We start from the raw sequence: 72,089 nt of genomic DNA, 5'->3' as shown, positions 1-72,089 counted from the left end.
CTGTCTCCTCTGCTTTCTCACAAATGTAAATTGTTTGCTTTGCTATCCCCCACCATGCCAATCTCTTCTCATTTCCATCTCCAAAGCAGTCTGAAATGCCAAACTTGAAACAGGATGGGTTGCTTCCTGGCAACCCTGTTTTAGCAAAGCTCCACATTGAAATCTGAAAATCTTTCTTCTCACTTTCATACAAATCTCTTCTTAAAACTACCTTTTGTTTACTTGAGGCATTATGCAGCTTACAGTCAGAGGTAGCAAGGTATCACCAGCATATATCTTGGCAGCATTGACCAGCACTGGTCATATCACGATGACCAGTTCTGGAATTAAAGTGAGAAAAGGACTCATTTTCTTTAGACTAACTCATAGAGATAAAAATTTAAACCTTAGTCTTTCTTCATAAACATAAGCAAAGAAATGCAAAGATATGGACAAATTGTGAATAAATGCATTTWAAAAAAATTGATATGTGAGAGAATGCAGAAAGTGGAAAAGGGTGTTAGGGAAGGAGAAGTCATTTAGTAGTTCTCTTCAGTGGGAAAACAGAGATGGATAAGATATCACGTATGGTGCAAGAGGGAATAGCTAGGGTCATGGAATTAAAATACCRCATCTAGCAACTATTTGCTTCTGAGTTCATGCTTTTAGTAAAGTTCTGCTTGTTTTTCCGTATCAGTCATTTTCAGAACTTCATGAGACGTCAGAAAGGGAGGAATCATCTTGYGAGACATTTTCTCCCACTGAGAAATCAGTTCACATTCTTTATTGATTGTCTCCTTTATTGACTGTGAGAGTTTATTCTGGTATAAAGCAAAGATTTAACTTAGATTTCATTTCACCCCCACTGTTTTTATGATGACATTTTGTACCTGGATGAAGTAAATTTCACTCTGGGATGTTCATGTGTAGCAGTGGTCCTGTTTGAAGATATTTATGGTGTCATTTGTGAAGAGATTTTTATTTCTTTTCRATTATCATGGGATGCTCTATACACTTCGTCCAAAATTCTTCTCATATGTATGAAATGATTCCACASAATCAACTATGGTGACAAATGACAATACTGGAGAAAAGCTGAGACTTTATGAGGACGAGTCGGAAGGAGCTTCAATTGCTCCCATGCAAACGGGAAAATAACACTGCAATAATGATTTTTAGATGCAATTAGTGATGTTTCATGGAGAAACTGGATAGTGAGTTCCTGAGAAGAAAGTGGCTCTTGCCTTGATTCTGAGTAGCACAGGGACGTGGTTCAAAAAGTCGCAATCAAAAGCTGCTCTGTAACAACAACTCTGATGTATGAAAGCACAAAGAGGAATGAAAGACAAAAATCTGCTGTAGCTGGCTCAACTTCAGGAAGAGATACCAGAGAGACAGCTTCTTAAAAGGAACCTAACCGAGGCAGCGAGGAGTTAAATGCTGGCAAGCAGACTGGAGCCTACCTAAAGACAGGACCTTACAGGCGCCACAACAAACACAGCACCTTTCCCTTTGGTGCAGAGCAGCAGGAAGAAACACGTTCCTTGATTTCCTCGTAGAAATCCATCCTGGGCCGCGGTGCTCCCCGAAGGCACCGCCGTGCTCCAGCGGCCTACGCAGGGAGTGCGGCCCCGGCCGCGCACTGCGGCTCCTGAGCTGGCTCCTGCACGGAGAAACGCCTGGCCCTAGTGCTCTCCAGGAAAGCTGAGCCCCGACTGCGTTTCCTAATGCCTCTTCAGAAGCTCTCCCTGTGAGATGGGTTMTTGAAAATCCCTCCATCATCTGGGGAATAAAAGTATAGTTTTCCTAAATGCCTGTCACGCACTTTTTCTTAAACTCTGCTAGCTGGTTTTAGTAACAATGGAAGAATGTTTGGCTTTTCAGCTACTTAGTCAATTTTTTGTTGAAAGATCTGCCTTTTGTGGGGAACTAATTCAAACCTCTGTTAGAATTAGTAGTGTAACATGAGGCTGTCAAAATGTTTGCCTCTTCAGCTCTCCTAACAGCTGCGTCCTGAGGGTGTATTAAGCCACAAAAAGGATGGCAAGGGGACAAACATTATATGTTTTTCCCTATCTGAATGCAACTATTTGCTTGTCTGGACCAGTAAGCTTTAAATAGGTCCAATAATACTGCAAAGAATGCACATTAGGGTCAATAAAGCTGCATAATTTGATGAATAACCTTCTAATTAGCTAGACAATGTCAGAAAAGCTTAGAGTTGCTCTGGAACACAGACAGAGGGTTATATATTTACTGCATAGTGCATGAGAGTGATTTTTTTTGTAAAATGAAAAGAAGAATAAGAATACATAAGTTCCGTATCCTGGAGCAATTCATGAAAATGTTAGGCTCTCTATTTTCAAAAAAAAAAAAGCATTTTCCAGATGTATTTTTGTAAGACGTAGAACTGAATAACTGAACATTATCCACAGGGCATTTTGGAAACTGTGAAAGAGAAAGGCAATTATCCTCAGTATCTTCCCATAAATTTTGTGTCAGAATTTTGAGACGGAGATCCCAGCACTGCCTTGGGGCATGTCACTGATGCTATTTCCAGGCTAATTAAAGATGGATGCTCTCCCCCAGTGGGATGAGTGATGTGGCAGGTTTAACCAGGTCTTGCCAGGAAAATGAAAATATGTACCCATTTCAGTACATCATCTCGTCTTGGCAGTGTGCATGGTACAGTGTACTTAGTCACTATCCAGATTTGCACTAAAGCAGCAATTATGAATAAGAACAGGTAAGCCTTGAACCTGCAAAATGTTCTGTCTGGTACAGTGGGGGATTCCAGCCCATCCATTTCTTCTTTAGTCCTTTTCAGAAAGGAGAGTATACCAGTGTTTCTGTCTCTTTTTACCCCCTTTCCTCTCTTTTCTGAAGCAGCTACAATGTCAAAAATTCCACAAAATCAGGAGCTGCTGATTTTGTGGAGAAATTTGACYGCAAGACATGACATGTATATTACACAGGATTCATACAGCTCTAACATGAAAAGTGAGAACTAAATCCATCCCTTGAACTACCACAAGATTTATAACTTGGGGCTGCAGAGAGGGGCGGAATCAGACAAATGTTCATTGGAAGGAGCCTCTGGAGGCCTTTGGTCTAACCCAAGTGGTGTTGGACTAGTGTCAGCACTAGATCCAGGTAGCCTCAGCTTTGTCTAGTTGAGACTTGAAAACCTCTAAGGATGGAGCTCCTGCAGCCCCTGTGGGTAAGTACTTCCAGTGCTGCACTACTCTCCCAGCAAACAAGTTTTTTCTAATGTCCAAATAGGAGTGGGAAGTAGGAAAAAGGTGGGACACCATAAAAAATATCAAACTGTACATTTACTAGTGGCAGCACCATAGACCTCAAGGGAAATAGCAAGGAGCAAGAGTACCTTCCAACAGCAGAGACTGCAAATTATCAAGRCCGAGGTGGCACGGTGAGACACTGTGTTGTAGCTGACAGCGGGATGGAGTGAAATGTCACCTCCTCCTGCCCAGCACAGCTACACCTGTAAAAACAGAGCAGAACATTCCTCTCTGTTGTACTGCCACCCAAATAAGTATTGTTGAAAAGAGCCTGCCTCACCCAGGCTGGGTTACATGTAGTAGATGACATAAATATCTGTGTCCTGGAAGTTCCTGTGTTATGCTGGACTACTCAGAGCTTTGACTAAAATGCCTCCAGCAGTTCTGGGCAGATGGAGGTTGCGGTGGCTGAAAATCTGTGCTCTGAGGTAGAATGCAAAGTSTTAACTCTAGATGGCATAGAAGAGGCACTACTTTGTCACTTAAACCTTCAGCAGAACTAGAACAAAATGGAGAAACGTTCACCTCTAAATTCAAACATTTTTTCAAACATTTATTCATTGCTTTTTTTCTTCTATTTTTGAGATTTGAAGCCAATCTGTCAACGAAGAGTCCCTGGATACTGCTCCCTGCAGTACCAGATGTGTCAGCCTGAGTCACGCTCTCTCTGGCCTTTCCTGGTGCTGGGAGCGAGACCAGCTACGCTCTGGCAGTTTCAATGGGAGGTGTCAGCCTTTTGGGGGAGCTTTCAAAAACAAATCTGCCGCTTCATGAATGATATCATTGTGTGGAACCTTTGAGATAATGGGAATATGAACACTGGGCCCTGACGCCKCTTGATTCAGACAGGCGCGCTTACGAGCATTCCCTTTCCACAGATTTTGCAAGGGAATGTTGGGAAAACGTTGCTGCCTGCAAAGGAGTTTTATTAGTTCCATTTGCAAGAGCCTTGGTGCTCTTGATGCTACCAAGAGCTGACAAGATGGAACTGGTTAGCCACAGACTGCACATCTCAACCCAGAATTGTGCTCCGCTTTCAGCTTTTGCCTAGAAGCATGAAGGAGGCAAACAGTCACCACGGGATGTGAAACCTTCTGAAGGTTACTAGGGGTATGAGACCAAAGGAGTTGTAAAGAACCACTTCACATTCACTGGAAGAATAATTTTCCTTATTGCCACATCCTATGGTTTTATGAAACCAATTGAATATGAATTTTAACCTGTACCAAAAGGATGATTCACCTATAGCTTAGCAGCTGTGCAATGGAACATGGTAGTTACTGAGATAAAATTATCTATAAAAAAATTAATCCCCGTARTCCTATAGTGGAGATTTATGTTAATCTTAAATTTTACTGAAGRTTCACTACACTTGAGTTTTTATTTAGCATAATGAAACCTAGGGCCTAGCAGACATACTTTCAAAACAATCACCCCGTGCTTCAGCTGCCACTGAATATAAAGCTATTTGTGTCACCTCTTCTAGATAGCCCTTATGCATTGTACTATGGAACAGATTTACACACATATTAAAATGCTTTTTTTCCCATAGCTACTGCTTCCATTGGTTCATCCCTTGTCCTCCAGCTCTGACCACACAGTGGTACTTGAGCATYTGTAAAAACTAAATAGGGAAAAGCAGAAAGAAAGTCCAGTATGTTCCCTCAAGGAATGATATCCAGACCTCTAGGGAAAAAAGTAAAGATGATACAATGAAAGAGTAAAACATTTTCCTACTTTAAGTCAGGATTGTTCTACATATGGCATAGATTAACATCTAACAGGGTTATATGACATATAATGTCATATAAGAGTAATAAATTACTTACCTTAATTGGTTTAAGTGTGCAYTTCAAATGAAGGGAGTTTTTTGTTAGGTGTTTGAATGTAACACAATTTATTTTTTTCATGAAAAAGGCCACATGCTCTAAGGCAAATTCCTTAAAGAAAATCATAACAGTAGAGAGACTTTTTACCATCCAGCATTTCTAGTCTGAGCAGGAAGAATTCAGCAGGTTCTTACATTAAGCAGATTAAACCCTAACTGTGAAAATGTGTGGAGAAACACAGCTGCCTCCCCCAGCACAAGGGAGAGCCACGAGTGTCACCTCCRTGAGACTGCACTGCAAAGCGAACTTCTCATAAGCAGAACAGTCCACGTGGGGCTTCAGACAAGCTTGGCTCGCCCAGGGATCTGGACTCTTTCCAGTGTAAACTCTTTTTTTTTCCTCACCCTCTTTTATTTTTTTTCTTTTAATAACAACATTACAAGACAGAAGAGTAAGACAAAGTAGAGAAGAGCCTGCCTGCTGTGAATCTGTGAAGTATTTCCTGGCTATTAGGTGCAGTCCTGCACCACACTGATCTAYTGCCCAGCTTTGTGGACTCGCAAGCTGTCAAGAGCCCTTTCTCTTCAGTTCTTCATGTGCTGTGCTCATTTACACTGACAAGACCCTGTTTCTCTGCTGGTGCCATGGCTCTGAGGAAGGGACCAGCTACCTCTGCTGCAGCAGACCTCCTGCTTGGAAAAGTGATCTCCGCCATAAGCTCCCGGGCTGGGACTCCGTACAACCCACCTTCAAGGGGTGGAAAACAGAATTTTTTTTGTCTTAAACACAGCTCTCTGTCCTGATATCATCATCTGTGCAGAGAGATTCTGAGGTAGAGATCTGACTCTGGGTATTCTCATTTACATCTGAAGGGAAGGACAGATTTCAGAGCTGATACAACTTGCTATGGGCTAGAGAGCTGTAACAGGCAGCCAGTCCCTCCGGGGAGTGGGAATTCCCTTCTCCTCAGTTATGAGCTCTTTTGTACCTGCTTCCCTTTTGCATCCCCCTCCAAATCTCTTTGCAATTAACTTGCCAGGGCTCAGCTCACAGAATGAAAGAGCATCCAGGTACTTACCACACCACTAAGCCCCAGCAGCGCAGTGGAATCGGGAAGTATGATAATTAACAGGCACAACAATTAAAGCAATTTCATGTTGTGGTATTCTCAGCAGAGAGGAAAATCAGGTAGATTTCTCCTGACAGGGTGCCAAGATTGTTAACATGACACTGAAAGATTTAACACAGAAACTTGCAACACAGAAAGTCTGTCTACTCGCTTCTGTAAAGACAAAAAAAAAAAAAAAAAAAAAGCTTAATAACATGCAGAGTTCTTGTTCTAATCTGTATTTTTTTTTTCTGTACTTCTGTACTCTGTACTTTCTGAACACTTGAAGAAGTGTTCCATCACAGGGACCCATTTAACATTGAAATTACTGTAAAATGTCATGCCAACCAGTTTTATTTTTATTCTTTGATGTCATTAKGTTTAAAACTTGCATGTATTTTAAAAAATCGTAAGCTAGAAACTGTGTCTTTCACTGCTACATTTAGCATTGAAATTTAAGAACAAAGACAAGTGAGCAGAAAAAAAAGRAGGAAAAAAAACCACCAAACCCAAATGCTTTTCGCATAAACATCCCACAAAATGTTGGTCACTTGCTACAGATCTTGGCCGCAATCCCAGCAGATTTCTGTCACTCAGGGCTGAGAGGAATCAGGACGTTGGCGCAGTGAAACTCGGAGACATCTTTCCTGGGGCTGGAATTACAGCTAATCAAAGACAAGACACAGAGACTCCCACTATCTACATCTGTGCTGTATCTTTTGTTCTTATCGGCCAAAAGAGCCAACAAACAGAACACAGATAAACTATTGAACAACTTCTTTCTCTACAGAGCTGTAGTAGCAGAGAAAGGCAGGCTGGCTTAGGAAGCATATCTTAAAACAACAGCATTATGCCCTTCATAAATAGAAACTTTTGCATTTGAAATAATTCAGATGCTGTAATAACAGATAATACAGAAATATAATGACAGATAATACAGAAACGTAATGAATTGAAAAGCGATGTTCAATATTTCGATCCACAGATGGTCACCGAAGATTACAAATGTTATAGGATTTAACTGAGATGAAAGAAATATGGGTGTCTTTCTGGGGTTTTAACGCGCACTGTCTGCATGATCGTGGGATGCTTCAGAGCCTGTCATAATCTCATGCAAATGAGAAATCTTGCTCACGTCAAAAAGCCCCTTCTTTTGGCGTGCGTTTGCACAGGCTGCATTATTCACCAGCCTCTCTATTTGCATTATCAGGCTTTCCTTCTCTGTGACTCAGTTCATTAAGTAAGATTTTTTTCCTTTTCTCCTTCTGTACCTCTATTTCCCTACCCTTCGTCTTGTGTAGACGAAAGTATCTCTGGATGRCATCTCTTAGTACATACGTTCAGAGTACATAGCACAAAAGGGAACCACGTTTGGTTGGCATGCATAGCTCTAAAAAAAAAAAAAAAAGCAAAAACAATGAATATTTGTATTCTTGGAAGGGAAAAAAAAGCCTTCTGTCTGAATAAGCCGCCTTTGCAAAGCTCTCAAAAGTAAGTCGGAGGGGCTTTTCCACTCCATATCTTGCTCAAAGCACTCACATGGCCTGTGATCATGCAAAATGGAACAGGGAGTGGGTAAACCAGATCTTTTCCATTTCCTTGATCTTCCAGCCCATAAAAGTGGAGCAGCTGGATTCTCCATGCTTTTCAAAGGAGAGGTTGGGGAGAAGGAAAGCACAGGACCCTTCCTGGCTGCCTGCCAAAAGCTAGGAGTCTTTAAGAAATATTTTCCTGCCTGGCTCAGGGAGCCTCTTTAGAGCAGAGAGCTGCAGCAGCTGCGAACTGGACCAATCGCCCAGTTTATGCGAGTAGAAATTAAAAATTTTGCATAGAGTTGAATGTAGTCGCTCAACAGCTTCTGRCATGCCTGGGTGAGACCAATCCTGCTTCCTACAGATGAACACCATCTCRGGGTAACCTGGTTTACTCTTGGCAGAGATTTCCCCCTTTGGCAACAGTCTCATTTCAGTGTGTGCGCACAGGCTRGGCACTGGGGGCTCAGGCAGGAATTAAAGGCAGGAGTGAATGCTGCCTGGTGCTCATTAATGCTCATCATGGTTGATGAGCAGAGGCCGCTGCGCCGCTTAGACTAATTACGTGTGCTGTGACTGCATGAGAGAATGGGCAAAGTGACCCTTGCAAAATATGGTGCGAAGCTGCAGGTCCAAGTGAGAACAAGCGTCTGGCCCCTCTGCGAGGCGGGAGGGCCCGCGGGGCCCGCAGGAGTCCGGAGGGAACGTGAGGACAGGCTGGCGGGAAGCAAAAACCCGGGAATCCGTGTGATAGCAGTGCCGTGCACTTGCAAGTGGTTTCCAGGTTAGGGAGCGGAGGTGATCTCAGCACATTTTTTAAAATATATTTTAAAGGCTTTTGAGAGAGCAACAATTTTCACTCTGCTGCAGCAGTTCCTACAACCATTTAGGAAAAAACATGGGTTTTAATAAGAGCTTCTTTTTCCCATTTCATCCTAACAGTTTAGTAATCCTTCTCCACAAGGTGGCAGAAGGACCACACAGTTGACCAATAATGGTTGTAACCAACCTCTTTCTCGTCCTCACGATGTCATTAAGGCCATAGGACTTTTAAATCCTTATCCTTAAACAATTCGGTGTTAATTGGAAGCGCGCAGTTTATCCAAACGCCATAATAAAGGTTTAAGGAAGTGGATCCCAGGCAGAAGGGGATTAAACTGCTTAGTCATCATGACCTACTCAAACATTATTATGCAAATGGAGCCTTTGCACAAAYGCCGTCCAGTGATACCTTAGTGAACTGAATGGAAATGGTTATGAAAGTCATTTGGGTAAGAAAGAGGATCACATTTTAATATAAATGAAACCCATCTGGAGGGCAGTAACCTCGCTTTGGATGAGTTTCCAGATAATAAAACTCCAGATGAAGCAGCTCAAGATAAAGCAGCTTTCAGGAAACACTTCCCTGTGGGCAGCCGGGTCAGGGTGGGCAGCACGAGGCCRGGGTGCCGGGGTGCCAGGGGGCAGCCCGGGCAGTGCCGCGGGAAGCGACCTCGGCCTCGGGAAAGCGCCCCCGGGGTTAAGGGTGGCACTGGGATCACCAAGGGTGCAAGGGGGCCCTGCGCTGGCCGCTGGCACTGGCCCTCTCCCTCCTTCGGCCAAGGACCGCAAGTCACGTCCCTAAATTAAACCCTCCGTTCCTCTTCCGCGGCGGGAGCAAGTCTTGCACAAGAGCTCGCTTTTGGTTAGCTCTTCCCAGAATCTCTCTCCGTTACTATCTGGCTCTGTTCCTGTAGAGCAAAGGAAAAGAAAAGCTGCTCGTACACGCGATCCCCCCCTGCTTTTTCACCGGTTCCTCCAGGTTCACCTGCACCTCTAGTCAATCAATGGCTGTTATTTCCCCACAGAGGATCAGCAGTAGGAATAACTCTCACGTCCTCTACAAAGGCCTCCAGCCCTCGCAGGCTGTGTGAGTAACTGGCCTTCTAAGAGGCTTAAAAATGACAACTTATGAACTAGCTTTTACCAAAAGCAATTGTTTAGAAGAAAATATATATAAATACATATAYATAAAAAAAATAACCAAARCTAAGGGCAAAAGCCAGTAAAAAGTGAAACATTAAAGCTGTGATACAAGTACACAAATACACTGCAGTRATGGCAGCAGTCATGTGCTAAGAAAGTTTGAGATGACCTTGTCTCAAGGACRAACATGCTCATCAACTTGTTCAAATGTCCGTATCTCTGTCAGGAAATGATTCCAAAGTGGAATCTGGTGGAGCCAGAAAATCAAATTAGGAGAGCATTAAAAATCAGCTTAAAGTGATTTAAATTTTTGTGAAGTGTAACAAAGGGATTTTTAAACCACTTCTACTCGTCAGGAAGAAAGTACATCACCTGACCCAGCGTGCTGCCCACGCAGGCACAGAGGAGCCAGGAGAAGGCAGGCCCTGCTACGTGACAGCTTCACTCCGCTGTGGTGCTGCAGCCCTGGCAGCCCCACGGAGACTGGGCAGACAAGGAGGTTTGTTGGCCTTTCCCTTGCCAGTCCATGAGACCTGTGCTGGAACTGGAGCTTCAGCTCCGTCCTGGCCTTGCAGGAGGAGGGATCTGCCCCCTCTCTGCCTTCCCTCCTCTYGGGCAGGACAGACCTAGGTTAAAAAATCAATGTGCTGGCCTACACTAACATGTTTGATATGACACAAGCCAACTCAAAACAAAAAAAAAATCCTTCATTAGATTTTGGATTTTCAGTTTAAAGCCGTCAGTGTCTCCAAGGTAATTTAGAGGAGTTTAAGAATAACTTCTGTTTGTACTGATGGGACTATGCACCTACAGAGATATTRCCCTACATCTGAGAGAAGCCAGGACATTGAGGACAGTGAACAAGATTCTCTACTCCATGAAAAAGATTAACTTCAATTATGATCTACACAGGGAAAAAAAAAAGGTGATTAGACTGGACTGAAATTGAGGGAACAGGGATTTGTCACCTTGATGGCTCAGAGGCACCCATATGGCCTCAGGTGAGCCTCACCTCTGTGCCTGTGAAACGGAGGTGGTAGCAGCATAGCCCATGTTTGTTTCCTCTGTGCTTTTCTCTTCTATTTACACTATCTTCTCTTTAACGAAGGAACAAATGCTGAGGCCTTACATTTTTGTAGGACTAATAAGGCAGCGTATAATAAAATCCCTTTCCATGCTTGCACTGAACTGTTCCGCGGCACCCTGCACCACAGGGGCGAGAGGCAATAAGAGCACAGTGGGTGCCACCCRCGCTGTCAAATGGGAGTCCCTGCTCTTGCACTTTTGCCCTGGCCCCCAAAGAAGTCTGTAGCCAGAGCTAGCAAGGAGCTTGCCAGGCCAGGCCAGGAGCTCCCTGCCTGCGTGTTCTCCCTCCGAACCCACCGGGGCTGCATGCACAAGTGTGGCCACACGTCAGCACTGACACCCCTCGCCGCTACTGCAAGTTCTCACCTTGTTAAGCATCCCCATGCTGTTCCAGATGGATGCTCGTTCCAGATGACAACTTTTATAAGCTTGCACACTGCCAGAACATGGGACACGCACAGCTAGGAAATGAAGCACTACACTCGCTTTAAGCCCTTTCWCTCAGACTCGGCGGGTTCTTCTAACGCTGCCTGGTTTTGTGCTGAACATTGGAGTTTCTCACTTAGAACAGCCTGTCCCCTCCCCCAGAAGAATGAGCTGGAGGAAGCCCTGCAAATAGTTCCCAGCTTCCAACAAGGAGGTTTTCACTCTGTAAGGGATAATCTACTTTGCAAAGCTACTTGTTGTTGCTAATGGGCAAGAGCATGGTACAGTGAAAATTACAACTTGAGTGTGCTTAGGTAAATGACGATAAAATGTAGGTAAAATGGTAGGTAAAATGAAGATAAGATACTAAATCACTACACAGARGGAACTGAGCTAAACACTTCCGATCTGCCATCCTATGATGGTAGCCGTAACTAGTTCGCCTGCTCTCTGCAAAAGTAAGAAAGMAAGCTTTATGCACGGCACAGCTCTTACCGAGCAGCTATTGCTTAGTGATTTAGTGTTATGCTCAGGCAAACACTATAGAGGTCTAATAGAAAAGAGAGCAGGGCCCCTTTGCAGGTGTTTTTCTCTTCGGCATATTCTCGGATGATTTATCCCGAATTAACCTGTTTTACTAACTGTGGCAGGGACAGCGTGACTACGTTTTCCTTATTCTCATAAATATTATCTGAAGTGCAATCAGGTTGGCACTTGCATGAAAAGTGACAAATCTAATCAATTGTCTCAAAATATGAATGCATTTATCACACTGCATATTCATTTGCTGGGAAAACTGAAAGAAGACAGAAGATGCTAATGCAAACAGGAATTTAGAAAATTTCATAAAACCACACACAGATGAAGAAAATTTGCTCCATGTCAAATCCTTAGTCAATAAAGCTCTAATTGCACTGTAGTTTAAGATAGAAATGGCTCCTTGAGCTCATCCAATTTATGTCACTGCAAGGGCTGCCACAGAAGATGTATCAGATAGCAAGCTGAGGATACATTTGTTCTTAGCAAAAAGGCCAAGAAAAAATATATCTCCTTCCTACATCCATCAGCTGAGGCGAGAGCACATAACTGGMTGAGGAGATAAGGCAATAACTAATTCAGCCGCGTGGAAAGAGCTGCCATGAAATCCCGCCCACCACCCACAACATTTTTCCACCCACATTGTTTGTGCTGCTGCACAATCCCCACCTAAACTTTAAGAAACTGAAATTCATCTCTTGGCACTCCTCAGGCTTTGTTATTTCAACCCACGATTCTTTGCTTCGTTGGCGGCATAATATGTTAACTACAAAGAAATCACTACAAGCCTAATTCAAGACCTTCAGATGTCCACAGCAGCCGTCGCTTGAAAGGGAATCCATCCTTATTAGAGGAGAGAGGATTTTCAATCAATAACTGTCAGCTGTACATTTTCTTAAGCATGCTGTCCATGGGATTTTGCTCCTTCCGTATGCCATCCAAATGCTTCACATAGACACAAATGTGAGAGCCATTTAGTCACTATCTGCATCTGTTTAGACTTTAGTTTCTCCAGCAAGAACACCAGCAAGGAGGCAAACTTTAAGTGTGATATTTCTGTGTATGTGTAGTAGAAACTGCACTGAGACCACAAACTCATTTCACATTCTGTAGGTCACTGAACAGCTGCTGGTAATGATTTTTTGGTCACTAATGACCTAGGTTATATTTGAATCAGTGCCCTAGAGGTGAAATACTCTGTGTTTCATTACTGATCCCCTGAGTCATAAAATCCCTTGACAATTTTTCCTAGGTGGCTTTTGCAGTTTTATTATTATTTATTGACTTTTAAAAATTACTTGTTCATCAAACCTCACAAAAATGCATAGGAAAAAAGCTACACATTTAATAGGCAAAAATCTTTGCATTAAACAACCCTCCAAATGTGGGATTGCAATGCAGTCTGCACTGTATAACAATCAAAGGATGGGAAATAGGAGCCATTTCAATGCCATCCATTGAAAGTAAAGACTCTGTCAGGAGACTATAATTAAATAATCAAATATATGAACAAGATACTGCTTCCGGCAGGGTCAAAAAAGGCCATAGAAAAGGAAACAAAACCTTGACTTTTAAACCCATACACTCCAATATAAATCATTCAAATATTTAAGTTAACATGATCAGTTCTATTGGGAAAATATACTCTGTTGAGATATGATATGTATTATTTGCCAAATTATAACTTCTCYTCTGTTACATATATGGACAAATACAATTCTCCCACTACCAGTGAGGGTTTAAGAGAAGTACCCGCTTCTCTTGTCTCTTGAGAGAAAAAAATCACTATAGTGTGAGCCTTGGAAATGCTGACTTGTGGGAGGAATGTAGCAAGGGGTTAAAAAGACGGAGAGATGGGTGCTTTGGTGTCGAGATGCACTGGCACTTTTCAAATATGTGCACTCTTCCTACCTGCTGTGTTTAGCTCCAAAATTCAGCACTGCCACAGGAAAAGRAAAAAAAAATCTGTTTGCTTTTTCAGCCATGTACCACATGGCTTTCACTTTCATCAAAACACAGCAAACGGGTCACGGGGGAATCACTCCCTTGGCTGCCTGAGCACCGCTGATCCCTGACCTCTGTGGGAAATGGATTCCAGGCACACTTCTGCCTGACAAGCGAACCATGGAAAATCTTGATGAGGTGTGTGTTTGGTTTTGTTTGATTAGTAAGCCCTAAAAAACCCAGAGAAAGCTTTGTGGGAAAAAAAACCCCACTTGCTTTAGTGGTGCTCTCCCTTTGCAAATTTACTGACCTAGAACGGCAAACGCTAGGTGGAAAGAAAGGCCGTTACTCGATGGAAGTGGCATTTTGGTGAGACACAAAAGGCAGGAGCTTAAGAGAGCAGAGCTCGTGGCAAGAGAGGAAGGCTCAGAGCCGTGACGTCACGAAACCTCAGTCACTCCTGCAATGCACTGCACATACACACATACACACGGCATAATGAGTCTGCTCCCTGGAGGAAAAAGCTTAGGAACAGGAGGAAAGAAAAGATTATTTTTAGCTAAGGGAACCCTTTGTCTTACAGCATTAAAAATCCTTGAGTTGGCATCTCACAATAGCAGCCTTGTGCAGGGCTCTGCTTTTAACTCATGGAGTGCTGAAAAAGGTAAAAATGACGGAGCAAAGTGCAGCCCTCTCGACTTGCCTGTTTGCTGTTGTTTTGACATGCTTTCAGCTTCGATTAAAATTTCACACATATTAAGGCTTCAGAATTTAGCTGTAAGATTCAAAGCATTTGACTGCTACCAAATTACCTATTTCCATGCATACCACAAACTGTAGCAACAGGAGCTATAAGCATTGTTTATTAGCCTGACCAAGTAAAACAGTTTCAAAATATAATATCTAAAATGAAACTGAAGGTCCGTTCCCATTTGAGCATTTCTTCTAGTGAGACACAGATCGCCCTTTTTCTCTAATGCCAAAGAAATTTGATTCTACATCCATTAATAATCCCAGATGTCAGCCATAGACAGCATTTTCATCAATCATTGCATTAAAGCACTGACCAAAAGATATACCTATAAAAGAAGAAAATACACTTCCCACTACCTTAATGTCTTATAATGCGTTTTCAAGATTTTAAGCCATTTTGCTGAAGGCTACTTTTAGTAAAGTGAAGAGACAACTGCATATACATCTCAGCTGTAAAAATTGGATTTTGTTTAGGGAAGAAAAAAGTCTTACGACATATTTTAGCGTTGATGCTCCCAAGTAACACATTACATTCTTTAGTATACCTAGATGTCAGCCAGTGTTACTTCGGGCTGATCTGGAACAATTTTGACCTGACCTCCAGTGCACACAGAGTGGCTGCAACTGCAGACTCTTGCTCCATGTGCCAGACTGGCCTGGTATAGCTCTCTTAAATGGTGCATCAAGGGCAGGTCTGCATCACACACATCAAACCTGAGGTGAGCTGCCCCCAAAAGCATTCGTTCAAGTACCAGAAACAAGACAGATATGACTGCAGTATTCCCTGCTATCACCTAAATGGATTAGTGTGATTAATAAGCGGAACTATTTAGTCTCCATAGCAGCTCGCACTAATGAATTTCCAAGAAAATGGGCCAATTCAAATTACCTTACAGTTCTGCGGATTAAGAGCCCACATACCAAGTGCTGCTATGAGCCTGTCGGCACACTGTAACTCCATCCACCAGCCTTTTCCCTCAGCCGGTCTCGGTTGAGCTGCTCGTGGAGCCATGCCAGGGGCAGGGAGCGGACCTGCCAGGCAGGATCCCTTACATGAGGGCACAGCTGGTGACCAGCGGCAGGGCCGTACTCCTAACATCTCACTGTAGCTGCCCTGGACTTCACTGACCTCTGGYTGGGGCCTGTCACGATAGGGCACACACCTGCGACATGAGGAAAGCTCTGCTGCCAAGGTGACCTCTGCCTGAAGATAGAGAGGCTTGGACTTAAAAATAAATGGCCTGGGCTTTTGGTATCCCTCTGATAGACATAAGCCCTAGGTCAACCACCAAACAGTCATCCATCATGCTTTTCCCATATAGTGTCAGGGTTTATCTGCTTCTGATCAAGCGTCTTAACCTAGCACTCCTGCCTGGCCAGCTGCCAGCTCATGCTGTTTTATGGATTTGCCTGCTCTTAGCACAGAAAGGCTGCGTACCACCTCGAAAGTTTTGAAGTGGCCTGGCAGTTGAAGCCACAGTTTCAGTGCCAAAGGGGCTCCTAAATCAACAGGAGAAACAAGACTAAGGGCTAATGACATTTCATACTTGGGCTTGTAGATACGCRTTTCAGTAGATTCAACTCAATGCCCAGGTGCATTGAATACAGGCCCAAACTTCACAATGCTCACTTGCTGAGCTGTCACCACACTAGGTAACAACATTACAGGTGYTACCGTATCGTCAATGTCGCTTACTAGTGGATCAAGACCCTCCATGGTAGGGGCAAACTGCAGGAAAGTGGGGCAGAAAGAAGGTTTATCTTTAGTCATACTGAGATTGAGGTGGTAGCTAGTCACCTTGGTCAAGTGAGAAATAGGTCAAGATTTTAATATGGATAGATGGGTCTTAAATGGTTAAATGTAGTAATGCTGAAGACAAGTCTAACAAGAAGGTAATAAAGAAGCAAAAGTGAGTTGGAAGGAATGAGGAATCAACAGCAACTAAGTAGTGGGTTCCTTGCACTGAACACTTCCCCCTGCCAGCCCACAGCGAAGAGAAAAGASAATCTGGATAGCACCAATTGGAGAAGAGGAAGAAGGAAGGGAGAAAGGAGGATACTTTCATTGCAAAACCTCATTCTTTTTCGCACTTTCACCAGAGACTTAGCTGGAAGTGCAGGCGCAGGTAGGGCTTAGGCTCTGCCAGTCGTGCTTCCTTTACACACAAATCTTTAAAATACATGTACAAGATAAAAAACTGCAAGATAAAGGCAGGTTGCCATCAAAGGAGCAGTAGTACAAAAGGTGGAGAGAAGCATTTGCCACCCTCTCCTATCAGAAATCCACCTCTGTGCCCTCACACAATACTGGGCAGCTCTCAGAAATCAGATATTGAAATGTTAATAAACAGTTGCCAAATGGGCTCTAATTTCCTAGCACTTACAGTGATAATGCATATTGTTTATTGATATTTTATACAATATATGTGTTAAATTTACTGTCATCTGAAAAGCCTTAAGAAACTAAATATATTATGCAAAAGTGGCGTGACAATTCTTACAGTCTCATCCTTCACAGGAAAAGCATCTGAAATCTGCTAATAACTTGAACTTTAGCCATGTTTTAATGAGATACAGTCCTGATCCTTTTAGTAAGCGAGGCAGCAAATTCAAATGTTTCTAAAAATACAAATATAACAATTTATTGTGATCAAACACTTTCTTGGCATTCAGTCCAAACAATACTAATGAAGCATGATAATCCCTGATGTTTAAGCATCTAATTAATACTAACAGGCAAAGACTAAGAGTTATAAAGAAAGTGCTGTAAGTTGGCCCAAGAAAGATGAATCATGRAACTCTTGCTTGAAAAAAAATCCTACCCTGATTGCTGATAAYTGGATTTTATTAGGTAGGTTTTAGGGCTTACATACAGGTTTTAGAGCAGAAGGAAATATGTTGGGGATGTAGAATTACATGTCCTTTTTTCCCTGAAACATAATTTTCTAATGGAATAAATTCATTTTTGTGATTATGTTAGTGTTTCTGAGGACAAAACTTAAATGACAAAAAATCCAGATGAACAGAAAGCTCAAGGATTACTGTATCCTAGTATATATTTACAAAGGGCAAAAGTAACACATAAAAAATATTATTCTTGAGGGGTGAGCACTACATGAAATCTGGACAAATACCCATTGGGTTCCGAGATTCGCCCAGCTGATGGGAAGAATTTTAAACTGGGAAGGAATTTCTACAAGAARAAGAAAAAAATATAAATGAGGATGAAGGAATGGGTAAAGAAACAATGATCAAGATGAGAAAATAAATAGAAACTAATTCTGAAGAGCAATGTAGTCAAATAATATGTTCAGTGAAAGGACTAAGTTTAACTGAACTAAAGAACTAAGTATGGTCAGTAAAAACCAAGTACTAATGGGAAGATCTTGAAAAGCAAAAAAAAATAAAAAGGATTATTGCAGATCATAAACAGGCTATTTTTTTTGCAAAGCAGGAACACAGTGAAGTAATAACTCTGACTAGAACACAGGTATTGAAATGCTGTCCAGGAAACAAAGAAGTAAATGTGAAGGTCTTGGATACTTTCCTTACTAATGGCATGCTAGATGCAAAAGAAAGGGAAGCTCAGTACAGGCCAAGAGGTGGACAGACACGTCAGAAATTTACTCAGAGAAATAATTGCAACCAGAAGTTGCCCCATCATTGGCAAAGATTATAAAACTAATCTACTAACATTACTGAAGACACATTTATTGATGGATGAGATAGCAGTCACACTTTGTAACTAAAGAGTCACTTTCTTTCAGCAAGAGTAGAGAAAAGATAAAGCARCTGATTGAAGGAGATGATTTTGAATTGAATAACTGAGTTAATTCAGCACACTGAATACAAGTATAATTCAAGAACTGCTAGCATTTGAAATTTTCTATTTCCACAGTGCACATGTTGGAAGTACTTAGTTAAACTGATGGACAGGAAATGTTATGGACTTAAATAAAGGTGGCATTTTGAATTTCTTTACATCAAAAGCGCATAACTTTTCTAAAACTAGTGTGTGAGTCAGGGGAAAACTCACCTATGGACAGCAACTATTGCTGGGAGGCTGGGAAGGAAAAGGATACCAAGATAAAATGAAGTCTAGGCTGCCAGTCTACAACATCAGAAAGCAAAATTGAGAGGATCCTTGCCAACAAGTAACCTGGAGGCAAATATTCATTTTCAGGCACCTTCAAACTGAAGCTTTTTCTCCAGAAAGGTCCTCGCAGTGAAAATTTTCGTAGAACAGAATTTCCTCTCCAGGCCTCCTCTGCTTCCACTTTATGTCCTGAATTCAATTTGTCATTTAGCCTCTTTGCCTTATTCTCCTTACATGTATTGTATTGATAATAAGGCTTACTCTCCTATTACACATGCTCTTTGTGAAGACCTGCCACTTAATTAAACCATGATTCTCATTCATTAAACATTACTACTAGCTAAACCAGGCACCTCTTCCTTTGGCTAGGACAACACTGTTCCTCTCTATCTCTCTCTATCTCTCTCTCCCTCCTACTTCTTTTTCTTTTTTTCTTTTTTTTTCTTTTCCCTCCCCTAAAGAAAAAGGATGAGATGTTCTCTTATCTCTAATTTTCTTTTTTCAGGCAGCTTGGGGTTATTTGACTTTGGTATGCGACAAACAGTTTGCTTTAGAGGACCTTTGAGAGGGGCATTCTGATCAAAGGGCATGTGGAAACCTCAGTTGTCTCTTAATGGGTCATCCTGTGTTTGAATTTTGGAGAAGACAGTAATGTTCTGGCAAGAATATCTCATTACACACAGAGTTGAAGAAAGCAGAGCAATAAACAGGATCCAGTTAAATCCTATTTATGGCATTGATCTCCCTGAGTATTTGGCAGTAAGAATGAAGRATGTCCACCTGGCATCCCAAACAATGGAGTTGTTCAGTGACTGGAGTTGCTTCTCAGATCACTTCCAATACATGGCCACTGCTGACCYTCCTAGATCCCCCAAATTAAGCTGTGGAGCAAAAAGACAATCTCTATTCATCCAAGAGAAAATATCTTTCTTTGCTCATGGATTTCTGAGGATTTTACAGACATGCTCCAAGGCCATTGACAAACAGATAAGGGTAGTGAATAATCTGTATGAAACTGAACATTAAACAGCTTCATTTTGAAGAACCTTTTCTCTTACAATAAACCATTTACATTCTGTCACTTCTCTATCGTAACTGACCTTTGTCTGGTGATCTCAGCCAACTTGGCTTAATGAAGCTTTGAGCAAACTACTTGGAAATTATTACAGGTTTTGAAATATAAACTGAAGTTAATTCTATATTGAAAAGATTATGTCAGTTCTGGTAATTGAAAAAAGTATAGAAAATAAAAGACAAAAAATAACAAAGAGGACAGTGGCCTTGTTGTAAAGACATTTTTAGAGCAAAAATGATGTACTTCTGAAAATCACGTGAAGCAGAATGAAGTGAAATGATAGAGAAAAGAAGTTACAGGAATACTCCTTTTTACCAGAGATACCCAGAGYAGCATTCTCTTAATGCCTGCTCTTTTCTTAAATGCTGCTGCTATACAGCAATAGCTGCACTCACAGTCACTGAACAAATAATACGAATATTTCTAAAATGTGCTGAGATCTTAGAGTATAACAAGTTGTAAAACATAGTTATGAAAATGCAGGAAATATTAATCCTCATGTTTCAGGATAACCATTTCCCGGGGTCTAGAAGGTCAAGACAACATTTCCTGCATAGTATAGGATTGCTCCATTGATTACTCCAAAGATTTTCACCTTAAAAAGCCCTTGCAAAAACAGAAAATAAATAATGAGTTGACAAAATACAGACAGAACAGCAACTTCCTTTTTTTTTCTTTTGAAAATTAGAAGCAACAGACTTCTCAGAAATTTAATTTAAGTTGCTTTTTCAGATGATATGAAAAGGAAAACATCATCACATTTCTGTTTATTGTTGTGAGTTGTTTTTGCTAAGATTCTGAAACAGCCCTGTCTCATTTAGAACAAAGGAAGCGCAAAGTAGTTTTAACATGCTTTAAAAATAAAAAGATTAAAGAAAGAGAAAATATCATGGTTGAAGTTAAATTTAAATTGACATTAAATTGACAGAAATCTCATGCGTTACATAAGTTCTTTTTTTGGGGGATAGATGTTAAGAAAGGGGGCTGTTGAGATAGTCCTGAAAGGACAAGAATTTAGAAGAGCCTGTGTATGTTCAACAAGGGAAAGGTGAAATTTAACTCCCACACTCTGCAATGGGGAAAATAACAAGAACCAGGCAAATGATGAAGTCAAAAAAAAAAAGCAAAAATCCACATTACTATGCTTATTTGAGAAGGAAGAAGAGAAAGAAGAAATGAGCATCTGCATGTTTAAGAGAGCACGGCAGCACCCAGTAGATTTGAGATCTATCRCTACTTCCTTGTGTGGCCTCAACTCGCACTCCTTGTACCTTTGTTTCTGGAACCCGTTCAGAAATAATGGTAACTCTCAAACAATGCGAAGCCGGGAGATTTCATTCATCAACGTCCCTGAYTGACTTAGGAAGCTCGGCTGCAACATCCTGTTCAGAAATGCAAAAGCCTTATCTGAATTCTGATGTAACGAACAGACACGGTTCGAACAATGTTTAGAATAAAAATTCAGAAAGGGTGAGACTGTCTTAAAGCTTATGTTTTCTGGAGGGAAGGGCAGGTGAGGACCAGCAGGCTAYGCAAAGCCGGTGAGCTTTCAAGCAGGAAGTTTCTTTCAGGGATTGATCACAACAGTTTCTTCTGGCCATGTACTCAGCTGAAGCAGATGTAATCATTAAGCTTTCTCTGCTTTGGATTTGTAGTTTTTGATATTTATCTTTTCTCAAATCTCTAAAGGGCAACTCAGTGCTATGGGGATCATGGATCAGGTTTGTAATGAGGAAAGCTGGTCATGCTGTTTAGCTACTTACTCTACCAAATTGTTTGGTATCATCACAGCGGATGCTGTAAGCCATATTCTCCCAACATTATTCTCCTTGAGTAATTTTCCTGCAAAAACACTTTTTGACTTCAGTGGATGAGTGAATTTTATTCTCACTGGCAGGAAGCCTGATTGCAATTTTTGTTGTAGGAACAAATTGTTCCCCAGCTTCTATCTACTAACATTACGCATCAGCCAAGAATATTTTTCTACTGAGCCCTTTCTACTGCTGGAAATACTAGTCAAATATTACWTTGGGTAGAGTGGCTTGGGAGCACTGGTCATGTTGCAGAATAGATCAGATACAAAGCAGTAAAAAGGTGGTGAGAAATAGAAGACTGTTCAATTCAAAAGACTGTTTCCTTTTGGAAACAAACTTCTTTGCAGTCCTGTTCCAGATGTGCAACCACTTTTGCAAATAAAGCAGCAGTAGGATGCAGAAGCAACTTTTAGTGGTCATTTTCTAAATTTTTTCAGGAGAAAGAGAAATGTTAGGACATTCAGACTACTGCTAGTTCTTTCTAAAATATCTTGGCAAGCTTTCTGACTTTTTTCTTTTTTAAACCTATTAAGTGGAGTAGCAATCACCACCTTCGTCTGGAACTCAGCTAGTTCATCTATCTATATATCGAATACTTTTTCACATGACATTTTAAGCTTTATGACTGCATTGGAATTGCAAATGGGCGGGACGAGGCAAGAAAGTAAAAGCAGTACCACCATATCGGGATGGGAAAAAAATTCACAGGACAGTAGTGAAAGAAGTGAAAGGTAAAAGACGGAGGTGGCCACRTTTCCTACTGAAGTGACTGCTCCCACATGGCTCTACACGCGAGCAGCGAGGCCGCGACCCTCTCTGCAAGGCCTGTACAGTGCAATCACTCGAGCCCCTCTCCCTTTTGCTATAACAGGCAAGCAGGAGGGAAAAAAAGAACAAATGGCAAGTGAGGTAGGAAAAATAACATGACTGTGAAGAAATTTACCACAAACAAGACTCTTTGTTTTTTGGGATTTTTTTCCCAGTCTCTTGTTTCTGAAGCCATTGAAACACATAATCACATTTATTTCACTTAATTGCAGTAGTCTGCTGCCACCCTCACTGCCTGCAAGGCAGGAAAGGGCAGTAAGACTGCCCTGCCTCCAGGCTCATCCCTGGCAAGGGAAGGTTTAAGAAGCAYGGCATGATTTCAACAGCACATTCAGGACCCTAAGTTTGGGGGTTACAAACCAGATCTCTTTGGCAGGCCTGGGGCTGCCTTCCCGGGGTTGCCAAGGAGGATCTTTTGGAGAAGCAAGGACCACGCAGCCATGTTCTTAACACACTCCCAAGGAGAGCTGAGGAACAGCCGCAGCCTCCTCAGTGTTTCCTTGAGTGGCCGGGCACCGCGGAGCTGACGGCGGCGTTGGCGGGTGGCCGGCGCCAGGACCGGGCCTGGCCGTTCGCTCCCCTGCGGCTGTGCAGGCCGAGAGGAGGGCAGGGAGAAAAGCAGCGCTCGGGAAGGAGCCTGAGAGAGGCGGCAATTAAAAGGAGGCCTGGCCAGAAGCCAGCCCTGACTATGTCTAGATACAATGGACTCTAAACCTAAATTAGGCCAACCACCAGGCGGGGACCCACGCGCAACCAGAGCCTCCCCAGAGAGGCCGAGGCAGCAGGGACAGCGCAATGAATGTGCTCAGCTCTCCAGTCAGCTGAGCCGACCCGGCCAGCGCCGCGCTGGCCAAGCAGGTCCCGCCTAGCACCCCGCTAGCGGGAAACAGAACACGGGATTCAGCTGCTGCCACTTGGGAGAAAAATAAAGAGAAAAATCTGAGATCATGAAGGAGATGGTTAACCTGGAACTTGAAAAACTTGAGAATAGATTTCACAGAAAAGTGAGCTTTAAAACCTGTTCTTAGCACAGATCCGTAACTATGCACGAGTGGCACCAATTTACTTTTCAGTAACAAGGGCAGTTTCAGAAATGTGGGTGAGAGGCCATGTGACACAAGCAAATAAACAAATAAAACTACATATTTGGGCTATTGGCTACTGTTTATGGGTGGCTTGTCCAAGACAGCCTTCCTCACTTTGACACTACCACCATGATCCAGCTTATTCCCCTCATTAGGCTCAGTTATTCACCATCTGTCTGTGCAGAACAGTAACAAATCACTAGTCTGAATATTATTTCTTCATCCTTATGTAGAAGCAATAACAAAAAGGACTACTTGAAAAGCGAGCTGGAATTAGGATGCTTCTCGGTCTCCTGCTAAGGCTACCAGTCAACCCCAGCCCACTTGTGCTGCACATCATTTTGGGAAGTTGCATTCTCCTAAAAGCTCGTTTGAAAAATTAAAATACAAAAGAAAAATTGTTCAAACAGTTCGTAGTTTTCAATTTTCACCTGGAACACCTGGCTGAACCAGGACAGCTTTGATATAGTACAGCCAGCCTTGCCCTCCTCGCCCGATAGCCATTTCGGTGCCGGTAACTTACACTCTTGTGCTTTTCCTTTGTACACAGCAAGTATGTGGAGAACCCAGAAATAAACCTGAGGGTAAATATTGACTCTCACTATCTGGCAGCTGAAAAATTAATCACTATGCAAAACTGTTTAGCTTCTCGTCACAAACATTTTTAGGGAGTCGGAGATGCCAAGGGAAAGAAGGAATTACACAAAGCTTCCTGCACATCCTTTTTCCCTTCTCACTAAAGAATGCAAACATGATATTGATTGGCTCCTTTTTCTTTCTTTCTTCTTTTTTTTTTTTTTTTTTTTTTTTAATGATTGACAGGAATGGAAAAGTCTCCCACAGGAGTATATAAATAATTTAAATAACACACACAGTGGCTGTCAGTACCCAGCCAAATTTATCCTGGCTATAATTTTGCTTGGGTCTACAGCTTTCCATCTGCAAAGCAGATAAAGCAAATGTGTAAAAGAGAATATGGAAAGAATAAAAAATATGAATAATCCTCTTTAGTAGCAGTTAAAATATGTTTCACTGTAGAATTAAAACCTGAGCTGTATTTTCACAAAGATTATAAGGAAATTATGCCTTGAACTGCTTTGGGATCTTTGGATGCAAGGTGCTACATATATTCAAAGTTGTTGGTGTGATATTACATAGCTAGTGACTGAACATAGCTAGTCCAAGGTGTGTGTAGAAGAGACATTATAGGTGTATTTTAAATCAGGCAACCAATCCAGGAAAATATTAAAGTGTATGAGCCACCTCCTTGTCCTTACTGAATTTAATGTGACAAACGCTTGAATTCCTATTAGCCYGATCACAAGAATTATGGTGGAGTTAGTGTTCACCTGAGCATACTCCATCTAAAAGCTGAGTAAAAGTGCTACTAGTTTCAAGGAAAACTATGCTTTGTTTTCCCTACTGCCTTGTTTTGTTTTCCAATTTCTTCCTTCAAAAAAGCATTTGATTTGAACTTTTCATTTCAGCTCTACAAAGAGGTTAGATCTTGGTTGCTTTAGATTTAAAAGACTACATCTTAGGAATTACTTTAAATGGAATATTGAGGGAGTTAATGGGGGTTACCTTTCTCCTGTAAATATTCATTTTCTTGGAGAACTAACTATCCACGCAGATTAATTTGGAAGCTGAAATAAATTTCATTACTTTAAGAAAATTATGGCTTGCTACAGGAAGAAACCCAAGGAAAACCTATGTTATTGATTTTTTCCTTTGAACATCATTCCAGCTACTCTGAAATAAGCTTGTGTTGGAGAAGGAGGGATGGATATAATTTTATCTATCAAAGAAGCACAAACATTCCAAAACCTTCAATCTAAGCAAAAAAAAAAAAAGTCCTGTTTAAATTCCTTTTATTTTCTATCTTTTTTCCATCAAAAAAGATTTTCCATCTTTTTAAACTCCTTTCTAATCCATACTTACCTAGGCATTTCAAACAACAGAACTTAAGGACTAAATGCTCTTATGACTTATTTTATGTAGGTAACCATTTACTTAACMAACAATTGCCTTTGGTATTAAGGAATTATTGCATGTTTTCTCAACACTCTGAGGTGTCAAGAAGTATATATTTTTCTCATGGAAAAGTATTGTGTCCTGTAATGTAATTCCCTGCTGTGGGTCTACATAAAGGTAGCCAGATTCAAATGTCACTCTTGAACTTGAATGAGCTCTACATGTACAAATCAACGCGCACTCTTTAGCCATGTTATCTAAAGAAAATTGAGTTTTAGAAAGCACAAAAGAGTACAGCAACTTCTCGAGGAGCTGCTGTTCGTGGTCTCATCCCCTCTGGGTGTTTGGGGAGCGTTGCTCTCTCCTCATAACGATACTTCTGCACCACTGTCTCCAGAGGAGAGGAAGGAATCACCTTAGATCCAAAGCGCCTTTGCTGATGGTGCAGTCGGACAAGGCTTTGCCTACTTTCACTTAACTGTTCTACAATTATTCCTGGCACATGCACTGTCTGACCATGTGTTTGTCTGATCTGTGGCTGCTCAAGCTCTTTGCATGTATTTGTATGTGTATTTGGGTGTAAACTATAAAAATTGATCAAATGACTAACAATTGCCTTCTGCAAGGGCAGTGACAGAAWTAAATACAGACATACGGTAAAAACTTACAGTTATTCACTAAACCCTGTCAAAAATTGAATCCAGCACAGCTAAAAATCACCAATGACTTCAGTGGGGAATATTAACCCTAGAAGCTCTACAGGATTTTCTCCTATTGAAAATCCAATAAGAGGAAAACTACATGAAACAAAAGTGATTTTGCAGAATTTACAGAACCAGGTTTACAAGYATAAAGAACAAGAACTGTTTATCTGCATGTGAAAGTAATTAAAATTCAAAGTATTCACATGAATAGTAAGAATAACAAAATTGTAATAGGCCCCTCTGGAGCACCGGCTAAGCTGGTTTGTTTGGTTAAACTCTGTTTCATAAATATAACTGCAGTGGAATTATGCACACAAGAACAATAAAACTGAACAATTGCCTTAAAAGGAGAGGCGAATAAAGGTGAACACAGCAAAAGGATAAATAAAGGTAAATTCAGTATACAGATATGAGTAAGACATAAAGACAACCCTGTTGGCGTGCAGCAAGGGAGGCAGCCAGACAAGCCCTGCTCTCGCTCAGCCACTGCTTCAGTCTCCTGCCGCCCGCCRGCTTTGTGTCACACAACCAACAGCAAAGCCGTGAAAATAACTCCTGAGAAATATAAGATACATTCCTAGCGTTGTACTGACATGTCAGCGCACACAAACGGCTGCTGCCGGCTGACAAGGGAACAGACAGGAGGAAGAAGTTGGGCTGCAGCCGTCGCTCCCAGCTCCGCAAACGCACCAGAGGCGGCTCTTTGCGAGGCAATTAGTTTGCATCAAAGCAAGCAGCACTCTCCAAAAGGAGCACCTTTTAACAACCATTTAGTCTTTAAATGGACGATTTTCCAAATGTGCTGCAAGTACACAAGGGAGTGCAGGCACTGCCATCCCTGCTTTGACTGAGGGGTTTGATTAGCCATGAAGAACATGTTACTTGGCTCAGATGACAAGCTTACATCTCTCTATCTCCACTGCATGGATTTTCAAACTGTTTGTGAATCAGCTCCCAAAGGGCTGTGGATTATGATACAGTTTTAAAGCATATGGAAATGAGTGCTATTTCTCCTTAAAGTGCTACATTTTAACCCAAAGCATAAGCCCCTGAATCACAAACAGCTCAGCAGGACAGGGAACTCTGAGAACAGCAGCAATAGTTGTCCCAAATTAAATGTCCCTGCTTGTTTTCAGAGACCTGAAAAGTCCTTCATTAACCAAAGTTAGATTCACAGCCAGCTCTAAAAGCACCTAATTTTAGGCCCCTCGCAGCCTAGTACAACACACAGACTTTAACTGGGATTCAGACCTCCAGTATGATGCACGGAAAGATTTGGTAATTAAAAGGCTATCTACAAAAAACGCAACATTGGCAAAAAAAAATATAGACTAAATTGAAGTGTTGCCTCTACCTAGAAATTACAGGCTTGCAATTCCCACGGCTGGAGTTTGGTGTCTCCAACTGCCTCTGCTCATAAAGCACAACCAGGAGGCCAAATTGTGTTTTTTCTTTCAGTTTCATCCAGTAATTAAATAACTGAAAGCTTATTTAGGACCTGGAGTTGTATCCAGGCCCATCGTCCTCTTGGGAGGAACTTTCTTGCCCCACCTGCAGCAGTACTCCTAGTGCAGCTGCTTTAATCTCTCCTTTTAAAATCAAACTTTGAAACCATACTGCCATAAATATTTATATATATAATAGGCACTAGAGCACAGACAGAAAAGAAAACAGTAAAAACATGGCAATTTTTTAGACATTATATATTTCAACCTGCTGCAGGTTAAAATATGCAAATAATTCCAACAAGGAGCAATGTGCGCATGTAGATACAAAGCAGCAGCAGCTAAATGTCTGCAACAACAAAAACAATAATATTAATTCTAATTATCCGTGGTGAATTGTGCTTAGGAACATTGGAAGCCTTCTAAACAGAAATAATGTGATCAGACACATCAGTTAGGCTTCTCTTTATAAACGCTTTTCTGCAATATTTACTTTCATCAGCACCAGCCTGTCTACTTACACTTTTGAATCCCAGCCTGTTCCTGCAGTGCAAGAGCCTTAAGAATAATAAAACAAATGGCTTTCCAATTCTAGAGATTAGCCGCTAGCACATGTAACCATTATTCCAGCCCTAATACAATTCACATCTGATTAAAAGAGACGTAATGGGCAGAGACAGTCTGTCCATCATGCAGGCCTGATGCATTAAGCCTTTATTTTTCTGCTCCTATATATTTGCTGTGCTGTAAGGTTCAATGGTGAACTTGAATGCCTGGCCCACAGTACTCACTCTCTCTCTCTTCTGAAGCAGAGAGGTCAAACCTACTGTATGAAATAGAAAAATAAAACCCTCCCAAAGACTTTTCCAAGAAGAAAATTATTATTTGTTGTGTATTCTGTCCAACAGAGCTAGGCAAGGCTTACAGTAGGGCCACTACTTAATGCAGCATATAGAATAGCTAGAGATACTTTGCTGAAGTATGTGCCTCCACTGCACTGCAGACAGACTAAAGTGGCAGAAGCGAGTTAATATTCATTTTCATAAAGGTAATTGCTTAAAGTGGCAGTAGCGAGTGTCCCACACTATCTGTACACTGCTAGTAGAAGAGAAAGTTACTGTATTTACAAGGTATACAATACAGAGGCCTGGAGACAACAGCAAACACGGGCATYAGTATTAATGCTGTGAGTTCTGTGTTTTATGTCCTAACCTCTATATGTGCTCTGACCATGAGCAGATAGACTTTAAAAAGACATTTTTGCTCAAGTAAAACCTTTTGTTTGTTGGAAAAGAATAATTAGTTTAAAAAACACGAAAATATTTTATAATCTCTATTTCTCTTTATTTCCTCACATTCAATATATTGCAAAATAGTCCCGTATGCTGTTTTAGAAACTGAGTAGACAGACTACTAGCACAGAGAAGTGAATGTACAAGTACCTAGCTTGTTTCAAGGATTACGCTTTGTCTGGATCTGTTAACGGCAAGAAAAAAGGATTGTTTTAGTGTTAGCAGGACTATTGCCCATCCTTCCATAAAACCAAATGAACTATCTTTAAATTGTAGATGGGATCATTAATTGGGAGTAGCGAAGTGGGTCCTCACAAGAACATCAAATCATSATTAAAAAATGAAAATATGCTTAACATCAATGAAATATGAGAATCAAAGAAGTGAATTCCATCAAAATTGTTCATTAATTCCCATAAAATAATGGCATGCTGTCCAATATTTTATTGGGTTTGTTGCTGGTAGCAGGGAGAATGAGGACAACTTCCCTTAATGAGAGGCTTTGCACACTAGCTGCACACAARCTGCCCACACTGGGAGACAGAGCTGCTCAATAGAAAATCTGAGATGATGCCGTGTTAACAGGGTTTTTTTTTCAACAAATTAACATCATAGAGGAAGAGAATGCTATGAATGTCACCACTGAAATGTTAATAAAACATTCAATACATTTATTGCAGACTCTTTAATTGAGAGTTGGTTTAGTATGCACGTCACACAAGGGATCGGTGTGGTAGCATAAACAATGGATTATGATACATGACACATCATCAAACTGAATGCTTTATCACAAGCAGGCGTCCCAGAGACTTTCATTGGTCMCATTCTGTTAAACAACTAATTGGAAAAGCACACCAAGAAGAGAGCTGCATTTTGGTCAAGATCTCAGGTCATGATAAATCTCACCAGCATCATCATAATTGAGAAAAGGAACTYAGAAATGTTACAGTATTTGTGAAGAGAGATTTCTAGCCAGGAAAAATACCACAAGTAACCCACCTGTGAGAAAGTAATCCACAACAGAAAGTATGAGCGAAATATTCAGTGAAGTGTTGCAACCACAGGGGGAAAGCGAAGGGAGGGATGGAGGCAGGTGAATCCTGCCCCAGCGTGCTGCTCATCAGGGCTGGCAACATACCAGCACCCATGTGCTCTCCTGGAGATCTGAGCAGGGATATTGAACCTTCCAGAGAAGGCATCCTAGCCGTGCCTTCTTACACAACACATGCACGTGGGGCTGTGTGACCTCCTGGCCCTTAGCTGTCTCTAGTCTTCTCTAGCAACTTMTAGCAACTTCTCTGCTGTCTTCTTGAATATTTCTCTCCAGGAACATGGACCCAGGTGTATCCTGTCCCCTAGCAAATATTTTACAGCTGACAGACAGCAGTAAACATGAATCTTCACCAAAAGAGTGATGCTTGAGTGCTATCAACAAGAGAAGATCTGTGTATGGTGTTGCATACCTTTTGCAGATGCGATGTTTGCAAGAGCTCTGCTTCAGCATTGCTGAGCAGAGGAACCAATTTCAAGAGATATTCGGTCCTTGTGCCTCCCTCTGCACCCCAAAAATGTAGCAAGATGGGAAAAGAACAAGCAGACAGGTATCAAGTCTGAAGAGATAAGATGAGGATCACCCCAACATACAATTCAGTATCAGAAGAGAAGCTGTGGTAGGGATACTATGCACAAGATTTGGATGAGTGCACGGAATTTGCAAACGTGACAGTTTCAGAAAGGGTCACAGGGACTTCAAAGCTCAGTAGGCTTCCTTGGTGCATGTACTCTTCCATGGGAGGAGCGAACAGCATTTTTAACAGCATGTAACAGGGTAGCTTACCAGAGACCGGGTAGTGAGGCAGAGTACCTAGCACATGCTTCAATATCCTAAAAGGAGTTTGGCGATTTGTACATAATATGAAAAAAAAACAACATGATTTAGAGTCTAGAACACCTTTTGCAAAGTCTTGATGCAAAGTTGCAAAGTATGAAGAGGCCTGATTAAGAGAAGGAATAGCAAAACTGGCTGAAGTATTTTAAACAAGCACAAAGCTAAGTAACAAAGAACCAGTAAACCAGTGACCAGGAAAGCAAGGAAAGTCTGGAAAGAATGGTTCAGACAGACAGGATTTTTTAAATTAACAGATCAACTTTAAAAGGAGCAATCTCATAGATCAAAAATCAAGTATTTTACGGAAATTAACATATCCCTTTGAAAGCATTATAATGAAAAACTGCATAGTAAATATTTGCAAAATCTTACTGTTTCTTTGAGAAGTGATGGTATTTCCTAAAGAAGAAAGGGCTAAAACGAAAGAGCCATCATCTCTCATCTTCCAACAGGGACACTGCGGGGTTTGCTTTGTGCTTGCCTAGTTATTTGCATTCCTGGTGGCTGATTCTTTTTTGTAGGGAAACTTCCATGGAGTGCCGGCTGGGGCTCCCTAGGTTAAGCAGCAGCTTCCTCGGTGCCGTGTGTGGAAACCCAGCAACCCACAACGCACCTCGGGCCGTSCCCAGCATGCACACAACACCCCACAGCAGCTCAGGGCATCCAAAAACACTCACATGTCCCCACTGCAGAGAAAATATTTGAGTTCTTACTCAGATCTGTACGATAGAAGGAAATGGTCAAACCCTGACAGCACTGGAGACCCTCGTGCACCAGTTCAGCCTCAGAAATACAGAGTCTTCAACAGCATGATCTCCATCCTAACAAAATCCCCCTCACTTTCCAGATATACCATAGCAGCATTTTTCTTGAATCCTTGTGACACTTTGGGTAGGAGAACACACTCAGGTGGCATCAGCACCTCAATGACATCCAACCTGCTGCCTTGGGGAAACCACTTCTCTTTCTGCCTTCCATCCAGGGCACGCGTTGCTGGCAGCAGCAGCAGCTTCACACCCAATARCCCCGTGGTTATCTCAAACTTTTGTCACCAAAGCCCTCACGTTCATGCTACACTAAACCACATTTCCAGAATGCGCTGTGTGGTGTTCAATGTCATATCATACATGTGCACCTGTATCTACAAACATATCATGCAGCACTTTAGAGGCATATGCTTCCTAATAGGACACTTTTCTTAAAGCAATCTTATCATGTTATTGCCTTTTACAGATTTACTGTAAGTTGATTGTTCTGTCATTTAAGGWACTGCTGCTTCAATCTTCTGGAATGCACTGTCAACAGCAAAGCCTGAAGGGAGGGATATTGATAGTGCAGTCGGAAATCAGCTGAACTTGATTAATGGTCTCTACTGCTCAGAACTGCAACAGCAAGTCATGCTGCAGCGCCGTGCATTTAGCTCCCTGTGAATGTAAAGAAGAGCAGGGAAGAAAACCAGAAGAGCGAAAAGCAGAGCTTTGTGTTTAAAACGCCAAATCATACTCTTGCAGACAGTGGTATTTCTCTCATGAATTATGGCTGTTTTTTGTTTTTTAAACAAAAACYGCCTTAGAATTAAGGCAGGCAGCCATAAATTTATTAGTCAACAAACCTATGAAAGCATCACATTAAGTCTTAAATTAGTATGTACAATACAAGATCTGTATTACAGGATTCTCTGCCGAACACATTTGCATTATTTAGAGAACAGCTCAAATCTCATTGCAGACAAAGCTAAAAATGCTGCAAGAAAATCTGCACTACTTTCACTTTTAGAATAAGGAATCATAAAGTGTTAGYCAGGTACTCTGAATAACAGGCAGTATTTTAATATTTTGAATACACAGAAGCAAGAGGGAGGTCAGTGAAGACATCTAAATTATGTCACCAACTGTATTGCTCCTGCAACTGTTAGGAGCATCCACTAAAGAAGTAAAACCTTAGTTCTAGGGTCCTCACTGAAAGAAGCATGATAATTGTGAAAAACAGCACATCTGCATGAAATACATACGCTTTGGAAAGAGTATTTTGGTAGCAGGGACGCTTCTCAGCTTCACTGAAGGACGGAATCCGGAGCAGCAGGTCCCCCCTGTCACCACAGGGCACCCCGAGGAGGGACCCGTAACCACCCGAGGAGCTCAAGTGCTGGGTCTCGAGCGCACAGAGACACAAACCGACCTGCCTGGATGGAAGCCCTTGGCTCTCGCGAGCTCCAGCTCTGTAAATCACTGTCAYGGTTGGAGTGGTACCGTTTAAAAAGTATGCGCTGGTAATAAAGTTTGGCATTTATAGCACAGAGGCCACAGGACTAATCAGCCTTACGCATTATTTACAAGATACAGAAGGCTTTAAGCTGTTGCACTTTGTATTAGAGCGGTCAGGACTGTGCCCAGGTTGGATCACCAACTATATTCCTGTGAAAAATATGCCACAAAAAGCAACACAGAAATCCCCAAAGGTTTATTAAAAAAAAAAAAAAAAAAAAAACACTCAAATAATGTTTTGCCTAGTTAAAGAAGAGACAACTGTGGAAAGAAGTGCAAAAGGAATGGGACACAACAATCTGTCCACAGCTAAGAGACAACAATCAGATATTCACTGTGCCACTTGCAGTGGAACTAGAAGAAATCAGTTTATCTTGCAGTAAAGATGATTTAGCTTAGTTATCAGGGAAGTCTTTCTTCCAGTGCATGTATTTAACAACCGAAATAATATATTGAGAGCTGTGAAATATATTTCATATGTTTTGAAGAATAGCGTAGAAAAATAACCAAAGATACAAAAATGGCCAAGACCAACACTCACAYGTTCCAGGATGATATTATCTTTATAATACCTCTTGCACACCAAGAGTTGGTATATCTCATTATTGGTGTAAATTTTTGAAACCTAACGAGCATTTGTTTAAAATTAAACAAGCACAAAAAATTAAGTACTTAAAAGTAATCAGCTATAGGCAAAAAAAATCCATTTGCATATTGCAGTATCTTGAGCTAAAATGCCTATGTTAACACCTGCAGACATTCCCCTATCTTTGAAGTGGTTCACATTGCAACTTTAAATGGAGCTTTGCATTATTTACAAATCAAGTTCTTTCTTCTATTAAGAATTAATTCTAATTCTTATCCATTTCCATATTTGGTTCTCCATTTTACAGCACTTTTTATTATTCTCAAAGCTATACAACATTCCATATTGTTTTGTTTTTAAGCCACAGCACATACTCATTTCAGAAGCATCAAGGAAAACTTGCAGGATCTGCAGGTCTTCCTCTATTCCTTGAAGTCTCTTGATGTGAAGGACAAATATGAACTCTGCTGAGGTTTCTTTTCTAAACTGATATGCATAAAAAAATTAATATTATATAAGACCACATTTAAAATATCACCACAGAAAAGGAGGAGTTACATCAGCAAAGTCATCTCACTGCCCTCTCGTTCTCAGGGATACGGCTCCAGTCGAGTCTCTGCCCTACCTAGAACCAAGGTAGCAGCTACGCACCAGGCACTGGCAGGAGCTCCCAGCAGGATTCCCCACAATGGAGCACAAACAGGGGCCAAATCTTCACACAGAAGCTCTCAGTAGCTTCACAGAGAAGGCTTCCTATAAGCAGCCCTTTTTTCAAAAGCTCCTTGATTTTCAGTTACAAGAAAAGGCTGGTACAAACCATCTCCAGTGTCTCCTCCTCAGTGAAAGTACTGCACAGCACATAAGACTGCTGCAAAACTGGCAATGACACKTTGGAAAATATCTTCTTATTAAGACAACACAGGAGCCAAGATAGACYGAACAAGCAGGCTGGGCCACAACTTCACTTCTGCTCAGCCACTGAAAGCACTGCAAGGGAAGGAGCCACCCAGCATAAATACTTCCTTCAATTTAGTTTAAGATGTCCAAGCTCTTGAAATTCCCATTCCGCCTTAGTTTCCTCCAGATGAGCTAAACTAGTCTCATGTCCTGTGTGTTCATATTTGGCACACTTTCCAGCAGTTTTCCACTTCAGTTGGTAATTATGCATGCAACGTTTATCTGCAAGAAAGCAATTGCTTACATGTCTTTTTTTTTTTTTTAGTGGACAATTTAGCACAGAGAGACATTTATCATCTAAATGAGCTGGGAACATACTTTGCACTACTACTCTGTGCAAGAACAGCCGCAGGCTTCCTTAACTAGTGCATCAGGAAAAGGTGGGGAGCAGAGTGAAAGGGGAGACACACAAGTCAGACTCACAGCAATTACAAGCTACGGGGTTTTTTTCTTTTGTATTTCTGAGGAATTTTTGCCATTCTAGGGCTCTGGCACCTGTCCCATAGATTAATGCACACAGAGAAATGCCTGTGGAAGTGCAGTGCAGGCCACGCCTGTTGGAGGGTACAAACCTACATTCTTGCAGTGCAAGGGATAAGAGGCGAGATCTAAAGGCAGCTCCTCTACGCCCACCCAAAAATGCCCTGCAGCAGAGTTCCTTCATTCATATGGAGGGAGCTCTACCTCAGCAGCTCCACTAGGTCCCACAAGAGTTAAAAACAGACAACCAAAGAAAAAGCCTCAGGAAATCTGGCTAATAGGTATTTACAGATCAGGAGCTTAAAACCACATATTGCAGCCAGTGTTTCAGGTGGAAGCCAGCAGGGGGGCAGACACTGGGGCTGGGCAGGAGTTACAAGGCTGGGCCTCTCAGCTCGTAGGCCGGGCCGCACATGGTGGTAAGAGCAGAAGCACCCAGGTCCTCCAGGTACTTTGAAGAGTAGAACAGGAACATAGATGTCTGCAGGCTCTTTCAGTGCATCTCCAGTGTCAAATGGCTGGTTCATTTTCCTGCTGGGCCTCAAGCTCTGACAGAGTGCGCTACGTGCACACCAGTTTGCCTCGCTTCTGGAGAAGGACGAATTAGTTATCTTCAAAGAGGAAACACTGCCATGATTAAGGGGATAATTTGTTCCACAATTCAATTACTCTGCCAGGGACAATCTTTCAAACTACTGCGGCAGGATTGATGCCTTCACATATCCTCATGCAATGATCTGGGCCCTCACTGCACAGGCCTAATATCAAGCTACAAAAACACCTCTCAGAGATGATAGTGCAGCTCTCCTTTTTCATGGTAACTACTCAACTCTGAAAAACAAGAGCAAAAATAAAGACAGGTACAAAGAAGTGGAAGGACGGCCTAGAATGAAGATTATAGCGGCAGTATCAATTAAGAACATTTTATATTTAAAAACGCACAGAGAAGGCTCACAGGGCAATGTGYAGTCTGAGGACATGTGGCCAAGCATGTCTCCAGCATTAGGCTRCACCAATTGCCGTTGAAGTGCACGTTGTAATCTGTGAGCACCTCACCGAGGGGCTGAAACCCCCATCAGACATAAGGGATTTGGGGAGCAGCCTTTGTAAGACCAGGGCTGGCCTTTGAGGTTAAAGAGAAGGATACTGAGTTCTCCCATCTCCGCCCTCCTCTATAACCTCCCAGTAAAGCTCAAAAGCCCTGGAAAAACAAGCYCCTAGCACAGGAAGGCAGCCCAGCCCAGGCAAGCATCTTCACCTCAGTGACACGCTAAGGATACCTAACATGTAACCTTCACGTTTTTACATTGGCTCCTAAGTGCTCTAATAGCCCTTTTTTTAAAGACGACCTCAGTTTTAGGCTAGGTATGAAAGGACATCATAAAGTCTGTGTTTTAGCAATTCCAATCTCCAGACAGAGTCACACTGCCCCAGGTCCTGCGTACACATAGACCAAGACGACTGCTGTCATCCAAAGAGCAGGCAACTGCTTAAACACAAGTGCAGGCTGAGTGGGACGTAAGATTGACAGACTACTTGTGATTTTGTGCAGCTCCCACAATAAAACATCATGTTTTAACAAAAAAGAAGTGACCGCACAGATTAGACTAGCCAACTCAGAGATGGATAACAAAATGCTAAGTATACTTCCAATTCAGATTTTACGTTTTGAAAAATAAATGTAAGTACTAATTATCTGTAGCAGACTGACMACCTGTTAACAATTCTTAGAAGCACTACTATCAATATCTAAAACTTTACAGAAGGTTATGTACGTATTTTGTGTGTGTGTGTATGTGTAGAAATATAGATGTGCATATGTGATATTCCAATCAGAGCTGTTTTGTTCTTTGTGATTAGTTTGCTACATTTTTACCAGTTTTATCCAGGCACTTGGCAGTTGCTCCAAGTACATTATTTCTTTGTGGTAGTTCTCGTGATCTCTTCCTTCCCAATTCTTGCTCAGGACCTGTATGATTCAGTCTGTGTGATCACTGCTGAGTGAGCAGTTGTCACTGCTGAGTACCAGCAGCAGAACCTTAGAGGAGAAACCAGCCTGCGTGTAGTTTAATAGCAAACTCCATCTTCTCCAACGATGCTTCACTAGTCCATGTCTCATGCTGTCAACTGACCAATTTCAACTCATACAATTTACAGCTCTGCACATTCTCTCTGCAAGAGTGACTTGCAAGAGTCTCTGACAGTTCTCACATGAATGGCAATGCTGAGAAAACTGCAGGGAAATAGGAGAAAAGCTAGTTTTTCTCTTCAGCTTTTCATTTATAAAGCAGAAATATCAATAGGAATACAATTTAAGAACACGTACAGTATGATGCTTTAACGCTGGAGAAAATACAAGCTACAGCTACACTACTGAAGTCTGCTAGTCCCTTGAGCAGCCAGAAGTGCTCTTCAACTCAGTGCATCTGTCCCTGCAGCAGTGACAGGGCCTTCTTCAGGATGCTCCTCAAGCATCTTGTTTGCTCAGTAGTTCTCACGAGTCCCATCAAAGGCAGATAAAAACACAAAGAGAAAGCCAAGTATAACATGACAAGACTCATACACTCAGAACAAGCAATATCCTGCATCTCAAAGGTCTATGTGGAGCATCCTAGAGATCAAATACAAAGACTATTTTCAAATATCACATAGACGTGGCTATAGGTACCATCAGGAGATTCCCTTTCCATCTTTTCTCCATTCCAAGCAGACTGTAAGCAGAAGCAACAGTGGCTTTTTAGCATTATCATGCTCGTAAGATTGGAGAAACAAACCAACCCCAAAATGCTGTAGGCATTCAGTGCAAGTATGTAATTCTTTGCATTTTCTAAATTAGCAATGGACAAATTATTAATGATGCACTCAGGCACATTAAACCACGTTCTGCAACATAAAGGTCACCAGCATGCTGACCAGGCACCACCACCCAATTCTGCACAGCACAAACGCATGGTAGGATTGTTGATGAGGAACAATCGGGGAACCGCCAAAACAAGCACCAGCTACGCACCCRAGGCGGGGATTTTTGATAAGGAAGCGTTCTCTTTCAGCAGCCACCAGGACAGATCAAATTTATCCTTCCTGATTCCCTGGAAASTCTGTGAATAAGCTGGTGGAATAAACTTAGCTCATGGCAATACCAGTTTTGCACTTTGGTTGCCTATAAACAGTTATACATCATGAAGTTATACCTTGTAGAGGTCAAGTATTGCTATATACTTCAGACTTAGGAAAAAAAATTCTTCCATTAAGACAGTCTAAAAAATTTAAATTAGATTTTCACACTAAAATATAAAGAAACATTCCATTTGAGATGAAAATGACCAACCTGATTTATATTAAAACTTAACAATGTTCAAATGTGAAGGCTCCCAGGAAGTTTCTGCAGTTACTTCTACACTAGCTCTGTTACTCAAGACAGATGCAAGGAACTAGGCATCGATGGTGCACACCTAAGAACTAAAAGCAGGACAAGTATCAAGTTCTGAACTGAGAGTGGGGTTTATTCTGTGCAGGGAGCAGAATGGGATCAATACACAATTCTCAGAACTGAAAACTGCTCTCAAACCATGCAGGTTTTATTTCAGGTTCAAAATCTCTGAGGAGCGAGGAAAAAGAGAAGGGAGGGCAGAAAAAATAAAACCCAAACATGCAAAGCAAGTAAAAATAATTCCTTCCACCTCTGAACCATTCCTCTAGCAGGAGACAAATCTGGAAAAGATGAATTTCTCTAATTGTAGCCTATTTCTGGCTGAGCAACTCAATCCCATGCAAAAGCAGGAGAGGCTGGCAAGGGCAGCACATGGCCCAGGAGAAGCGCGGGTGCTCCAGGAAGGACGGAGGGAGCCCAAGTTTCCACCACCGTGCAAGTCAAACACGTGCCCCTTTTGCCCTGCTTTGCTGCTTAAACATTCACAAAATGAGTAACTGCCACAATTCAGCACTTTAAAAGAAATAAAAAGATCCAATGACCCCCCCCCCCCACCTCCCCTGATCAGTTCCTAAAGCGTTTGGTACACTCACAGTTTAGCGAAATTTACTGCTAAATTTCATTTCTGCGTTCCATGAAGAGACAATAACGTACATTTGCCTTGAAAAATTTAGCAGGCAACTAAACTGAACATTATACACAATAAGCATCTTAGTATTTTATTCATTGCATCTTTTATACAGAATAAGCTTCACTGGTATTTAATTCACTGCAGTATTCTGTTGGTGTAGCAACAGAGGATTACATTATAAACAGAACAAATAAGTTTGACTTTAAAAATTGTGTGTGTGTATATATATATATGTAATTCTTCAGTTGACAGCATCACAATTACTGTAAAAAAATGAAATAAACATAGAAGCTAAGGGCATTTTTTGCTTCCAATTTCTAATTGATACTTTTTCTAAGATGATCATAAATATTAGCAGCCAACTTCCAGCAACTAAAAATAGACATAGCTATAATTGCCTACCACCAGTATTGAAATAATAGAGAAAACATACAATGAAAAAAAAAGAAGTGTTCTTTTCACTTAAGTTGACACCTGTGACCTATTTACACTCTACAGGTTAAAAATCTACAAAATCATGGGAAGTAAGAAATTTTAAAATAACCAGTTAAACATTACTTGAAATGGCACTTTAATAACTCAAGTATGGGATTGTAAAATCATTGAAGCAACCCTGAAAAACAATATACTACAGAAGGTCTATAACAAAATTACATTAAAAAAGACAAAAACTACTCCATAGTCACCGAGATGCTCAAGCCAAAGTAATATATATCTGTATTTTTTTTAAACAAGATAGTTATTACTGTAAAAATGCTCACATTTAAAAATAGTTATTGTTTGGATTTTCATTAAAACAAAACTATAGGGACTACATTAGCCAAAGTACAAGGAATCTGTATATACCAACATGCTTCCTCATTTTATAGCACTAATAAAAATAGTAGTAAGAGAGAAAGCTCTATTATAAATCTTTAATACGGATGGTRTAATTTCCTAGTTTTTTTAAACTTTTACTAAGTGGGTGTATGTGCCTGCAAGCATGTGTGCTTGTCCACATGTACTGGAACACAAGCACTCCAGACTTTCCAAGTGCATCTAACACACATCCACATTCCCGCATGTAACGCTCCTGTGAGGCCACCTCTCTGCAGGAATTCCTTCGCGTGACAGTCGGGTGTCACACACTGTGCTTACTTCTGAAATTTTTTTCTTATGTTTTTTTCCCCACTATATGCAACAATATTGTCAAATCTGGCCATATGCAAGTGCAGAATTTAGCAAGTAATAAAATAAGCTATTTAGTGACATCTGCATTCACATGAAGTAAAGATAGGGCAAACATCTGAGAACATCTGACAAGACGGAAGTTCATGATGAAATGGAATGTAGAAGATTATTCTAAAAATGTTAACTCAAAGCTCAGTTAAATATTATGGCAAACAACTCGGAATTCGTAGAGAGCTTAAAAGGTAATTCACATTACAAAGACTGGAGATACTTTACTAGATAGAACTTTTAAATATGGATATGACTGGCATTTATTTTTAAGCTTACTTCTATAAGAAATAGGCTTGCTTGCTGTACAGGTGATACTTTGTCTATACCATTTATAGTAGAAAAATAAATTCTTTAGCAACCTAGAAATAAGTTTATAAAACTCTTGAAGTTTAATATTTTTGCTAAACATGCCAATGTTGGACTGACAACTATAAATAAAGGCTATATAGACAGCAGATGAGAAGTAGAACAAGTTAGGGATACTACAATTTACAGGACAGACTTTATTGTACTATCGATTCCTGTGTGCTCTGCAATAGGAATAAGGGTGGCTTCTCTTTTTTTTTTTTTTTTTTTTGTTTTGTGTTTTCTTAGAAAAGATAATTACTTGCAAGAATATAACACAATATCAAGAATTTATAATATACACGTACTTTAAACAGCAGCCAGCTTTATGTTATCGTAGTAATCTAAAATGATAATCCAAGACATAATTAGAAGTACAATACCTAGGACACTAAGTGGGAAAGGCAATTTTTATTTTAGGAAAATGGAGCAAATCAAACTGTTAAGAGCCTTAATTCTCAAAATCATCTATTTACTATAATACATACAAGACGATCTTAAATCTTGTTATAAGTGAAGATTACAACAGTGACCATCAGAAAGCTTTTGTTTTTTATACTACACAAAACATTCTAGCAGCTGTATGAGTCAAAACTTTTTCCTTTGCAGACCTAAAAAGGTAAATTTTGAGCATGAAAGAAAAAAAAAAAAGAAGCTGCTATGAGAATTCTCACAAATAGTCTTTATCTATGGTCGCCCCTTTGCTACAGTTTGTAACCTTCTATCTTTTTTTAAACACTAACAAAATATTTAACCAAAAGATTTGTTTAAATTAAGCAGCATTGTTTTACAGCAAAATTGGTACCAATGTAAAAGGAAAATAAAAGAAAAAAGATATCATTAAAAAATGGTGCAAAACCAAAATCAGTCATTTGAATTTTTAGTACAACATACCACAGGAAAAAAATATGAATACAAGTTTATGTGATTTTATATATATACACACTCCAAAGAGGTTAATTGTCAGTACCCAAAGTATTTATTGCTATGTATTAGCAATGCATTTTTTGATATCTTTAAAGGGTCACATAAAAATAGATTTAAAGAATAGATTAATTGAAGTCCTAGATTAAAACGTCGTTTGGTTTAGAGAATTTTACTACAACAAAGTTCATGTTTATGTATGAAAAGTTATATAACCTTATATGAAAATGCCATGAACTATTTTCTAAACACTAAATGTATTCCCAAGTGGGAAAAATTAAAATATCTAAAATATATTAGATTAAGTTTACAAGACCATCAATGATCTTTTAAACATGCAGCTGTTTACAGAATTAACAGTTTTACAAAATGTTTAGTTCAGTAATGGAACATAAAAGAAATAAGTAGGCAACATCAAAATTTTTGTACAATATTTGAAACTCACTTTTACAACAAGCATGTCCTTGGTATTGTGCTGTAAGAAATAAGAAGCAAGTTTACCCACCCTTAACAAACTCTCCACAGGCTTACTTACAGGTAAAGATGGAAGGTAGGGGATTGTAAAGTTCTCAACAGTGCATTTTCCATTCGTCCATAAGTCATCCTAAGCATATCGTCACATAAGTAACCAGGAGATTACAAAATAAACTATAGCTGGGCTTTCGTCATTTACACAGAACGCTTGAATGTGAATAAAATTGCCAAAAATAGCATGTTAAATAACAAAAACAGCCATAAAGCAGGCTGTAAGCATTGAATGTTTCATAAATGTATTTTTTAAATCATTAAATTTCTATAGAAAAATTTTATTCACAATATATTGTGACAAACTGTCACAGGAATGATATAGTGATTGCAATAAGGTATCATGCAGCAGCAGCTTTGTACTTTATAGCTATTTTTGCTTTTAAAAATTAAACCTCTCCAGTCATGCTTATCACATTTTTTTTTTTTTAAATCATCTGCAGCGTGTACAAATGAGGAACACAGTACGGGATATAACAAAAAACATGTCCGATCAGTTGCATGTGATTTTTTTTTTTCCATAAATATGAAATACATTACTGTATCCTGAAACATGCATGTCTATAAGCTTTTCCTTACTGTCCAATGCCAGGCTGCCTGCAATCATATTTATATGATACCGAGAGGGTCTGCTGGTAACTGGGGCTGGATCAGCTGGGGCTGCAGCGGGGGCGGCAGCTGCAGAGGCACCATGGGCTCCACCATCTGCACGGGGTTGGAAGGCGGGGGCTGAGGCGCCGCTGTGGCAGGAGCTTCTACCACCTCCCCGTTGTAGAAGAAAAACTGACACTGCTGAATGAAGGTCTCTATCACTGACTGGTGGATCTTGGTGGTGGATAAAAACGCTCTGTTTTCAAAATCAGGTCTCATCAAAGTAGGCCAGAAACAAATTGATAAGTTATCAGCGGTCATAAAGTTGGTTTTATATTGCTGGCTAACCCTGGAACATGAACAACAAGCATTTAGTTAATTAAAAACGGTAGATGGCAAACAACCAGAGAATTTAACATGGTTCCCTTACTTCCTGACTGTAAGATTATTTTTAAGGCTTAAGGATTTTTGTTCCCTGCCTCCCACTATCCATTGAAACAGTAGCCCTTGTTTTCTGAAAGCAATTATTCAAAAGGAAATCTAGAGACCAAAAWTATTTTCAGATTTGACAGCTAACAAATGAAAGTCTAATTACATTTCGAATCCAAAGAAAAGTTTAAAGATTTTCCGCCCTTTTTTTTTTTTTTTTGAAATGACAATATTAAATACACTTCAAATTCCTCAAGCCAGCTACAGGACTTCACATTTTACTAACTCAAGCCCAGTAAAATGTCCAGAAGAAAAATGAACGAAACTGCTTCTTCCTACAGGACAGCTAGATATTAACTGACATTTATGGCACTCAAGGGAAAGAGAGATTGTGTTTTATCACATTAAAAATAAGTACTAAACCAAAATATCAGTTAAAAGACATCTCTGCAGATTTTTATTTTTGTATTGGCTAGTAATGGAATTTGGCCCAGCTTCCATACCAGTGGAAATTCCACTTAGATCAAGGCACAGAAGTTGAGGCAGACGCCCTTTCCCGAGACATTTTGAGAAAAGTCCCAGAATTTATAGGCCTGATGCTATGGGTGCTTTCCTATTAAGTGAAGCATGGGGATTCTTCTCAGGCTGAGGACATATTTGAACTTGATTTCCCAAAAAGACAAAATACAAGTCTTTGAAATTCTGTACTTCTTATGTGCTTTTCTCCTTCAGTTGCTAAGGTCTGAAATGATGATAATAATAAGACCTTAAAATAATCAAATTCACTCCTGACATGAGAAATACTTGTGATCTAGATATAAYAACTTTCTAATAACAGCTACAGTTACCTTTCTATATAGTGAACTTCTAATAAAATTCGCTGCTTCTACTTGCATTTCTGTAAATGTTCAGATATAGTATTACTACATAAGATAAATAATTTTTATTTTTCTTTGATTTATGACACAGGYCTCCAATCATGTTTGCTGTCAGTGTTTCCTATTTTTTGCAGGTGTTGAGGCAGGTTCCTCGCATATCATCTAAATTCATTAGTACAGTACTACCATAATAAAACATGATTTAAAAAGCAATTCTTCTCTTTGGTGTCCTAAAGTTATCTACAATCTTCACAATCTCTATTTTTTTTTTTAAATGATACTCCAGAAAAGATTCAGAATTTAGTTTTCCAAAACCATTTTTTCAAATTAGTATCACAGTTTTATCTAGCAGTGAACATTAGAAATTATACACTAAGAAAACTAAGAGGCAAAGATTCCCAGCTAAGATACTCAGTTAGAATTACGTCAGTCCTATGTTATAATAGACAAGACATAACTAACTGAAAGCTGCAGTTTTCCTGCAAAAAGAGGGCAGGAAAAAAGAAAAAAGAAAAAAAGAAGAAAACACTTTAGCAAGTTGTCAGTTGTAATTTCAATTTTGATGACCAGCAAGAGCAGACTGCAAGGACTTCAGCTGGCTATATTCCACAGATTCAAAAGCTGTGAAAGTCATAATAAGCACTAGAATTACTACTGTAAGAAAATATTTTCATTAATTAACAAAGCATTTGTAGCACCAACTATAAAGGACAGACTTACATTTTAACAAGCACATTATTTATTCCAAATACTGCAAGCATAGACAAATACTCTCAAATCTGTTTTGAATAAATTGGGTCCAAAGGATAATTGGACACTATTCCTCAAGGAGAGTAACATTCACATTGTTTGTCTGAAATAATTATGCTTTATTTCGATTAAGATATCCCATCCCCAAAATATATAATGTTGCTCAATAATTTCAAAGCTTTTTTCTTCCTCTATCCAATTTTCTATTTAAATTTCTATTTTCCATTTAAATACCCTAAACTATAAAAACAGTAGCCAGAAAAAAAAAATCACAATTTAAATATCATGGTATATATAACAGCAAGTATGACATTTGATACCTAATGTCATGTATGGTATGTCATGTTATATGCACAAAATTGTCCAAAAGGAATAGATAAACCGCTAGCTACTTCTTAAATTGTGGGCTGCTGGACAACAGTGCTTTTCCTAAATAAGTTTAGATTTTGTTTTAGCGCTGGTGATGCTAATTCTACCTGATATTGATAGGTATACCTATTTTTATATATAGGTATATCTATATATTGATAGACTTTGCCTGAGTGGAGCTCAGTCAAGTAAGAATGAGTAAATTGGTCTGTTATTGTCTTTTTGTGACCAAATATGACTATAACCTGTGCACATAAAAGGCCAGGTAATGAAATGGTATACATCTTCTAGTATGAACTTACAGTAAAATTAGGCACCATCTTTGAAGAATGAACTATTAGATTTCCATGAGATATACACAGTTTTGAAGGCACACAGAAGACATTRACTCCAAGCAATATATATATTATATATATATATATATTTTTTTTTTTCAATTAGCATTTCTTAATAGTTCTCAGAAATAAAAGGTAAGAAAAAAAACAGAACTTTCCTTATTTTAGGCATTTGGCACAGTTTTTGCTGCTATATTCATATACTGACTTAAGCTGGTCCTACTTTGATTGAGGGAGACAGAACGGAATGACCTCCAGAGGAGAATTCAAACCCATACTTATCTGTGACTTTAACACCTCCCTCCTCAAAGAAATTTGCAAATGTGGTGTGTGTTTATCCTTTCAATACTTTTATAGCAGAGACTCTTTGCTGCAGTGGGGATACTAGCTATTTACACATAGAAAAGAATAGGCAGTATTCTCTCGAGACAGCCTTCCAATCAGCATTCTTAACTACTAGTTTCAGCTTCTATACTAACAAGTGAACAATGCAAAATGCAACTCAGCTTTGATGGTCCACTAATTGTTACTAATACAGATCTTTGTTTGCAACTGATAATAATAAAAACTTAAAAGAAAAATAATACTAAACCTGTTTAGATGTGTTATTATGTATTTGAAGACATCATAGTTCACAGGAGGGAATTTCTTCACAATTTCCTTCAACTCATGCAGTCGTTCTGTTTTATCCAGGATCTCTACAGATATAAGTGACATTTTATCATACATTTATGAAGTCTGAGTAAAGTGTTGCTAGTATTTTCCAGTATAAAAGGTAATCACAGAGAAATACAAAAGGAACTATAATATTCCTACCTACGTATTATTGCAAAGATTAAATTCTCCATCATAATGAGCTCCTAATATATGCAAATATTTTTCTGTATTTAAATGAATTATCTGTCCTTAACAGCAGAAAGTCATTTTACTAATTCACTGCTGCTTTGTAGAATGATAAACCACAATGTGACAGGATCATCTCCTCCTGTTGGATTGTCCTCTGCTTGCAAAACACCGCAACTTGAATAAATCTTACAGGATATTTYAGAGTGAGGTTCTATACAGAATTTAGGGAAGGAAGGAACTTTCATGAACTTGACTATCCTAGGCCTGTCAATTAGTCAAATATATGAATAAGCCTGATGCCGCTATCATAAACACATTTTTTAAAGAAGAAAGATTTTCACAGACTCGCAGAATCACAGAATATTCAAGGTTGGAAGGGACCTCTAGAGATCATCTAGTCCAATCTTCCTGCTCAAGCAGGCACACCTAGAGCATGTGGCACAGGGTGACTCACAAGATAGTGTTTGTTTGAAAGAGTAATTAAGACATATAATGGACTATGGAATAAAATAAGTTAAATCTAGCTACTTGTGACAAGTTGATACTATTTTATAACTTGAAATGAAACAACTGAGTTCACGTAACTGTTGGTCTGTCAATAAGAACAAAATTCCAGGACCTACAAGTTGAGCAGTAGAGAAAACAGGACTTGCCTGCAAACTAACTGCAGGCATATGTGTAAGGATTGCATGAATCYGTATTATCCTAACAAATATCCACATATGGAGGAACATTATAGCTCACCCACTCACTCAGAATTCTCCCCCATAAATTCCTATTGTATATAAATAGACTTGGACCTACTATACCACTTGTGGGGGGGAAAAGAGAGAAAAAAGAACACGGAAAAAGAAAACAAAAAACACTGAGGAACTAAGCATTCTGCAGTCTGCACTTCCATTCCATGATGATTTGTATTATAGAAGGAATACGAGCTCATTAACATCTAAAACACAGTTCTAAAAGCCTTCATCATATGCAGAGCAATATACATAGTGGAACAAAACAGAATCCTCCAATTAAATTGTCTGGAAGGATGGGAAATAAAAATCCTACAATTTAGACAATCAGGTTATTTTTGCCATATAGTTGTTAGTTTTAAGCATATCAATAAAATGCACATGCCTAAGCAATTAAAAAAAATCAATTTCAATGCAGCTGGTTATTTCAACTTGCAACGAATTTAAAAAATATAGTAAGTGCAGTCAATACACGTAGACAAAGACAAAATGATTTATTACTTACTTGATGTTTCTAACAACTCTTGATGCAAAGAGTAAGGAACCAATGGGTCTGGCAGATCCGCAAAAAAAGCCTTAAGAGCCCCAGCCACAGCATTTACTGTCACTTCCATAGATTCTAGACTGATACTATGATCTGTAAGACAAAATTTAACAGCAGTATAAGCAAAACCTAGAAGCTATAATTCCTCACAGTATTTTAATGAAAATAAGAATTTGCTAAAAAAGCAAAAATGAAACTGTTTCTAAACTTAAACAGCACATGAAAAAATGCAGCAGTGGGTTAACTGACATCTTTGATCCATATGTAATCAAGTAAGAGAAAATCTGACAGGAAAAAAAACAAACAAAAAAAAAAAAAAAAGCAAAACACATAGAAAAAAAAAACAACCCACAAACACAGAATACATGATACACACTCAGTACAGGATTGGGGGAAAAAAGTATGTTTATCTGGAAATAAGAGTTGCTTAACTCTCCATGGGGCCCTTAACTGGCCTCTGATTGGTTTTGTTCAACAATAAGTTTTAAATCCTGTTTTCCCCATTAAAAAAAAAACTCACGCAAAGCACAGCAATTTTAATAATTGATGTCATCTTGTTCGTGTGGCCATATTTGAAGCCTTTTAAGCACAGACAACAAAACATGCCAAAAATTACACATGGCCATAACAACTTATTGCTAAATTCTCAAATACCAGACGTTCTATGTTTTGTAACTAGCTTTTTAAAACTTAAAATCTAGAGTGCTACGTATTTTTTTAATCTAAAAGAATTGGAAACATCTCAGACTGCAGATCGTCCAAAATGTCCCAACTCAATTGTTTTAAAGGTGATTTTTTTGAGAATAGTATTATTTATAACAATCTGAAACTGAAGAACATCCTGTAGCGAGGTGATTGAAGAATATCCAGCATTTCAAATTAAAACAGACCTAGAACAGCATGAACAGGGTAGGAGAATAAAAATAATAACACCACCACCACCMCCCACACATTTGGCCTATCAAACAGTAAAAAATTTTAAATAGAAAAATCAAGAATATAAGCTAAATGAGAAAACATGAGGCAAAAATAACGCAGATCCTGTACCTCAAGGCATCAAAACAAATAGCGTAATATGCAAATCATATTCCAATATATTCTAGCATTATGATACAGGCTGTATTAGAAATTCATTATCACAATTTAACTGTTAATCCAGATAATTTCACTAACATAAATATCAAGTTTTTTTGTTGTTGTTTTCAACAAAAGGAAACTAAATGCCTAGGACTGATGAACTATTAACTAAGATACAACAGATCTGTTAAGTAGGTAAGAAATGCTGAGCAAGATTAAACTGGTTCATCTATTGATAAGTCCCCCATAAAAGGAAAACCACAAACAACAGAAACAAAGGATGGGGAAGAATTTTTGCAGCCAGTTAGGGCTGGTTTTATACACGACATCCCTGGTTATAAAATGGGCTACACTAATACGGAGTACAGGGCATTAGACGTTCAGTGCTATAAAAGTCAGTCAGAGACACAACTCATTTATATTGCACTACCTGATAAAAATTTATGGAGAATTAAAATTCTGTTTTGGCTTTAAATAATAAAATATATTACCTTGATCAAACTGCTTCTGAATATTGTCTTGATCTGTTTTATTTCCACTAACACGGTACAGGCCTTCAGTACATAATCCTTAGCGGGTAGGAAGGAAAAAAAAAAAAAAATCATGTAAAAGAGCTAATTCTTATTGAGCACAACACAATTATTAGCTAGCCACAATTAGTAGTTCAGAACCTTAAGGTAGGAATATAAACATAAATGCCTAAAAAAGAAACATGTTAGCCATTTAAAGAGACACTGAACTGCAAAAACATACAGTAACAGTGGCCTAGTGAGTGCACTGTTCTGTGAGAACAGGAACCTCTGCCAGACTATGACACCATGGTCACTCTCATGTACACACAGTAATTACAGTGCTAGGAACCCAAACTCTTTCCAAGCAAAAAAACTCTAGCAATAAATTCACATACATTGATACATTAAAAATCCTACATGAGCGATAGTATTTAGAGATTAATGGGATGCTCAATTCACACGCTCAGAAAGCCACCCAAAACTGTTTTACTACTGCTTCTTGTAGTTATGTAATCCTAGAATACAGAAACGTTCTTTTTTAAATATCAAAACCACTAAGCACTATAAAAAAGTACCTAGTCTGAGACTCACCCAGAACTAGGAAGCTCTCATCTGAAGTTGAATAGCTCTATAATTTACATTAACCAATTATTAAACAAGCTCTCAACCTTTTCATGAAGTGTTATTCTTAATCTTGTATTTCATGGCATGTTCACTTTGACAAAAGAATAAAACACTTCAATTAATATGACACGACAAACAGCAATTCGCTCGTTCTGTATCTGTCAAAGAAAAGGTAGGTGCATTCTTTATCTCATTAAGAAATGGATGACAGATCTGAAGATACTTTAATTTCATTCTTCCCCAGCACAGTCACTGTTCAGTTGCTTTAGGTCTGGAGGGAGGGAGAGGATGAAGAGGGGCAGCATAATCAGAAGTACTCTGTGAAATACACTGACATCTTGAGCTTATCTTCATTGTTTAGAAATTATTTACATAATTCCCATGATGTTCCCTTTGAAGAGATAACTTAATTAGCAATACAGCTCAAGTGCACAACATGTGTTCATGAATATTTATTTCAAAACATTTATTTACAGTTTTCAGGGATTCTCACACACTAATCCATTAATGTGTGTGCTCCTCCTCTGTCCATCACATAGCCAGTTCTCCATTAGGAAAAAACAATTCATGTCTTTTTCCCACCCACTTGAATTTGGGCAGAGTTTCCCGTGTTGACTAACTCCAGAGTCGCAAAACAGAAACGGGACCATAAATACTGAAACTCAAGCTTATCCCAGCCTCAAGCGGATCACTGGATCACTCAGGTTGGAAGAGTCCTTGGAGGGACATCCTCCCCAGGCTGAACAAGTCCAGTTCCCAATACCTCTCCTCCCAGTCACGAGCTCAAGCTCCCTGACTGTTGGTGGCCGAGAGGCTCCCTGAGCCTGTCACCAACTTCGTTAAACTAGGGCACACACAAAATAAACCCAAAATACCACAAACAAAAAATGCACACGTGTAATTTTAACCCAAATAAGCAGAAGCCTAGGAAAGTTACAACCAGTAACAGCAGCTGTTGGATAAACCCACTCATAAACCACGCTCGAAACTAAAATGGTGACATGTAAAACATCACAAAAGAGTCACTACACAACTATAAAGGTGCCATAAAAGTTAACAGTAACACTTAAAATACTTTAGAATAAAAGGAATTACATTCATTATTTTCACATGGTTTTAAAACATAAAACTCAATCATACCAATCACATTGGGCAAAAACATTATTTAAAAATATATTTTATAATATATTTTATTAATATTTCATAACATCATTTTGTTAAACACTAAATTAGCCCCCAGAAAGTTACACTCCCATGTCAAACAAACCTGACTACTTTTGAGACTGAGTAGCTATTCAGCTTTCATGTAACATTAAAGAAATCTGGCCCGTAACACCACCCTAATTTTCTTAAAAAGCAAAACAGGGCTTTAGTTTTGTGGGTAACAGTGTTTCTCTCTGCTTATCACAGGATCACAGAACAGTTGAGGTTGGAAGAGACATGTAGAGATCATGTAGTCCAAGCCCCCTGCTCCTGCAGGGACACCCAGAGCACAGGGTGGCAACGAGGCAGGTTTGAAGACCTCCAGAGAAGGAGAATCCACAGCCTCCTTGGGCAGCCTGTTCCAGGGCTCTGGCACCCTCACAGGAAAGCAGTTATTCCTCATGTGGAGATGGACCTTTCTGTGTTTCAACTTACTCCCACTGCCCCATGTCCTATCACTGGCCACTACAAGAAGAGTTTGTCCATTTCCTCCCTACATTCTCCCCTCAGGGACTTGCATAGATTGATCAGATCGGATCTCCTCGCTGTCCAGGCTTCTCCAGGCTAAACAGGTCCAGCTCACTTAGTCTTTCCTCATACAATAGGCCCTTAATCATCTTTGTTGCTCCCTGCTGGACCCTCTCTAGAAGCTCCAYATCTCTTGAGTTATGTTAGGGAACACATTTCCACAAATCTAGCTTGCAAATCAACAATGTAGTTGAAAAGTTTACATCAACTGCTTTAAGAAAATGACCTTGTATTCTGTTCTCAAGAATAGAACAACAAAATACACCAAAATAACTGTATCACTAAAATTCTCTTTTGGAAGACCATAACTGAAAATAACTAGTGTCAAAGAATTAAGAGTAAGCAGTTATAATAATTCTCAGGTTACMCTCTTCTTAAATCTGAATGTAACACAGGTAAAAGTATACAAACATCAGCAGGTTTTATACAATACTGTGTCATCAATTATATATAAAAAACTGTACGTTCTGCAAAAAAAATTACAAATAAGATCACAGGATCTTTACTAAAAGGTAGTTTTTCTGCAAACACTATATATAAATATTTAGTGAAAAGATTGATGGTTCATCACTAGTAAGTTACCTGAGAATTCCAAATTTATTTTATCTTGATCAATGAACCTAAAAGAGCGAGCCCTAACAACTAAGCAACTCATTTTGCTAAATTGCAAGGAAGTCAAACACGTAAACTGGATAAATGAAGCATAATCCTACAACCATGGGCCACATGTCAATAGCCAAATAAACATGTTTACGATATTTARCCAAGCCTTTCTCATTCCTTACCCAAAAGCAACAGAATTGTTAAATTTAAGGTAATAATTGCATAGTGTTGCATAATTTCTTTTAATCAATATGTTCCAACATAAGAAAYAGTATGTGCTGTTCCTGCTCTGTATTAGTAGCATCAGAACGGTAYATTTTACTGCTGAAATGGCGACTCTAAATTTACTGCTTATTTGGTTTGGATCTGCTTAAGCATTAACCATTTCCATCCCTCAAATTTCCTACTTCCACTACCATCTAAGAAAGAATCCTAGGGGATGCAAGCAGTAGGTCATCTCTGAAAAACATAAATTATTTCATTTAAGAACATCAAGTCAGAATAAAACTTATTCCTTGAAAATACCAACCTAAACAGAAACTTWGAAGATCTCTGTGCATTCTGCACAGAATTAACATACTCCTTCAATAGGAAAAGGTTTATGGTGAAATCTTGAAGGATACTTTCCTATCTTATCTTCCCATCTTGGCATCCAAAGCAGAGAAAACCATGTTCTACATTATTTTTAACTTCAGTCACAACCCAAAAGATACAAAGCACTGATTTATATAATTGCATGAGACATACATATAGCATTTTAAAAAATAACATACCTCCTCAGTTTGAAACTAACCATACATACAAAAATGCTCCTTTTCTTTTCACATTCTTTTTGATAAGCAGAAAAAATTCTAGGAGTGAAAATAATTTTGAAATAATGCCAAAACTTAACCATTATATAACAAAACTAGCACTTGTGAGAGCCAAGGCACACAAAACATCAGCAACTACATACCAAACGACCACAGGATAGCAGTTTTTGGGTTTTTTTAAATTTGTAGACAATTTCAGGAATAATACTTWAAAAAAAGCCTTTAGAAGTATTACAAGTCACATTTTCTGAACTCTGTAAGATTAGAAACAAGTTGATATCAAATACCACAAGTTTACTGCTAGGGTATACTAGATATTGCTTAGGTATAAGCAAAATACAGGAAATGTACTATGCTTTGGAATCCGTTTTAAACAAGACTTTCAAAGACTTTTTGCTTTTCAAATGTGAAACTTAAGCCTTTGCTTAAGTTCTATAAAGACACAAGCACCTCTTGAAGATCTAACAAATTACAGCCAATAAATGGTTTAAGGACTACTTATCAAGAACGGTAATTTCATGACTCATACTCTTAGAATTTACAATTTCCGCATATGATGAAAAAATTAAGGCAATCAAATCAAATGCTAACTTTATCTCCTGAGACTCTGATCTAGTCCAATCAGAGATTTGAAAACACTTTCCAATTCCAAAGCCTTGAACATGGCTGAGAAACTGGCAAGAGATGGGGAGAGGAGGGGAAGAGAAGGGGGGGAAGGGGGGGAGGGGGGGGGGGGGGGGAGGAAATAAGCACCCTATGGTCTTCATGGCTCTGAAGAGCAAGAAAAGTACTTTAAAAAAACAAACAAAAACACTAAACAGTTAAGTCCTTTGCAAAGAATAGAATGATAACAGAAATATACTGATAGATCATTCAAGCAGAATTGGAACAGCCTGCAGTTCTTGATTAAAGAGTTTTAAAAAGTGATTACTAAAAGCATTTGCACAAATGTCTGGGGAGTGAAAGCACCAACCTTGAAAGAAAGATAGTTTTGTGCATGCTCAAAAAGACCAAAGCAGTAGATTATACAGAAGGAAGATGTTATTCTGATGGCTCAGGTCCCAAAGCATAGGACACCCAGCAAAGTTTTGGTGGGCTGGAAGCAGTTCAMGCTGACAGCAGGCTGACTTGCCACGGGACAGCTCAAATACAGAAGGACTCTCCAGGGCCAAGGGTCAAGTTGCCGATACAGGAAGTTTACGGCAGAGGAAACGGTCTCCTGGACTCTAGTCCAAATCCTGGCTTGCCTTTTCAGGCCAAACACACCCAAGCCAGACATGTGGATTTTATTATCACAGCCAGTCGCAAAGTTGATGCTGTCAATCTATTTCAGGACAAGCTACGAAACACTCCCTTTGAACCCTCTCCTCTCTCCAAGTCAGAGAAATTTTATTGCACAAGAGCTTCAATACGTGACTTCAGTCTCAAAAGAAATCTAGAGAACATTATTACCGCTTCAATATAAAAATAAGTCATTATCAAAAATAAATCATAACAACAGCTCTTACAGCTAAGTAAAAGATTTGGAAAGACCAAAAGTCACCAGCACAGACTACCATGTAGGAGAATAGAAGAAGACAAAAAAAAAAAAGAGCAATAAGCTTCGAAAAGAGAGGTTTCATTCCATCTTTACCAAGTGAGTAAGAGAAACAGCAGGACGACTCTTCCCACAGCCACCCAAAACTCACACAGAATGCACAGTATTTGTACAGCTTGTTAGACGTTCTCCTACTTTCAGTACCTGCAGAGCAACATTCCATGATGAGCTAACACACAAGCAGTCAGCTAAAAGGCAAAGCAGGATGTCCCGAGTCAGCACTTTGAGAAGACCCTGGCATTTTGAAAAAGCCAGCAACTTGACTAAACATACCTCAAAGATAGGTCATTAGAGGAGAATAAAAGTGTTAAATCTTCTGTCCAATTGAATTATTTGACAAACTTCAGGAGGGAGAGTAGAGAGGGAAAAAAAAAAAATAATCATGTTCCCACGCTACTGTAGTTCTCCCTTTCCCACAAGCTGGTGAAACAAGTCCTTTGTGATCAAATACTGCACTTTTTAGAGACAACAATGCATTTAAGCAATCTTCTTTAGATCTGAATTTACTTTTTTGTTGTTTGATAACATTCTCAATTAAACCTTCTCAAGGTCAGGTTATTAGTACTTGATTCTACTGATTCTACAGACTCCTTCGATCCACTACAACATTACACATTAGCCAGAACTGAGACAGTGATGCACCCTTTTCCTCTTCTACCCTCTACAGGCATCAGYAAAGCCTAGGTATTTCTGCAGTGATCTATACCATTATATTACTCCTTTTCCACTTTTCCCCGGGTCAGGTGAGGAAAAGGAAAACAAAAGGGAGAGGAGAAAAAATAAAAATAAATAAATAAACCCCCACAATTCTTACCTTCAGGCAAGGAATCAGTACTTATATTTATAGATTGCAAGAGGTTTTACTCCACCCCCCTCTTTTTATTGTAATAATATAATACACAAGTCTCCAGAAAGAGCTGTTAGGCACACCACCTGTAGTACCTCTGTAATCACTGCTCTTCAAGATAGTAGTAAAACCAAATTTCAAGCAAGGAAAATCCTTCAGTTTTACTCCTGATAAAACACCATTGCCTTACAACCAATGCTATAACAGAACTAAGAGAACACTTGAAAAAAGGCACTTCATTTTATGCTCAGCAATATCAAGTAGCATGTATCCACGAAAAGAGAACGCCCTGCTCTTTTTTCAGCACCAAATATTAATTTCCACTCCCTTGCCTGCTTCAAAACTAGCAAACACACACCTTCAGAGCGAGCAAGACCTAGGCACTCAGCGAATACCACCACGCAGGTCACACCCAACCCTCAAAACAACTCCCCACTGACAAATGTAGCCTTTGCTGTCAGATTAGCAAAATGAGACTGTACTCGCCTCACGACCATACAGTAAAATCGACTGAAAGCAACAGAGAAGTCAAACACATGACCACAGAGAAGGAAGAGGGATGAGAGGCATCCTGAGAAAATGCACCTTAATATGAAAACAAACCCATTCATATTTTACTTGCAGTGGACAAAAAAAATTTTAATAAAGTAAGCACCACAAACCACATTGTATTACAACAACACCCCTCACATTCAGTCTAGGAGCACATTTCATAAAGCTCTTGACAGCTATCAAACACTCAAAAGATGTTGCACTGGAATTTACACAAACTGCTTGACATTTTTCACACAGAAATCACTGCATGTGCAATAAACAATGATCACAGAAGACATTTTTCTGCCTTTGCTAGGCTTTAAAATGCAAGGCTAACTTTACAAACAGAAACAAAAAAGAAAGCCTGCCGCCTGACTAAACTGTTTGAAAGGTCTGTTTTCTAAAATTTGATAAAGTGAATTCAGAGTTTTTATTAAATATACTGGAAACAGTGAGAAATGCAAAATCAGAACAGTACTGGGTTAAAATTCAGCTGAGATTAGAAAGCCAAGTCAGTTCTCAAAATTATATTACATAAGAGTTAAATCCCAATGTTCAACTGTTGAAAGGCAAATCAAATTTTTTTATACATGAAGAGAAAAGGCAATCACAAAGTCATATTAAATATACAATTTACAGAATTATTCTCTTTTCAAATAGTCTTTTTCCGTAATAACTTTAGCATTCCAGAAGTGCTTTAAAATGCAAAATGAGAGGCATTACTTGCTATGTAATTGCAAAATCATTCCTCTAAAACACTCTCTTACCTGTATCTTCAATGAATTGCACACATTTTTCAACAAAGAGAGGTATGGGTTTCTCRGCTGTAACCAGATCTTGTAGGGGCATCCCAAAGTAATTGCTTTCCCAGTTCCTACGAATTGGAGGATTTAACGGCTTTGTTTTCTTTTTCTGCTACAAGAAAATAAAGTTACTTAAGTAACAATTACATAACACACAAGCAATATTGTAATTAACTTGTTAAACACCATTCAGTAAAATCAAACAATCACCCATCTGTTGGGCATCCAAGTTGGCAAACTAAGTAAAATCAGACGTACTTTTACAACAGTATACACTAAGTATAAAGAATTCAAATCATTTCTAATAGATTTGGTCATTTTGCATCAGATAAGGAACAGGATGACCCCATGTAGCAGAGACAAGGCCAAAACAGGAGCAAAAACAAAAACATCCCACTTGCTTAGAGAATTGCTGTGACTCCCTACATTATCATTCAGCAATATCCACAAAGAAAATCCTCATTAGGCAAAACTGTAACCTTTTTCTAAAAATTTCTGTAGAGATAAGACTGTTACTGAAGGTTCTGAACRGAATTCTCTATTAAGAGTACTAGATAATCTATATATTGCAGCCATTCTAGAAACATGCTGATAGGGAACACATAGGAAATGATCTGAAAGCAAGTGTTGCATATACTTCTGTTTAGCATGATTGCTTTGTTACAGGCCTAAAGTTTYAGCAAGGAGGAGGTTTTACTAAAAATGCTTAGTAGATTTGACAGACAAGTTTTATTTATTTATTTGYGACTTTTCACAGTTAAACTCCATTTTACATAATTACAGGAATTACATTTCATCAGACTGCACGTTTCATYTTTGAAAGCTGATGAAAATATTCAGAGATGGCAGTATAAAACCATCAACCAATTGGCTGCACAGCAGCCGAACGTGAAAACTAAAYAAACACTGCAATGAAATCTAGCACTTAATTTTCAGGTTTATACACAGTAAAACAATACGCTAAAAGCATTATACTTTAATGTTGAATAGAAGAAGATTTTAGTGGTAGCTAAATCAAGACAATGAACAAAGCAAAACACAACTTGAAATGACTGTCTTCCAAGGTGTTTGATGCACATTCCCATCRTTTGGGAATAAACAGAACATCACAGACACTCAGATGACAGATCTGAAACCCAGCAGATGTAAAAAGATTATACCATCCTCTCTGAATAAAATATTAGAATATCATATATTAAACAAATGTTCTTGCTGCAAGTAGAAAGCACTAGGGTCTTTCAGAATTTACAACAATTATAACAATAATATTACACACATTTACATAGAGTACTTCAATAYAGCATGAAACATCACCTATTTCCATAAAGGATATTTTTCTAATGCCTGTCCTACATTTAGAAGAATAGATTTAAGGCCCCGAGATATCAAATGTCACATAAGGCATCCACAAAAAAATGAAGTTCTGGGGTATATGTCTATCTGAAACTGTCAATTTGATCTACGATCTAGAATGCRAAAACTTGTCTAAAGAACAAAAAGAGAAAGCCATAATTCACATAAAACTAGAGAGCAGGAAAAAGAGATGATCCTTGGAGGGCGATTCTATAAACATAAAATCAGACCTTTGCTAGATAGACATAAAGCTACAATAACAAATGTATTTACTATTTGCCATATGTACTGATGTTCCCTCTTTTGTGCAGTATGTATTCAACTCTCCCTCAATGCTTCCTTTTTCTCTTGTACATGAGGGTGGGTAAACTCTCCTATGATATATAAATCCAACGGTTGCTTTGAATCATGCAATCTGAACTTCACAAAATATACTGTTACAAATTGACAATACAATTTTGAAGAACGAAAAGATTAAGTATTTTAAATATACCGTTTCAAATAGGAAAGTCTCAAATTGGGAAATGGTATGTCTAGACTTCATAAGTGAATAGCTAGCTCTGAACACAAAGACAGGCTACTGTGCCAAAGACCTGCTTTTTGTCAAATTGTTCAACTGGCTTCAGAAAGAAGTCCAGCTCTTATTTCTACCCAAAATAAACTTTAGTGAAAGCTAACTTTCAGTCCCTCTCCTGTGCCCTGGGAAAAGAGCAGTCAGCCATTCTATTCCATCAATCATAGCACAGGAGTTTTGAATCAGCTTGTCAAGATAACAAAAAGCTTAAACTTTATCAGTGCAAAAGTAACTTTTAAAACTTCTTTGATGAAACAATGTTAAAAGAAAAAACACTGTTCAACATTAAATTATTAGTCAAGGAGAACCTGAAAAAGTTATTTCAAATATTCTAAATTCTGGTGTAGAGATTATGACTTTGTTAATGGTATTTTTAGTTCAACAGTCAGTTCAGCTGAATACACCCACTCCGCACATGACACTAATACGGAATATATAGGGAGCACTAATTTGGGCACAGTCAAAGATAGTTTTACAAGCTCCTCCTAAATCATAACAGCGAAGTGCTAATAGTCATCAAGCTCGGCAACAAGAACCGGCACAAAGATTTTGTTAGCTAATCCTAGCGTAAAGTTCAAGTATGACAACTATGCCACTGCTTCACTATGTTAATGAAAACGTAAGCCCAACACCAAAAAGCTAAAGCCCTTGGTTTTCATTTAAATTTCACCCAACGACTGAGGGTGGGAGCCCTTGAAATCATCTAGTCCAGTCCTGCTGGATCCCAAGCAGGGTCACTGCCCAAGACCACGTTCCGCTTCTCACTATCTCCAAGGATGGAAATTCCACAACATCTCTGGGCAACCTGTTCAACGACCCTCACAGTAAAAACACATTTCCTCRTGCTGAGACAGAACCTCYTGTGTTTCCATCTGTGCCTACCACTTCTCTCATCCTGTCACTGGGCACYACTGGCGAGCCCAGAACTGGACACACGCCACTCCAGGTGTGGCCTCATCTGGGCTCGATAAAAATTGATTTCCTATAATTGGCRGAAAACTTGCTTTAGTGCAGCCAACACTTTTCACCATGGGCTGCACCACTTGCTGAGCAGCACTCTTCCAGGCAGACACTAGTCTGAGGCTTCAGCTAGCTGTCAGACTTGAGTACAACACACTTAACCGCACTTTCAGAATCAGCTTAGAAAACTAACAAAGCCTCCAAACTGCTGACCAATCTTCACGGCAGCAGAGCCCCTTACTCAAGCTAGTTCTTTCCATTTAAAAGGGATGCTCCTCCTTTTTGCTCTCATGTGCTTCCCAGTCCAACTCCTGTCCTCATTTGCCTATCCAAGGGAAGTTCAGCCACTCCTCTTCTACCTCCCACACATTTCATTCCTACTTTTAACATAAGGGAAATTTTCTGCCTGATTTTATTTGTGTTCAGTCATCCCTACAGTCAATGAGGGAACATTTAGAGTTCCTGCTTTTCACTGTAATTTTTAAATTACACACACCCAATAAGATAACTACAAACATTAAACTTTCAAGGAAAAACTGATGAAAACTTAGAAGTATTTTAACTTTTCTTATACTGTTCCAAGAAAAAAATCTAACACTAGAATACATAGTGAAAATATCAAGAGTAATTTGCTAAATCAATCATTGATTTTATTTACACAAAAACACTTGAACGYAAAAATACAAGTTGATCCTCCATCTGTCACATTCTTTTTTAAGCCTTATTTAAAAAGAGACAAACATACATAGTAGGTATGTTCCTGACACTATTTCAGTAGTAGTTTCAACATAGTTTTCACATACTTTGAATTTATAATGAGAGCTAACAAGTTTAAACACGGTAAAATAGATGTTGAACCTGTACTGCTCATATCACGTGTTTTAAAACACGTCCAAGTAAGAGACATTAAGAAGTCATCCGAGTGCTAYTGTTTTTTCTTTCCCTGTACTGAAATTTAAGTTTTATGATGAATTAAAGATCATTTTAGATGATCATTTTAAAATCACCCTAATATAAAGAAAAAAGGTCATTCAGAACTTCGTGTTCCAGTTTTCTTCATTCTTTCAAAAAAAAAAAAAAGACTAGATTACAAGGCAAATTGAAGTGTTCTTTTTTTCTTTAAAATTAATTTGTCAATACAGCTGGGCAGTTGAACAGCTTTTTCCAAGCGCAAAAGAAACAGAAGAAATAAAAGACAACTTGACCTTGGTGAATAAAACTATACTCAAAGAACACACAAAAAACAGGTTTTTGTTCCCTCAGATTTACAGACATTTTTAAACGGTCTGTCAAAAACTCTCACCAATTTCTTCCTGATCAGATAATATTATAATACTCATTGCAGAATGTGTGTCATCGAAATTTGTTTTCAGGAGAACACTGAATAATTTCTTCTATACAAAAAAATGAGAGATATCCATACTAATTCAATTCCTACTTTTATAGATGTAGAACAAATTATTTTTTCCTACAAACTTTAAAAAGTAGTATTTATAAATATTATTCGCAATGGAGGGAAAATAAAGCATGCACATTTAACATGAAGTTGTATGTTCTCCTTTGCAAAAATGTTTTCAATACATGTGCTGTTCTGTATATGCTGGGGAGGAAAAACCCAGAGGTGTTCACAGAAACTAAAACAAGCACATTACATGGCAGGGCAGGGGGAGGACAGAGATTTAAGAAAACCACCCCACACACATGGGGGCGGGGAAAAAAGTATATACCTACAAACCTAAATCGGGCAAATGGCCTATTTCAAAAGACATTCACAAATATTACTCCAAATTGGACAGGTAAACTTTTTGTCCTCAATTCTATAATAAAATATAATAAAAAATATATATAATAAAATTTTATAATAAAATAAATATAACATATATACACTCACTTCACATACAAATGTGTATATATGTAGTTTCTACCAAACTTGTTTACATGTGAGAGAACACAGGGAGCACCATGAACAAGCTAAGAAGCAGTTGAGAACYGCACACCGTGTATTTGTGGTATCAGTGCATAAGCAGTAGCAGCTTAGGTATATGAAAAATTACCTCCTGTCACAGATGTAAGGTTTCCACAGTAAGATCCTTATCCCTTAGGAATGTTCAATACTCTTTTACCCCTTGAAATTTCCTGCATTTCTTTTCTGTTGCTCCGGACCTCAAAACTCAATAAATTAAACTCAAGGTTACTTGTTGTGTGCCTTCCAAGGCTGCTGCTTCTGAAAAGACTGACATGGACAAGCACACAAGAATATTCCAGAGCTCTTCAGAATTTACTTTTTTAAATGAACTTCATTATCCTTATGACTGCAATTCCTATTTGCACTTTTCAAAAAAAAGGACAAGGAGATGAACGAGCAAAGGTATCTCTCTCAAATGGAAAATTTTAATTAGACACGGTGAAAGAGTAGATGMAGAGTGGCACATGATCATTGTATTCTTCATTTAGTGAACGACATGTTTATATRGGGGATCATTCACGCTGGAAAAGGTATTTCATCTTCACAGTTCTTTAAAGAATAACGGCACAAAGAACTAGGTGCTCTTCCATATGAGAAAATCTACCAGAGACATTTCCACAGAAGGAAAGGGAAGTCATCAGGCAAAAACCTTTGCAAATATTGGCACACAACATGCACTTGAAAGCTTTCAAGTACCTCAAGTACAGTGAGGTACTACACACCCAGCCAGCTAGGAAGTCTTATGAATGAAGCCAGCCTGACTCTTTCTTTTTCACCTCCTCTCCCTCCATATAGTTCTCTACCAGGGTAAGTCTCCACATGCAAGCAGTACATTCAAGGCCAGAGAACAATTTTTTTCAGAATAAAGACGGCCATAACATAAAATAGCACAAAGATGTTCTCTGACAAGTTAGATTATGCTAGAGTGATTTACCACTTTCTCCTTTGAAAACATTTTTTTTTTCTTGAGACAAAGAAAATACCATGATCAGATTGTGTTACTAGGGTACATTTTAGAGAAGCATGCGATAGCAACATATAGGAAATTACTATGACAAGTGGTGACAGAAACAGGACAACATTCAACAATATGAAGGGCAAATTCAGGACTAATGGAAAACAATCACACACTCATAGACCACCAGAAATCTGCRCAGTGCTACATGGCAGGATGCCCTCATTTGAAAAGTACCAAGAACAAGGATGGACCAACGACAATAACTGCAATACGAAGGAGGAACATGCAATTACACAGTTGCATCAGGGAGCTACTTCTAGTACAGAACAAGAAACATCAAAGCTTATGAGATACATTGTTATGATCTTATCTGCAATACACCATTTCAGACATGTTCATCGACAAATCTCACTTTACTGAGATTACAAAAGTCTCCTCGGTCTTCTAAAACATTCTAAAAGAAATAACAAACACCCTTATTCCACTTGCTTTCATGTTACAAGACAGTAAAAAAGGAAAAAAAAAATCAGCATAAAAAAAATTGGAAACTGCAAGCAGTTGCACAACAATGGAAAAGAAAGAAAAGTTTGTGAGGAGTTTTAGGAAGTACTGAGGAGTATCCCTTTCATATCAATTATTTCCACAAAAACTGAACAGCCCAAGAACAGTTTGTGCAGCTCTACCTATTAATACTCTTAAAAATCAATTAGAAATGGGATGTGAGCAAACAAATGCTTATGGGGTTAGGAGCAACAACAATGGCCTCGTAATTCAGGCCAAAGCACACTTATTCTGCTGGCTTCCATTTTAAATTCTCCAATGTCTTTTTGTAGTTAGCAATGTTTTGGATTTTGCCAGTGGTGTTGTATGCCTGCCATGCTTGGTTATTGTTTGTTTTTTTTTTTTATTCTCCCCACAAAAACATTTTTATTTTTGTTTCTGAATAGCAAAAATCAGAACAATTCTGAGTATTTATTTCTGCCTTTAATAATGTCTCAAATATTCACACTAGGTTGCCAAAATTGTTCGGTACAAGTATGTTTGATAAAGGACCAGCTGAACTAGTGCTATTAATCTTGCAACTGCAACATGACCTGCTAGTTTTTTTTATTCCTACCCTTCCAGATACACGCCACTCTTCCATCCTCCTCCTTTATTTTCTGCCTTAGTCCAACTGCCTCTTCATCCATCTCCTGCCTCCCAGCATCATTCCCAGTGCCCATCTCATTAGACCCCTTATTTTATAAATTAGAAGACTGGGGTCTGAAATCACTGAGAGAACGAGGTAGGGGAGATCAGCAAGACAGCTGCTTTTCTTTGAAGCTAACATCTTAAAACGTTTTCCTCTATGAGGAAAACAAATACCACTCAAGAACCTTTTGACATGTTTAAACTTTAAAGCAACTGTTACAAATTGGAAAACCGTAATTCAAAAATAAAAATTTAAATGTAAAATTTACATAGGCTAATTCAATTTCCAAATGAAGACCACTTTACATACTAAAAACTGAAGTTTGAAAACACTAAGCCATGTATAAACTGCTCTATAAAGAGCTTTCTGCAATACACTCAAGTATGATGCAAGTCAATGCAACACACACAAGATTATCTATTAAAAGCACCAAGCATTCAAGTGTTTTAGCTATTAAGTTGAATTTGCTTTCTCCATTATTACAATAATTTTTATTCTGCCACTAAAAGTCATATTTTCTCGGAATAACTTTAAAGTATAAGCTATAAACCACAACTTAGATTTTTAAATAAATCTATACCGAAGCAGTAGCTAGCAAGGTGAAAAAAAATAGTTAACACTTGGAAGTCTTAACCACTACAAAGTTTTAACAGTCTGAAATCACCAACTAGCTCTCAACAGGTCCAGCCAGCAGCAGCGGGTGGGGGCATTGATAAAACTACACAGGGAAGATGCATTTCAGAAGGTTTACGCAACTTAAACAATAGCAGCCAAATTGGGAACTCTGCATCAAGACTGTAAAAGAATGAGAGATATTATTTTTCTATTACTATCTACAAATACAGCTTACGTTTAGGCAAAAAAAAAAAAAGGAAAAAATCACTACAGCAATATTTAAGATAAAATAAGGTGCAGTTCTTACATATTTTGATTCTTCCCCTCTCACTAGGGGTGCCCCAGAAGTTGGTAAAAAGTGTAACATGTCTCACCWAACCACATCTTGTCAAAAATTGACTTACCTTCTTTTCTTCTTTTGCTTTTTGAGGTTTCTTCTTTACTTTTTTATCATCCAATTCTTGATCTGAAGTAACAGCAGGGTTATCTATGCCACCCTTCCATGTTTCGACAGGCGAAAGAAGAGGGTCCTCCTCACTTCCACGATGTCTTCCTTTTCTTTTATTTTTRGAAGTGGTAAAAGCCTCATCATCACTTGCATCTGAATGTGTTCTCCTATAGTAGGACTTTGCTTTGCTGAACAGTGTCTTTGACTTATATTTGTATTTTGAAGGCCGCCTTTCTCCATGGCTTCTAGAGAGTCTATCGGGATATCCATTTTCTTCATCACCTTGAGCATTTAGAACAATCGAGTTTCGAACTTTTATAATACGATTCTGACTATCATCTGGAACGGCGTAGATATCATCTGCAAAGCCTTTATGCTTGAAAATAGTGTCAATGGGTTCAGCGTAATTATCAGAYGGCTCTATATCTTCTGGCGGTGCTGTGGGCACCCGAGAAGGCTGTTTCCTAGGATTTTTACCAATGCCTGCCTCAATTGTTTTCAGAAGATTGGGGTCCAGTTTTTTCACATTTGTTTTTGGAACAAGTGGTTTCGGTTTTATCGGGGGAGGCACTTTATGGTTGCGTTCATGGTCGTGACAATTGAGGGGTGTACTGTGAATAGGATACTCATTTCCTTCCAGGTCGAGTCGGTACTTTGAACGGTCACTAGGTGTTGGAAGCAATCGCACTTCATCGCCAATTGGACTGTAAGGTGGTGGCCCTTCCGTATCATCCTCTGAATCTGGATAGTTGTAGTCAAGGGAACTTCCTCTGGGCGATCTTGGAAAAACATCTTCGCTTGTATGGGTCGATTCCCTCGTGCTGTCTGACATATAAGAATTTTCAATCATGTTCTTCTTCTCTAACACATCACTGAAGAACAACGTGAAAACCTCGGTCTGACGATGATACTGAGATAACGAATATAAAGCTGTAAACTTAGCAGTTATCTCGGTYGCTATGTGTTCTCCTTCAGTCATGAGCTCCTTGATTGCTTCATTCTCAAAAAAGTCTGCCTGGCTATCAGTAACAGCCACTAACTGGACTGGAATTGTATCCTGAACCTCGGAAAGAAATGCTCGAAGCATTCCCATTGATGCCTTCCGTTTGGCAGAATAAACTAGTATATATCCATGGACAAGTTCGTCTTTCCTGACACCAATCGAGGAATGGTAGGACAAAATAGTTATTTGTATTCGCCGCCTCTTTTCTCCTATAATTTTATCAAGCATCAAAGAATTACTCTGGCCTGCTTGAGCAGCACTACAGGAGTGAGAATCAAGGAAAGGTGAAAGGATGAGATCCACGCTGAATGGATCACCACACATGGCACACATCACAATCCTCAAGTCAGCTTCTGACAAATCCTTAATGGTAGGAACTGGACTTACAACATCAAAATTATGTTTAACTGCTTCGAGGACTCCCCTCAGAGCTTGTTTAATTTGGGCCTCGTTAAACTTGCGTGGATATGTACCAGCAGGCACATCTACAAAAGGACACTGTAATTTGTTGGCCAGTTGTTGACCCTGGTGTCTCAGAATAGGCAGATTCTTGCTAATGCTGTCCCTCTGATTAGCCAAGATTAGCGTAAAGGAAAGATTAGCCATATACTTGTCTCGCCTTATCTGAGATGCTTCAGTCCTTATTTTTCCAATGCACTCTCCAATAAAATTTAGTGACTCTATTGAGTTAAACACACAGAAACAACCATGTGGTTTGAAGGTAGAGGTCCACAGCTGAGTCAACAGGTATGGGGATTTTGCATCAACTGGCCTAAGATCTAGTTCATATATTTTTCCATCTAAGGCATACTCATCATCAGTGGACTGTGTGCGAATTTCATTTGCCAATTCCTGCGCAAGGCCATCTTTGCCCAAAATGAAAAGATTAACTTTATCAATATTGGCACTATCATGGTATAAATTTGAGCGGCCGTGGTCCAGTTGCAGCAGACTGTTGGCAAGTAACTGCTCTACTTTAATGTCCATGCAGTTTTGGCCACTGAGACAAGTCTCTTTAGTTGGGTGATAAACAAATCCTATGTGCTTAAGCAGAAGAGATTCTCTATCAGGTGCAAGTTTCTGTAAAGCTTGGTATCTAGGCTCTTCACTCAGAACCGCATGAATCTCACTCATTTTATCTGAGCTAGGCGTTGCATTAAGATCCAAGTCATAGAACAGCTCTGAATGTTCAAAAAGCATTTCCTGAAACTCCTCTTTGGCTTTTTCCACAATCTCCCTCTGATGCCTACTATACACTTCCTTACTATCTCCATCAGTGATGTATTTGAATGCTTCATCCTCCATTACAAAACATATAACTTCTTCCCATGGCTGTCCAGGTGAAATGAACTGGATTTTCTCTAGAGTTTTTTTGAACTTCTCCTTCATTTCAACTCTCCTTTTTTCAGATATAAGATGCTGTACATGGTTTTGATAAACTTTTTCWGCTTCTAGGGTAGTAAGAAGATCAAATGGAATCCTTCTGTCGTTCACTTTATCTATATGGTCAGTTTCATCCCAGGGTGTTTTTTCAAGCACCACAAAACATGACTGGAAGTCAGGCCTCTTCTCTATTAACTTCAAGGCTTCTGACCAGTTCAAGTGTTCAATCTCATCGAGATTTGACAGAAGAGTGTTAAGAGCTCTCGGCAACGCGTTAATGTATTCCTCTCTTCTTTTTCTAATATGTTCCTGCTTAAGTTGCTCTATGTGTTTGGAGAATGTATTTTTGGCCTTTTTTGTTCCTTCTAAGTTTATGTACTCCTCATAATCAGGATGATTTTTCAGTTTATTACTAACAGTTTTCCAAGTTGCATGATAGTCTCTCACAGTTTGGACAAGCTTTTCAAATTTATCTGTTGCAGTTACAACTAGTTGTCTTTGAGTTTTATAGGCATCCAGATAGGGTATTATTTTAGGTTTACCACGAGTTTTATCCATCATTTGTACCAGTGCAGTAAAACATGTTTCAACATTGACATTGAATCTTGCAGATGTTTCTACTACCACAAGGTTCTTTTTATTCGARGCAAATGCCTGAACTTCTCGCAGATAATGATCCACACATTCATCACACTTCGTTGCTGCTATTATGATGGGCTTTTTCGATTTTGATAGTTGGATATAGAGATTATTAACAAATTTAAGCTGATCATCAAACTTTCTATTGCATCCTTGGCTGACATCAATGCACAATAAAAAGCCATCTATGCTTAATTTCCCTTCAGGCATTTGTTTTTGCTCAAAGTCTTGCTCCAAGCCCAGCTGATCTGTGCAAATGTACATTAGTTTTTCTGCCGACTGCAATTTGGAGGCAGCTGCACGTTTTATATACGGCTGTAAATTCGTACTCCGATGAGGCAAGAAAGTCTGATCATCAATGAACTCAGTCTGTTCGATGACATGAATTCTGCATTCTATTCCGTCCTCACCACTTTGCGTTACGTCACCCCAGTACAAAAAGTGATCATTGTTAACAACTCTTCCTCCAAAGTCAATTGTGCTAAGCACAGAGGTATGCTCGGGGTAATATTCATCTGCTTTTGACCGAACAAATCTATTGCACAAACACGACTTGCCAACTCCACAGTTACCTTTATCCTTTTCAGTTCCAGATAGTCCAACAACACTAATAGCATAAGATGGGGGACGTGGCTCTTTGTTTTTTGCCATCATAACTTTCCTCTCATCCTTCTGCTATCATCAAGGTAACTGTACGAGGTTTTCATTATGGAAGAGTTCCTACAAATTAAAGTTGTATATCCAGAGCTCCAGAAACAGCTGTCAGTTTTTCTTGCTTCTGCTCATCATGGAAACAACCTCAAATATTCAGGAGGGAGGAAGTCATCTTCCTACAGAAAATAAAAATGAAAATATTATTAAAAAAAGTCTGCAGAAACTTCCCTCTAATATTCAAAATAGATAAGATTTTTAGCTTGATTACACTGAAGCTGTATTCAGCTGAGAATTCCCATGACTACTTCAATACATCTCCAATTTGGATTTAATTCAGGTTAATGTTATTTCTACTATAAGTTAAAAAATAAGCAATTTTTAGACACAGTTTCGCCATCACCTATTGGAKCAGAATATTTCTGGGGGAAAAAAAATACTGTTTTCCTTCACAGCTTATAGGCATTAGACATTAGAAAGCAGAATGCTTTATAGAATTCTCATTACCTGTAATGAAATACAAGTGAAATTTTATGATAGTTAACTCTTACCAAGAAGAAATACAAAAGCCTCATGTACATAGCTTTCCTGAATAACAGGCTTACTGGTGTGAATAGTTACTTGCATGTACATTTGTTGGTTTGGTTTTAGGTTTCAATAAAGAAACTTTCAAAATAACAAGCCATAAAAACCAGGAAGTTGACAATGTGACTCAGCCTGCACCTATTTGCAAAAGTGAATTACTGTATTTGTATATTACCAGTAAAATGCTTTTAAAGAGAATTCCCAAACTTGACTTTTATCTTCTATGTCTGTRTTTTTCTTTAAAAGTAACACTTAAATTTTGAAACTTCAGATCTGCACTATAGTACCATACCACATATCTAGGAAAAGCAAAAGCTYGGAGTACTTCTAGACAAAAGCTAACACACCTCTACTCAAATTTTCATGGAATTACAAGGTCCTAGTTTTACAGATGTTATCATCTGGCACAAAGATCACTACTAAGTCTTTTTTTTTCCTGAATATACACATTTTCCTGAATGTATACATTGCATACATACAGCAAAAGCAGAGATATTTGCTGTTTTCAGAAAAATCATACTATACACAAAATAACTTTTTTTCTCCATTTTCTTGATGAAGAGAGAGCTGTCTCCTAACTACAAACAGAAGGTACAGATTGTGCTTAACATTTTTACATGGATGGAGTAACAATCACAAGATAAATACATTTAAACACATGTATCTAAATAACTCAGATGTGAAGGAATACATCATGATGGTGCATCAAACCAAGGTTTTAGTTTCAGTACTTTGGTGTTATTACAAATTTGCTTTCACTTTTGTCACTCTAAGGAACACCTTGTAACAGTTCAATAAAAAACGTTCTGTATTATCATCTTTAAGTTAAAAAAAAAGATGTCACCCAAAACTCTCTGAAAATCTACTTTAATACTTGCCAAACTAATTCATAATTGTTAAAACTAATTTGAGCTTAAATAAGTCATGCTGCACTAAAAGTATTGGTATCACTAAAAGTTAAAATAAGAAATAAAGTAATGAAGCCTTTCATAACCTTATACAGAATCAACGAGTGCTCAACAGAGCTTTCTAACAGTCTACTGAAACCAGGAAACAGAAAAACAAGTTCTGAGAAGAACCAAAATACTTAAGTAAGAATCTTGGTAATGAAATTCTTTGAGCTAGAAATACATACCTGTTTAAAGAAATGCTTTTGGTTATAGAAATAACATAGCCAAGAAAATTAAGTACTGCTTTTATCAAAAAGTATGGATTTTATTGCAAAATGAAGGTGAAAGTAAACTCAGCTTTATTTTTACACTTGAGAGTTTTTATACTAAAAGAAGTGAAATTTTTGTGTTTTAGAAATAATTTTTTTAAAGAAAAAAGTTTACAAGGATACATTCAGAGARAACTTTACTTAAATGTTTTTTTACCTTCTCAAGACATAGAGAATTTAGAGCTAGCACAAAATCACTCCAAGACCTAAACAACCTAGCAAGAAAACAAAAACTCTGCACGCAGCATTTGTATTACACATAAAGCCACTGTTTCCTTTTTCATCTAAAGTAAAAGCTTACTATTAGCCATCATTCAAACTATTAAAATGAGAAGTTTAGGTAGCATTTCTACCATAAACTGTTTTTATAAAGCAACAMATTTGACATGGACTAAACTAGAAAACAAAGTCTTCATCCACAGGAYTTAAACTGGAGGATGGTACAAATTGGAACTAGCCCATCAGGAATAATCACTACATTCATATACCCTGGCATCCTCACACAGGAAAGGTTATTCCTTCTCCAGCGCTAAGTGTTTAGTCAAACTGATACAGTTTAAGACAGTATATACAAAGAATAAGGTGAAATGGGACACAAAAAGGGGGACAGGAGGAGGGGGGGAGGGATAAAAAAACAGTGCCAGCCTCATAAGATTCCTCATGCACAGGGTTTTCAACATAATGGAAGTTCAACAAGTTAAATATGTTTGAAAACAAGCTGGTTTCTTTTTTTTTCCCCCTTTTAAGTGTTTTCTACTTTGCATTTGTTGTCTATTTCAAAGATACATTGTTTCACAGAATGACATATATTTTAGTTAAGTAATAAAGCTGGCAAATACATGACTTCATAACACTGTCATATTCACTGTAGAGTCACAAAGCAAAGAGGAAAATCCTTCCTTCTGGTATGCAGGCAATTTTAATGTAMTATATAATTGGATATCATTACAAAATATATGCACAAGAAATTCATGCTATTTCCATTATCTTACTTTAACTTGCTTAACTGCACCACAGCATATCAGAACACGGAGGAGAAAAAAAAAAAAAAAAAAACATCTGCAAACCAAAGGATTGAAAAGAACTACAGAACACAAAAACCATGACACCACTGCAAGAAGAACCTCTCAGTTCCTAAAATCTTCCACGATCTTACATCTACAGACTTTGAAATTTCAGACTTTCACAACTTAGTATGTTATATACCAGTATTCATTCACCTACCTCCCCCTCTTAAGCATAAGCTTGTGAATATCTAAAGCCCAAATTCACCCTTAGAAAAACAAGGTGCAAGCAAGATCATTATCCTCCTTTAATCTTCCTGAAGTGATGTCATACATTTAAAATGTGTCCTTCAATAAACCCTTCTGTGAGTGATCTAAAAAACAAACAGTAAGATCCATTAGTATTGTAAAAACTGCAGAAGTTCACCCAACAATCAAAGAAGATACAACTAAGCATCAGAATCATAACCTTAATTTTAGACCTGCCACATCAATCAGAACTGAGAACCTAAGCTGAGTCTTTCTTTTAAAACACAACTATTAACTACTAACTGAAATTTCACAAATTCAACTTGGTATTTTAACAAGTTGCAGAAGCCTCTTCTGAAAATACGAATATTTGCATTATGTAGACTTTTTAATTCTAGAGTACCTAGAATTTACTTCTATCAGTTTACTCTCAGTATGCACAAAACATTTGAGTATTTGTCCAAACATTAAAGTCTTACTACTAAAAAGTACAATTACTTCTACCTCAAAACCCTATTTCCTGCAGTAAAGCACTTACAAATTGGAAATTGATAGCAGTTATGTTTAAATATGGTGAAGTTTCAACTAGTATACAAACACATSAGTACAGCCCTGATAAATTCTGATTTTACCATAGGGATGT

General features: G+C 38.8%; 1 protein-coding gene across 1 annotated transcript; it reads right to left on the bottom strand.

Annotated features, from left to right (window-relative positions):
• Nucleotides 1-40,857: 40,857 nt before the first annotated feature.
• Nucleotides 40,858-68,564, bottom strand: ARHGAP5 (Rho GTPase activating protein 5). The gene is made up of 6 exons (XM_026051841.1): nucleotides 64,670-68,564; nucleotides 56,612-56,759; nucleotides 49,076-49,153; nucleotides 47,469-47,600; nucleotides 45,970-46,075; nucleotides 40,858-42,965 (listed from the first exon to the last, which is right to left on the bottom strand). The coding sequence occupies exons 1-6, from the start codon at nucleotides 68,390-68,392 to the stop codon at nucleotides 42,635-42,637; spliced, it is 4,518 nt and encodes a 1,505-aa protein (XP_025907626.1). The 5' UTR covers nucleotides 68,393-68,564; the 3' UTR covers nucleotides 40,858-42,634.
• Between the last annotated feature and the right edge of the window lie 3,525 nt (nucleotides 68,565-72,089).

This window comes from Nothoprocta perdicaria, unplaced genomic scaffold, assembly GCF_003342845.1.
Source record: "Nothoprocta perdicaria isolate Ctin4 unplaced genomic scaffold, notPer1 scaffold_8, whole genome shotgun sequence".
In the NCBI taxonomy this organism is placed as follows: Eukaryota; Metazoa; Chordata; class Aves; order Tinamiformes; family Tinamidae; genus Nothoprocta; species Nothoprocta perdicaria.
This window is presented reverse-complemented; position numbering and strand designations above follow the sequence as displayed.